At 36.9% G+C, this 72,089-nt stretch overlaps 4 protein-coding genes and 1 pseudogene across 4 annotated transcripts; 2 read left to right on the top strand and 3 right to left on the bottom strand.

Annotated features, from left to right (window-relative positions):
- Positions 1-4,576: 4,576 nt before the first annotated feature.
- LOC121415452 lies at positions 4,577-5,848 on the bottom strand. The gene is made up of 2 exons (XM_041608655.1): positions 5,812-5,848; positions 4,577-5,249 (listed from the first exon to the last, which is right to left on the bottom strand). Exons 1-2 carry the CDS (start codon positions 5,846-5,848, stop codon positions 4,717-4,719), a joined length of 570 nt encoding a protein of 189 aa, XP_041464589.1. The 3' UTR covers positions 4,577-4,716.
- Positions 5,849-16,947: 11,099 nt separating this feature from the next.
- LOC121416095 lies at positions 16,948-17,804 on the bottom strand (annotated as a pseudogene).
- Positions 17,805-25,284: 7,480 nt separating this feature from the next.
- LOC121416093 (alpha-(1,3)-fucosyltransferase C-like) lies at positions 25,285-28,612 on the top strand. Its single transcript, XM_041609550.1, has one exon. It carries the CDS (start codon positions 25,522-25,524, stop codon positions 27,001-27,003), a length of 1,482 nt encoding a protein of 493 aa, XP_041465484.1. The 5' UTR covers positions 25,285-25,521; the 3' UTR covers positions 27,004-28,612.
- A 15,855-nt stretch (positions 28,613-44,467) lies between these two features.
- On the top strand, positions 44,468-48,640 carry LOC121416092 (alpha-(1,3)-fucosyltransferase C-like). The gene has a single exon (XM_041609549.1). It carries the CDS (start codon positions 44,716-44,718, stop codon positions 46,195-46,197), a length of 1,482 nt encoding a protein of 493 aa, XP_041465483.1. The 5' UTR covers positions 44,468-44,715; the 3' UTR covers positions 46,198-48,640.
- A 17,746-nt stretch (positions 48,641-66,386) lies between these two features.
- On the bottom strand, positions 66,387-69,516 carry LOC121414934. The gene is made up of 3 exons (XM_041607980.1): positions 69,440-69,516; positions 68,756-68,828; positions 66,387-67,327 (listed from the first exon to the last, which is right to left on the bottom strand). The coding sequence occupies exons 1-3, from the start codon at positions 69,440-69,442 to the stop codon at positions 66,759-66,761; spliced, it is 645 nt and encodes a 214-aa protein (XP_041463914.1). The 5' UTR covers positions 69,443-69,516; the 3' UTR covers positions 66,387-66,758.
- Between the last annotated feature and the right edge of the window lie 2,573 nt (positions 69,517-72,089).

Genomic DNA, 72,089 nt, shown 5'->3' with positions numbered 1-72,089 from the left:
CATTCGATCTTTATGTATGTTTGATGTTATATCATTGTTATAAATTTGTAATTATGATTTATTTTTATTATAATAAATGCAGAAATACCTGCTTAAAAAACTCCAAAGCATAAACTTTCACGTACCAACTTCCCCTGCCCCCTCTCTGTCTTTCTGTTTCTCCCTCATCCCCTATAGTAGCTATTTCTATCTCTCTATTATGATGTAGGCATCTCTCTGCCTTTTCTTTCTTGTCCCCCTTTCTCTTCCCCTCACTCTTGATTAGTTGTTATAATTCTTGCTTTCTCTCTCTTATCTCTTTCTCTTTCTCCCAAAAAGCATCTCCATGGAGGTCTTCGAGTAATAAAATATCGCACCCCTTCACATGAAATTGGAGCCTCTTTCCTGCTTCCCCATTCGTTTACCATTCACATTACCATGAATACGAACTAAAGATGGCCGCAACGAGCGGCTCGGTCCACTTAAAACGTAAACGAGTCACTCTAATTTGTATGAATTTCGAATTGACGGATGGGTTTGTTGACAACCAAGTTCTGGGATTAAAAACACTTCTTGTTTTAGTAATCGGTTGTCTTGTCAGATCTACGATCGAGTTAAAACCGAGTCAGTGGATGGGATTACCTTTGCCACGGAGCTATTATGTCACAGCTGCACCAGCGATCCGCTTCCTGCATGGGGCCGTTGCAGAAAGAGTTGCAATCAATCGCAACTCTAAAAATCATGCGTAACTTTATTTTCAACCAATCAACAGCGCACATTTGGGACTTGCGATTGATTTTTGGTTTGCGTTTAAACGCAAGTCTTTCTGCAACGGGCCATGATAGAAACGTTATGAATACGTTATTCCCGATGGCCTACCATTGGTCGGTTTCATTGGTGTAACTTTTATATAAAACATCAAGTCCACCTTGAAAAATATAATTTCAATAGTAGGGTTAAGAATGAAATTGTTAAACTGGAGTTACTCAAATCATAATGAGCGGTCATGGCAGCCAAAACAAAAGGGTGCGTAGTAGATCTAGTCACTGTTGCTCCTTGATAAATGGTTGTCAAGTTGATATTCATTGAATATCAGATTTTGTCTTAACGTGTTTCGTTGTAACTTTGAATTGTTTTCAAATATTTGTGTGAAGACGACTTAGGTTGCCGCGAAAATTTGAACGAACACTCAAAGCTGCTGATGCCTAACAGTGAATTATGAAGGGGACAAAATGCAAAGGATGCGATTTATTTAATGTGAACGATGGAACACAAATTGGCAACTCCCGACCGAAGTCAGCTTAATTAAGTTTTCCTTCCTAAATAAGATGGTGCAATATTCTTTCCATTCATAAATAACTGAGAGTAACCCATGATGATTCTTAATTTAGTGTGTAAGTGAACACAAGTAAAAGTAGTTAATTAAAATAACTAATCAACACACTTTAAGAACGACTAGTGAACCTTTCTCACTCACTATAACCATCACAAATGATAAAAAAATGGTGTATAACATTTTAATACCACTAGGAAGGATCACCAGTCGTTCTTAAAGTCGTTCTTAACTTACGAACAGCTTTATGAAAGACCCACCCGGTTCTTTTTTCTATGAAGAAAAATTCATTGTGAAATACATCAGTATATGGGAGACGTCATCACTTCTTTATACCGCTTGCGTTGTTCATTGAGATATTTAAAAATACATCTCGTTCATTAATTAACAATCATATTATTGGTTCTCATATAGCATAGGATACAGATAATACACATCTTCGAGGGCAATAGTATAGATACACGCACGACGTACCTTATGAACAGTCTGTTCTAACACACCCAACGAATAGAAGAGGGTATTCGGCCTAAAAAAGAGACAATATCTGGGTAATTATTTCTATTGCTCAAGCAAAAAAATGATGCTTATAAGATAATGATGTGGATACTTGTGATCTGATAAACCAACCTCATCTCAAAACCACGACCAATCAATATAGCCAGTGATAGTACCAGCCATTATCAAATGTACATGTTACAATGTAAGAAGAAAAAAAGATTTTACAGAAGAGAAATAATGAAAAAAAAAACATTTTTTTCAGGAAGAACTAATAAATCATTTTGGGAAATTGTTTGTAACAGCAAATATTATTCAAAACAATTTTTCTACAATTTTAAAGATCAGGTCTGTTTTAACAATAAAATGGGGGGAAGCAGTTTTATTACAATAAATTTGTAAGGTTACATCCATCAAATACAAATTTTCTGTAATTTTACACAAATGCATGTAAGATTACGCAGTGCGGTATAAGATTACAGGTGTTCTCGAGACTCTGCTGCAGATTTTTTTTTATGTAGAAATTTTCAAACAGTATAGATAGCAATGAAGCAACACAGAACGAATTTAACTCTGGGAGAAAAGGCATTCACCTCATCAGCTCCATCTCTCTGGAATGCTCTTCCACTGAGGATCCGATCAGCAGAATCACTTGAAGCATTTAAAAAGTACCTAAAATCTTATCTGTTTTCTTCTTATTTTTGTTAAATATTGTTAGCTAATTTCATTTATTCATGCACCCATACATATGCAAATTATTTTATCTGTAATTCCCAATCCCTCTGCGCCTCGGAATAGTTCACTAGATAGATGGCGCGTAATAAATGCTGTGTTTATTATTATTATTATGCAATCGGGATCCATCAATATAATGTTTGCATTTTTGTTGACTAGTTTCTCCGTTATGTAAATTTACTATATTTCTTAACCTTGCTATTATATACTCTTACATTAATCAAAACTTAAAATAACCGAACTTTTTAAATTTTACATCCGGTTATGTTGCTGTTGACACCACAAGGCCCTAACTGATTTCACATTCGTAATTCAGTTGATTGTGTTGTATATGTTTATTACTATCATTATAAGGTTGAATTTTGATTAAATAGATAAATGCAAATTCTTTCCTTCTATCGCTGTCAATTTCTTGTATATCCGTCTAATTATAACCTATCTCCTACTTCAGTTATGAGCAAGCCGTTTGGTCCATTCCTTCAAAGATCGATGATTTCGAATTCATCTGTATCATTTCAACTAGTTTTATTTGTAGGTGTTGGCCTGTTATCATTTACTATGTATATATTCTGGACTAGAATAAACCTCACCACTTATCTTGTGTTGGTTTACCCCCCCCCCCCCCATGCTCACCCTCTCCTCATTTCTCCCTTCACCCCTCTTACATGACTCTAACCATCACAGGTCCTTTCGCTTCTCGAATTCCGACTCAACCCTCTTTCTCCTTTTCAACACTCTTTCCCGTCTCCTATCCCTTTATCCCCTTCTCTTTCTATTTTCATCTACAAAATATCATATCTAGCCTACTTTCTTCGTCCTGAACCTTTATCGTCAACCACACTACACCCCTCAGTGGTATTCGATTGTCATTATTGCCATATCTCCAGCAATTTGATTATTCGTTCATTGTTATCATTAATTGTCCTTAGATCCAAATTTCATGGAGACATATATCCATGGCAACCTGATACAACTTCCCTCTGGAATCAATAGCACTCAAAATAAAGGTACATGTAGTTGCAGTGGTTTCTATTTTTGAAACAAATGAAAATTTACTGTATGAGAAAATGCATCAGGAATACATTTACTTGATTTCCAAGTTTGGAACAACTCTGTCTATTGCATAAAACGATATATGAAGAAAAAGAAATATTAGCAATCGTTTGTGTTCTGTCAATTCATGATTAGTATCATTAGTATCTCAAAATTCTACGATATACCTTTACTGCAACCTGTTTATAACCTCTTAGAAGCCTGAATATTTTTAAGAGCTTCACAATGCCTGATTATGAAATAGATACAATGCACTTGCTCTGAAATAAATAGATAAAGACAGTATACTCCATTTTGAATATTAATATTAAGAATAATAATGATAGTAATAAAGACAATGATAACTATAGTAATAATAACAGTGATACTAATTATAATAATAATAATGATGATAATAATAATAATACTAATGATGATAATAATGATAACAATAATAATAATCTGCTTTTATACAGCGCGTCATACAAACGACGTCTCTAAGCGCTTTACAGAAATACATCATAACCCTGGTCATCGGATCCTGACATGCCATCACCCAATGTAAACCTTTCTCCACTCCCTGGGGAGCATTCCAACAAGCGTTTAAAAACTCGATTGCTATATCAATACAGTAGTCTACATAATCATTATTGGGAAAACCAGAACCGACAAACATAATATATATCGATATAATTGAAATAAGAAAATATAAAAAATTGTTATGATACTTCATGAGTACATCATGGGTACTACATAATGATCAACCTAATATGTTTCATCATTGAACATTTTAGGCATGTTAGATAAAAGCATTTTGCTGGTAACTCCTGGGGGTGTTTCACAAAGATTTAAGTATGACTTAAGTCACACTTAAATGCCGACGTGAACATAATTTGCAACTAGCAATCTTATTGATCAATACACAGTAGTGCGCGTCCTCTTGGCATTATCTGACCAATGTGGTCATGCCTTTTATACTTCGCGCAACTAGACATTTAAGTGCGACTCTAAGTCATACTTAAATCTTTGTGAAACACCCCCAGCTTTTATATCAGAAGTCTGTTAAAGAAATATTCAAGCCATTATTTGAAAATTCAGTATCTGTTCACGAAAAACTAAATTGTACTAAGTTCCGGAGTTTCTTATGTACGGACTAAAACTGGAATCTCGTGCCTGTATCTTCTGATTGTGAAGAAAGCGACAGCTACAACTAGAGCAATTAGTCCAATAACCCCAAAGGCAATACCAACACCCCTTCCTGATGATCCAGCGGTCCTGGACATGAGTTCATCATATTGCCCTGCTTCTACATCAGCGAAACCCTGTTGTCTTCCATTCCCGGGGAGAAGGCCACGCATGTCCCCGCTGATTCGATTCCTGTTCCTTCCAAATAAGACCGATGGGGCAGCATCGACTTCATTGGTATCCGTATCCATGTCAAAGTCAATCTCGGACACTTCTTCGGAGGAGGAGGAATCTGGCATTGTGAGGATGACAGAACTACTAGTGAAGCTCGGACCAACAGAAACAGGATCAACAAAGCTTGGACCTGTCCCTTGTTCTACCGGGAAATCGAACATGGTCTGTTTCTGAGGAGGCCCTACGGGATTCTGGCCCGTCTTACGCCTACCCTTGGTGAGCGGATTGCTATTTACCCCAGCGGCAATGCAAATCACTGTGAATTAAGTAGACAGAAAAATAAGAGATATTCAAAAGTAAGTGATGAAATTAAACTATAAGTGGAGAAAAGTTTAACACAACATTCATTGAAGAGTATCCCGTTACTAATTCACTTTGCTTTCTTTTCTTCTTTCCTAGAAAAAGAAGACCCATTAATCGGTTCACTGCTACCACTTTTGACGGAAACATCGACAATAACAACACAACCATTTGATCCCCAAGGAAAACCAACTCCACATACAATTGGTGCAGCTGATTATTGGTTATCCAACCATCTTTTTTTCTTAAGTTTGATCCTTTGATCTTTTCAACTTCCTTAACATATTTCAAGCATTGATTTTTTAATCAATGTTTAAAATTTATTTCATTATGTATGTATATGTTACTCTTTGTATTTTTACGTACATGTATATACATATTGTTTTTGTTTTTTTTTGACGGAAATAAAAACAAACAAACATCCTACTGGCTTGAAAAAAATGATTATTTACACAAATGAGCGTTTAATAAAGATAAATTATGAATTTATAAATATTTAAAGAAGTAGTAATTCTTACCGAATAGTAGACAGATTGCTTTCACTGTAGCTGCCATTGCAATATTCCGTTTATGCAGGATCGTACAAATAGAATGAATAAGCAATTAGTACTGCTTGTTTTCTGGATAACTACTTGGACTTTCTACTCCAGAGAATTCGAGTGTGAAAATCTAGTTGAATCCTCAGCTTTTATACTTTTCGTAGGAAGTTTTTACTTGAGAGTTTATAAAGAAATAGTTAACTTGAGAAAGAACGTTTATTCATCTGCATACTTTGAAACATTGACAGAACAGACGAAACATTTGGCATCGCCATCATCATTCAGACGATATTATCAAACTTGGACCAAGGTGTCTTGGAAGATAGTGGAGAAAGTGAGACATTAAAGTGACACCTTTCATGACATTCGTGCGAAGAATCTTTGCGGCACTTAGTTAAGGAGCTTAAGGAAATTGGATGATATAAATTCTTATCGTCATTCTGGCACAATGTGCACAAGAGAACATACGCAAATACAGACAGGTAATTCTGTAATTGGTATTCTAATTCATGTGTGAATATTACAATGTTGGTCTTATCTATTATTTTGGACATCGTACATATTATTATGGTTCATATTTTCCTTAAAAGTGCAAAAAGGAGGAGAATATGAAGAAGAAGAAGAAGAAAGAAGAAGAGAAAGAAGAAGAGAAAGAAGAAGATAAATAATATCATATAGAAACATATGATCTTTAAGCATGAAAATTGTAACATTCATTCACATTATATTCTTCAATCAAACCATAGAACAAAGATCGATGCAGACATGTCAATTGTACAATAAAAAGACAACTCGGACCTCTCTGTCTTTTATACTAGCCAAGGAGTTTCGTCAGATTGTGGATGTCAACCTGCCGCCTTTGATTACATCAGTTCCCTTTCCCGTGCCAAGAATACTAAGGGACAAAAGATTGAATAAAGTTCAAGAGCTCTAAAGTTTGTCAAGTTCATCTAATGATAATTTGCAAATGCAGAGATTGATAAATCTATGGGTTTGTCAGTTTGAATATGATGAGAGCTTTCCATATGTGTTAAACTACATATCTGCCTATCGGAACTTTGTCGTTATGCATGTTATGAGTTTTCATTCCCTTTCAATTTAAATTCGTTAGAATGGCATATCGAATCCACATGTTTGGAAAATGATTTAATATGTTCATTTTTGGAAGAGGGTGTCCATTCTGATAGTCAAAACATTTTAATAGACGTTTTAAAGGTGTGTCCCTAAAATAATTGCTTCTTCCAAGCCACCATATTCTAGAGAAGAAGAAGAAGAATAGGGAGAAGAATAAGAAGAGGAAGGCGAAAGAATATCAAACATTCAACCAATAACCATTTCCCAATGCACTTACTCATCATGCGTTTTCAATAAAGCAAAATCAAGAGAAAATCTTACGAAATTGTTCGTTAGTTCATTAAAAAACCATATACGATCGAAAACCTGCAGTGAGTATAGACAAAGCAAACCAATTAGTTAATCAATCAAGGGGCCCCCAAGGTAACATGACATGTATATATTTTCAAAACTCGTTCCCATGTCCCACGACTTATAACGCACCGTACAAAGGTACAGTAAAGCCAGCCTGACACTTGCACGATTTTGTGTCACGCATTGGCACGACTCAAGTCGTGCCAGTGCGCAAACTAGTCGTGAACCTACGCGAAGTGTGCGTAAACACGTCGTGACACGTCGTGACTGCGTGCCATGTCGGGACGAGAATTTTGAAATGTTCAAAATTTTGGTCACGACAAAATTTAGCGACCGGGTCGTGAACTATGCGCAAACTGTTCGTGAACTTGTCGTGAACTCGTCGGGCCGATGCGGGAGGATGCATGCCAGTGCGTGGCAGTGCGCGCCATGCCACGACTGTCACGAATAGTTCACGAACAGCTCACGTCGAGTTCACGAATAGTTCAGTACGACACTGACAGACACGCATTCGTGAACTATTCGTGAACTCGTCGTGAACTTGTCGTGAACTATGCGTGAACAAGTCGAAAACAGTGCGGGAGCCTCCCAGTTCGTGCCCCAAAATGGCACGACTTGCCACGACAAAATCGTGGCCAAAAGTCGTGCAAGTGTCAGCCTGGCTTTAAGCTGACACTTGCACGATTCCAAGTCATGCATTGGCACTACTCGAGTCGCGCCAGTGCGCAAACTAGTCGTAAACTGGCGTGACTGCGTAAACCCATCGTGACTACGTGCCATGTCGGGACGAGAAGTTTGAAATGTTAAAAATTTTGGTCACGACAAAATTTAGCGACCGGGCCGTGAACTATGCGCAAACTGTTCGCGAACTCGTCTAGACGGTGAGAGAGGATGCGCCATGCCACGACTGTCACGACTGGCTTTAAGCCAGGCTGACACTTGCACGACTTTTGGCCACGATTTTGTCGTGGCAAGTCGTGCCATTTTGGGGCACGAACTGGGAGGCTCCCGCACTGTTTTACGACTTGTTCACGCATAGTTCACGACAAGTTCACGACGAGTTCACGAATAGTTCACGAATGCGTGCCCGTCAGTGTCCACATTGACACGAACTGGCACGACGAGTTCACGCATAGTTTGCGCATAGTTTACGCACTTCCCGCATTGGCACGACGAGTTTGCGCGATTCGGACGGTGTCGTGCTGAACTATTCGTGAACACGACGTGAGCTGTTCGTGAACCATTCGTGACAGTCGTGGCATGGCGCGCACTGCCACGCACTGGCACGCATCCTCCCGCATCGTCCCGACGAGTTCACGACGAGTTCACGAACAGTTTGCGCATAGTTCACGACCCGGTGGCTAAATTTTGTCGTGACCAAAATTTTAAAATTCTCGTCCCGACATGGCACGCAGTCACGACATGTCACGACGTGTTTACGCACACTTCACGCCAGTTCACGACTAGTTTGCGCAAGTGTCAGGCTGGCTTAAGTTTTGGGAACGAATAGTAAAGCTAGGCTGACACTTGCACGATTCCAAGTCATGCATTGGCACTACTCGAGTCACGCCAGTGCGCAAACTAGTCGTAAACTGGCGTGACTGCGTAAACCCATCGTGACTGCGTGCCATGTCGGGACGAGAAGTTTGAAATGTTAAAAATTTTGGTCACGACAAAATTTAGCGACCGGGCCGTGAACTATGCGCAAACTGTTCGCGAACTCGTCTAGACGGTGAGAGAGGATGCGCCATGCCACGACTGTCACGAACTACCACGAATGGTTCACGAACAGCTCATGTCCAGATCAGGAGTAGGTCACATGTTCACGACCCCCCCCCCCCTCCAAAAAAAGAAAAAAAAAGAAAAAGGAAACAAAAACTAAAATGAAAAAGGAACGAAAAAATAAAAAGAAACGAAAAAGAGAAAGAGAAAAAAGGGGAGGGGAATGAAGAAACACATGAAAGTCCCATTTTCCATCCCCAAAAAACGAAATCCACCTATTTTTTCTTTTCTTTTCTGTTTCTCTTTCTCTTCATTTCTCTTTTCGTTTACTTAAATTTTTTCCATTTTGTTGTGTGTGAAGGGGATTTCTTTCTCTTATTATTTGTTTTCATTTCTCTTCCCCGTTTCATTTCCGTTTCTTTTTTCCGTTTCTTTTTTCATTTTTAATGTTCCTTTTCTCTTTTTTATTTCTTTGCTGGGGTTAACTTCTCAACCATCTCATGGAACAGGTCAGTAGGCAGTCATACTGTCCAAACTCATACACTGTTAAAAAACCCGTGATTTTACAGAAAATAAACAGAAGATTTTGCAGAAAGCAATAACAGAATCATTCTGTAAATTCTTAAAACAGGAATTTTTCTGCAATTTAACAGAACAGGTCTGTTAAAAAAAGGGGAAAAGGGTGTTTTATTCAAGGAAATTTGTAAGATTCCATACACCAAATACCAAATTCCTGTAAGATTACGCAATTCAATAAGATTACAGATGATCTCGAGACTCTGCTGCAGGAACTTCTTTTATTTTAAGGATAAATTTTTTAACAGTGTACCTCCTGATCATTCATTCCCTGACCCACACTTTCCTTTGTGGATTTCTTTCTTGCTCTTCTGCCTCTTATGGCCTTTCCTGCTGTTCTTCAACAATGGCCAAAGCAGCGGCCAGGTATAGGCATCTTCTCTTCCCTGCAATGATTGTGTCTCTGAATTCAGCATGTTGTCTCTTCGACAGAGTAAAATAATGACCAGGGGTTGGGGATGCATCATTTTGATATGGCGTGCCCAAGTCGGCACGACACCGTCTGAATTGCGCAAACTTGTCGTGTCAATGCGGGAAGTACGTAAACTATGCGCAAACTATCCGTGAAGTCATCGTGACAGTTAGTTTCATTGTGGACATTGATGGACACACATTCGTTAACTCATCGTGAACTATGCGTGAACTAGTCGTAAACAGTGCGGGAGCCTCCCAGTTCATGCCCCCAAATGGCACGACTTGCCACGACAAAATCGTGACCAAAAGTCGTGCAAGTGTCAGCCCTGACTTCGTAAGCAAGTTAAGTCGAGGGGACGAATAAGTACACTGAAGTATGTCGTTGGAAATGAGTTTTGAAAAAAAGACAATGATCTCATGTCGTCGAAGGGGCTTCGCAATTAATCTAACACATTTGCAAGAAAAAATAGGAGTACTTTGAACTGTATGAATAACAATGTGATTATATCACAAGGATTTTTTTTATCAGAAATATCATCCAAAACACAACATTATTTTCAAGCTATATTGACATCGCGTATTTATGCATATCAACTTAATAAAACTGCACAATTATGACGGCGATTAAATCATAGTTACCTTTTATTCAGAAAAGGGGTGAAGATTTCCCACCGTCTCTTTATTCAACTTGACTTGATTTTAGTCTAAACAATGAAATATTAGAATCAACATTTTAAAATGTTACAGTAACACTTCTTCGTGTGTAGAATCAATTATCCAGCCGAATTGAACAATTGTCCTGTGAAAAAAATCAACATGATCATGATAACTGGAGATTTCCTGAGATTTCGGTCAATCTTGGTGGGAATGAGACAACCCTAAGCTGCTCGTATAAACTCACTAAAAGCCGTATGATTCATCCATCAAGAGGCATGAAGTGAAATGGTCATGAAGGTGATGATAGTAAAATATTTCGAAACACATATTCACAAAAACATTAGAAAAATTATATCGGAGTTTTAAATTGCTGACATTGAAAAGGAATTATGTCGAAATTATTTTGACTATGTTAAAAACATTTAGGCACTTAAGGCATATTAAACTCACCAACGATGAGTGAGGGAAATGATGGCACTACAGGTGATATGAGGGCATTGACACTCACCTCTTTTAAGTTATGCTACGATAATGATCATGTAACTATCCCTGTAATGAGGAGATTGAGTACTGCAATTGAAACTATGTTATGAAACAATACCTTAATAATTACGTCGCATGAGCTGAAGATTATGTTTCGTATAGCATTCTTTTGAATTGTATTTTTTTCGTCGTTTCCACTTGAAAAATATTTAGACATTGTAAAACAAAGTATAAATTAGTGAAATGGGAAAAAGGGAAAGTCACCGAAAATCGCAGCTTGCGTTTTTATAATGATGATTTGCTATAAAGGCAGTTCAGTTTGGCAAATCTTTACCGAAATTTGTACACAGGCTTTCTGGTTGGCCGTTGTGATTCTGGCTGACGAACACGGCAACCTTGAACTCGAGAGGGCGACATATGTAATAGATTGCAATACCTGATGGAGGGAGCTATCAATAACAAAATCCATTTAATATTCACTAAGTGATGGACCAAAATTCACCAATTGGTAGCTTATCTTGGTCAAAAACTGGAGATTGGGCTGCGACCCAATGTTGTGCCGTTATCTCTAGATATGTACTCCGCGAAATCGATATCACCATTAGGCACACTTATTGTGAATTATGTGAAAATAGCTGTCATCTGAGTAGAATAAACAGCAAATTCAATGAACAATCGCGATGACGTCACATCAATTGTGCAATAAGCTACAATTTGAAACAAATTTGGCGTTTACTCCAAAATGATGGCTTTATTCTAAAAGTTAATTTGAGCCTCAACTAAAATACTATATTCATTCATATTCTCAAAACAAACAAACAAATGCGAATTGCTCCAAAATCACAAAGTACGCGGTGGCCTTACGTGTACGTTGCATCAAAGTATACGAAGTTTTTTTTCCACAAAAAATACACTTGGTTTGATAATATCAGAATAACTGGGCACCTTAAATACAATTGCACAAATTTTAATAGGATCTTTTCGATTTATATTTTTTAATGTGTATTCATGTATCAGTCCTGTTGTTTTTGCAATCACGGTAGGTTCATGTATTTTAGACAGGTATTTTTCGAATGTACAAATAGGATCTGAATAAATAAAATGATATGATCATCATCAATGATTTAAAAAAAAACAACTAAAGATGTACTGTGTGTTCTTACCATCATTTTTTATTACACATGTATACATTTGGAAAGATTAAGTCAACTGTTCTTAATGATGTATAAATTATGTTGCGATCATAGTATTTAAAAAGCATTTCTTATATTCATCTTCAGTACTGCGAGGTAAGTGCCACGAAACACTACTCCATAATCATGATACCAAACTAAAATCTATATAGTTACCACATTTGTAACATAGATCTGCTCAATAGTTCAAATCCCTCGATATTCTTGCATCCAATGTCATCTGGGCTCCGTAACAAAAAAAAAGGTCAGGGATTAATCGATTTGAAAGAACGATTCTCATTGGTTCATAGTCAGTCTACTGAGCAAAAATGCGCATGCAACGATGATTTTGATTGGCCATTTCATTTATCAATCAATCGCTAACCTTTGCGTTACATGGCCCTGGATTCAGTAGCACAAAACAAGCGATATATCGCTAAATGAACTGACCAATCAAAATCAATTTACACACGCGCATTTGGTTTAAAATACTGAACAGGAACCAATCAGAAGTGTTCATTCATATTTGCTATTTATCGTTAAGCTCTGATATGTGGCTCAGATCTGCTTTCAAACACATCAATTATCTTGAACCTCAATTACATGACTTCACACATTACAATTTAAACACAAAACACCTACAATAATATTGATGAACCTTCATCCCAACACTGTGAAATGTTTAAAAATGAAAACAAAAATATGATAAAATGCAGACCCATCACTGTATATTTCACGAGATACAATAGAGAGGAAATTCTTTATTCTACTGATATAAAACTATTCTTTAACTATTGAGAATTTCTCTTAAAGTAATAATATTGATTGCAGAAGTTAAATAAAAGAAAAGATAAAAACGGTCCAATACTGGAATAAGAAGCGCAAATTTCCTTACGATATACATTATAAGAAATTCAGCTAACTGGTAAGATAGGCTTACTAACATCCATTCGACCGGTACTTGGTCAACTGATTGTTCTGTTATTAAGCTGACTACATTTGCCTCCTAACATGTTGATAACTTACTCCTTTATAAATCTTCAATCGAAATTATGCAATGTCACATTAATGTTTATCAGAACACTTTTGAAAAACATGTGGCACTCTGCAAGAATATGAAATGATACGTTCCTTTAGGAATAATTGTTCTGCGACTATATGGTGTTTAGTACATAGACTGGCTAGTGAACACTGAAACCCAAGACATCCTTCTCTCTTGTCGGATCGAGACACTGTCCTTTCCACCACGAAGCAAAATCGGGCGTTCTTTTCTGCCATGACGACTCTGGATGGAAGAAAACATGGGTCAGTTTCTTCAGGAGGTAACATAACTGTGGAGACTGAATGCTAAACATGATTGACTGCATAAAATTCACGGTATTCTTTATTTTCCAATCAAAGTATTTCCTATAGCGAGCTCTATCTGCATCAAGAACATGAATGTAATCAACAAATGCACTCATATTGCTGAAATCCTCAAGGAAAATCAAAGAATTCTAGGGCAGTGCCTTCTCGTTCCGTAGACTATCGGAACGATCCCCCTCATCAGACACGTCTTCCACACTTTCTCTGTGATGTAGTCCCGACACTCACTATTTTCAAATGCAAGGTAAAATTTGAACTTTTGTAAAGCCTTGATAGTATCATCATCACGGGGAAGTATCCCCTTGTTTCCACATTTACCGTAGGCATCGACAGAGATGTGCCTTTGAAGCTCTTTGACCAACTCCGTTCTCTTCCAAGACAAAACCTGACAATTTGAAGCCATCCATGCTATTAGTTTAGTCTTCCTTGGTATTTTGGGATGGTGGACCTGCTTCCTCTTCTTTTGCAAAGCTGCGTATGGGAAATGAATATCATAGACTGTGGGATGGTCGCTAAAATTGTGACTTTCCGTGGGGCAGCAAATACAACCACGGTTCTTGAACATGATATGTAAAATATTATGAGTGAATACATGCAACATGTTGCCATCGGTAAATTCTGCTCCTGACCTCAAAATTAAAATAATAATATGCGAAATCGTACCATTGATTCGACTGGAAATTCCGCCATTCACCCCGTGTTTTAAGGACTTCCACGAACGTGCGCGAGCGTGTACAATGCATGTAACCTCGTTCGCGTTTATATTTTTTACTCGTTGTACATGATATACGTTATAATACAGAATGTACGATGGCGGATAAGATGTTGTCGTCTTCGTCGTGTTTTGACAGCGCAAATGACGATTTATCACTGGCAAAAATATGCTACATGCACGTCTTACCCAAGGAAAGAGGGCCAGTAAATTCCTTTCAAGTAAAGAGCTAGAACAAATTTAAGCCTTTGCTGCATTCGTTGATGTAGACTACCTGAGACTTCAAAATAAAAATAGCTATTCGTTCAGCAGAGAAGTTTGTGATTGACTTGCATGCAGCCCGGCCCCGGGAGACCAGCCCGACCAGCATTTCAGCAAGGGTACGACACAGGAAACAGGTCAAAATGGCAGCCAAACTATGAAATATTTACAAACGAACGGAGAGGGCGTCAACAATGTACGAATGTGATATCGATATTGCATTCCACCAGCACACCTACTTTTTTTTTTAAACAAACAAACATATTCACATCAAGTTATCAATAATGCTATAGCATTACCATTTATTTGAAAGAAAGATAAAAGAGCATTGTAGATTAAACGCCCTGCTCATGGGCATAGCTGCCGCGCCGGGGATCGAACCCCGGACTTTTCCATGTATAACCAGGCGCCTTAGACCATTCGGCCGCGGCACCTCCACCTACAAGGCATACAAGGCAATAATACGATACGATACACTCACGAAGACAAACGATAATAGTTAAAATCGCGATATATCGAGACATTAACGATAATGACGTCATTCAAGATGGCAACTTGCAAGATAAACCGTCAGGTCAGGAGAAAATGGCTTAGATGACAGATTTCTCAATCATCCAGTGGATTTTTTTCAATAACTCCGGTCCAAGGTATGCAATTACTTAAATTATTTGTATTTCCCTGAATGTATATCATCAAATTTCGCTCAAAAAACAGTTTTAAATCGCGATCTATAAAACGCTAGTTCACTATACGTTGTCTGTAGCCACGGACCCCCAACCTCTTCAGTCTATGTATGGTGAGTGGAGCCAACGTAGTTCAGCGGAACAACCAAAATACAGAGACTGAAGCTTTTGGTCTAGTCTACACCATGCACCAACGAATGCAGCAAAGGCTTAATTTGTTCTAGCTCTTTACTTGAAAGAAATTTACTGGCCCTCTTTCCTTGGGTAAGACGTGCATGTAGCATATATTTGCTAGTGGCAAATCGTCATTTTCGCTGTCAAAACACGACGAAGATGACGACATCTTATCCGCCATCGTATATTCTGTATATAACGTATATATCATGTACAGCGAATAAAAATATAAACGCGAACGAGGTTACATGCATTGTACGCGCTTGCGCGCGTTCGCGGAAGTCCTTAACACACGGGGTGAATGGCGGAATTTCCAGTTACTTGTTACTTGTCGCAATAATCCCAAAACGCAGCTCCTTGGAAGCTATACTGGGATGTCAATAATGTCATGTGCCAATGGAGGTGACAAGGTGCAGGATTTGGGTTGGCTCACATTAAACAATAAAAATGAGCATGCAGGGGTGCGAGTAAAAACATGCATTGGTCCATTTATAGCATGTGGGACCCAACAGGAGGCTGCATCATGCTGTGATAATAGGTAGTGCAGCCTCTCTGAACATAGTTGGGTTTCCATGGAGAATGACATGTCCTGGTAATCTGTTCCATATCCGTACTGTCCTAGGGAACATTTAATGTGTCTAATGTAGCTTAGGGTATGGCATATTTAGCTATATGGTCGTGCCTACCAAAGTAGGTTGCTGGAGAAATGACCTGTGGCAAAGGCACGCGAACCAGTTGATGGTGCATCCGGTGGAAAAGGGAGCATTGTGCTAAGAGCCGACGAGTGTCGAGGCTGTTCCATCCAAGGGTGGAGACCAAGGCTGAGGAGGATGTTGTTCTCCTGAAGTCACAGTGAACGAATCGGGCCGCAGATCTTTTTACTTGTTCCAGTGATTCAATAGCTGTAACAGTGTGCGGATTCCATGCCTCAGAAGCGTACTCCAGTTGAGGACGGACTAACGCAGTATATGCCCTGGCCTTAACCTTTTTGGAACACGGTGATAGAGTTCTGCGGATGAGGCCCAGTGTACGACTAGCCTTTCTCCTGATGTCCTGGCAGTGAAGATTGCAACGCAGATCTGTAGTCACTGTCACCCCCAGGTATTTGTCGAGTCAATGGTACGATTTTGCATATTATTATTTTATTTTAATTTTGAGGTCAGGAGCAGAATTTACCGATGGCAACATGTTGTATGTATTCACTCATAATATTTTACATATTATCATGTCCAAGAACCGTGGTTGTATTTGCCGCCCCACGGAAATGAAAAACTAGAGACATTTTCCTTGTCCATCCCACAGTCTATCAGAGTCTCTGGCGTAGGTCATAGTAGTCCAGATTGGACCTTGTTGTTTGGAAGTGCCCTTTCCCAAAAGCTAACATAGAGGGCACACGTCTCTCAATCTCTAATCAGCGACAATCCACTCATCTTAGATGAGTGGATTGTCGCTGATTAGAGATTGGGAGACGTGTGCCCTCTATGTTAGCTTTTGGGAAAGGGCATTTCCAAGCAACAAGGTCCAATCTGGACTAAGGTCATAGTAAGATTGAAAGGGTTTCCGGTTAAACCTTGAGGTGCATACTGGTGGTTATGATGAGGGCTCTCTCTGGAGTATAAGATCCAGAGTTGTCCTGGTGGACGCAAAGATATCAAGTGCATCAGATGAAGAGTTGAATGTGCAGGAGTGAAGAAAACAACATCGATTGTCTGCATGAGCTCATAAGTCAGATTACCAACTAAACGTGTTTCGACCTGACAAGACGCACTGACGTCACATCTAACCTCGTCCATTCTGTCGAATGCTTGCCCTGTACTAAATGATCACAACGGGAGGAGCAATACTTGGTAATCCTGATGACACAATCGAAGTCGGAGTATTTCTGCTTTTTCTGAATCTTGTGGACGAGGCGACTTTCTTCAAAAGGTACATCCGAGAGTGATTTCAGAATATCTTCTGGTTTAAAAGTTAATACATCATGTTCTACACTTATAACACCATTACTAAGTCGGTTGATTATCGCTGGCGTTGCACGTTTTAAAGGAACAACATGCACAATGTCGGATTTATTGAAATTATTACCTCTCTCATCATTGCTTTCTAAATCATTTTCTTCGTGTAAGAGTTCGTGGTATACGACTCTGACCAGACTATGCAAGTTGCTTGTACAGTAAAAGAATGCAGTAAGGGTTAAAAACGACACAGCAAGTGCGATGTTAAAGCTATTTTTGTATCCCATCCCCATCATGACGCCTGTTGGTGTCAAGTTGAATGTAACCTATTTTAGAACAAACAATTTAGGGTCTCGAGAGTCTTGCTTACCAAACAATCTAGTCGCATCATAATTTTCCGATGCTGTGTCAGGTTGATCCAGTGAAGTAGACAACCGGGGACTGGGATGCAAGGTACATTCAATAATGACGATATCAGGTTAGTCGAGTGAACTACATAGAATAAGAGAGTCAAACTGGATCCAAGGATTTAGCTCATTCGACAGTTTCCAAATGGTTGTAAAAGTGATAGCGAATGCACTTCCACCGCGACGTCTTCTTTTTCTTCTCAGTTTTGTCAGTCTACGCCAATGGAATCCTGATCACTCATCTGTTCATTTATGTACGGATCACCGACCCTGATTAAGCGATATAAAGTTTTACGCCATTATTCGTGCCCATGACCTTATTATCAATAAAATCACCACAGTCTGGTTCGAACAATAGATTGACGATCCATAATCTCTTAATCCTCATGGACTCTTCTTTTATCACCTTGAAATAACCAAAATAAGGCTCGTCATCCGCCATCGACAACAGGACATAATATATTATGTTACGCGTCGTTAGCTTCAATTCTCCATGTCAGGGGGGCATTTCATGAAAGTCCGACTAGATTGTCAGTGTTGACAATTTCACTGAAATCCTTGGTTTTGATGGGCTGAAAGGCACTAGCCTCTGACTGTTTCTTGAATAACTGTCGGAGAAAATCAATTTATCAGGGCTGAAAACTTTCGAGAAATGGCACCCACGCCATTTCAAATATCAGTTTATGAAACGCTAGATATTCATTTATCATTATGAATGGAAAATTCTTTTCACAGACAGGGAAGGTGGCAGAGATCTAAGTAATTTTCATATTAAAAAAAGTGAAAAGCTTTCAAAACTAGAAAATCGCAGTCCCAAATTCTGTATTATAATGTTCATAATTATGTAGGCCCTAATAACCAAGACTTTAATAGTATTGTTAGTAGGCCTATGCCAACAAATTTCTCTCTACGAACATGACGAAAAATAATTACCTTCAGCGATTTGTAGTTTATTGGCCGATTAAGTTATCATGACCTCATGTTTTGGCATTGTGGAAAATGCTAATTGTATTAAATTTTAAATTAAGGAACATAAAAAGGCGAAGTAATTGTTCTGATATCACATGGTGTCGTCCGTGATATATTTAACATGCAACTTCTGCGATGCGTTTATCTGTAAAAAAATGATCAAAATGAGCAAGATGAGTACTCTATTTCCTATGGCAAGACAGTGAATAAAGCCGATACAATGCATCAGGATTAAATAAATAAATACAATAATGGTCAACAACCAACTTGTATAAAAAAGAATAGCAAGCTATGAAAATTATCCTATTAAAAAGATGCTTCGATTTCTTCATATTTTGAGCCCTCTCATACTCAAAAGTATAAAAATTCGTTCTTAAAGGACAAGTCTACCCCCCCAAAAAAAAAATCAAACAAGCATATCACTGAAAATTTCATCAAAATCGGATGTAAAATAAGAAAGTTATTATATTTTAAAGTTTCTCGCGTAATTTCACATAACAGTTCTTCTTCTTCTTCCGTTGAGTACAGTCCTCTTAAGACGTACTTTATATGCACATCCCGTTCGGTATGTAAATGAGGGGATCGATGACATCACTCACTCACTATTTCTTTTGTATTTTATTATATGAAATATGAACCATTTTTATTTTCTCGTCATTGTCATGTGAAACGAAGTTTCATTCCTCCCTGAACGCGTGGAATTCCATTATTTTAACATTTTGTGGTTCAGGAAAGGAGGTCCTAGTCAAATTCTAAAACTAGAAATATTGTATAATTCAAACAATAAACACCTAAAGAAATAGTGAATGAGTGACATCATCAACTCTCTCATTTGCATATCACTGAGTTGAGCATAAAACTGTTTTTGTGAAAAATAAGCGAAACTTTAAAATGTCATAATTTTCTTATTTTACATCCGATTGATGAAGTTTTCAGCGTTATTCATGTTTGATTTTTCTCAATTTATTTAATTCAACTGTTCTCTAGGGTGGACTTGACCTTTAATGAATGAACTTCCGAGGTTTGGGACTTTGGATTTTTAAGAAATAATTCAAATACTTTAAAAGTTAAATAACTGAAATCAGCTATATATAGATGTTGTTTGAAGGTTTGCATGGTGGCATGTACAATTGCTGAAGTGGTTTACGGTACACCATGTGGAGTGTTATAGAAACAGTGGATAGAAGAAGAGAAGAAGTGGATAGGCGAGAAAGCGGAGATTTGAGAGTAGAGTATTCTTTCTTGAAAATAGTCCTGAAAAGGACTGTAAACCAGAAGGAATGTTGAGTGAAAACAGCTTGAGTAGTAGAGCTGATGAGGAGATGCTGGCTTGAGTCGGCGAGTAGAGATGGTGAGTAGTAGAGAGACTCGACGTTTCGGACAGGTTGACTGTCCGTCTTCTGCCCCGTTATTCCGAAGGTTCGTAATTTCGAAGGTTCGTTAATCAGAAAACGAAATAAGGTTCGCAATTCCGAAGGTTCGTTAGTCCGAAAACGAAATAAGGTCCGTTAGTCCGAAAACGAAATAAGGTTCGTTAATCCGAAAATGAAATAAGGTTTGTTTTAAGTACTTATTCTATTCATGTATTCCATGAACTTCTCAAAATATTCCTTTTCAGGTCTGATCGTCAAAACTTTTTAGCTGACGCTGCGTGCTCACATTTTCATTGGTAATTATGCATAGGCCTACTTCTGTATTTTATTCTGACAAACTTCTGAAAAAAATCCCTCTTTATGACAGGTTGACAAAAATTTCAGCTCTCACTTCGCGGTCGAAGTAATGAGTTAGCTCCATATACGCGTCTTGTTCATTATCACAAACATTTGTTATAGTCAGGGGCCTTAGCATTTTGGGGGGACAGGATTTACAAAAGCGCCATTTTTTGCATGTGGGTCCCTGGTATCAAAAGCATTAATTCTAGATAGGGTGCCCTGAAATCGGTGAAGGGCACCCTATTTTAAAATGCTAATTTATGCAAATTTTATGCAAAAAACTCATAATTCACCATATCTCACTAAAAATAATTTTCAAATGCCCAATTTTTGTGTATTTGGGTCTTATTTTGCTAAACATTTAACTGCAGGTTGATTTTTATAAAATTGGTGAGTATGAATTTAAGGTTAATTTATGCAAATTATATGCAAATCACATGCATGTAGAAACTCATGTATTACCATATATCGACATATAGAATTGTCAAAATCACAATTTTTGTCCACATGTGTCACTGGTACCAAAAACATTAATTCTTGATAGGATGCCTCGATATCAATGACTGGAATCCTTTTTCATAGGGCTAATTTATGCAAAATTATGCAACATCACACTATTCACTGTGAATTACTGTATATGTATAGTACAGACCTAAACGTTTCTATAGAAACATATTTCTTTTCTTTTTTTCTGGGGGATGGGGGTATTTGGGATTTATTTTGACGGGACATCAAATCTAGATTGATTTCTGTACAGCTCCTGAATAAGAATCAATTTTCAATGTTAATGCAAATTTATGCAAAATTTATGCAAATATGTGTAAAACTCATCAACTATCCTATTTTGAGGTTTTAAACCGAGGGACAAGCACAACACTATGCATATGAGACACTCTTACACAATTCATTCATTATGGTGACTTTCTATGCGACCAGAGGAGAGCATCATTTTTTAAATGCAAATTTATGCAAATTATAAATCCTGTGCATACCCCTTTCACAATTAAAAAAAACACCCGAAATCATATGGAAAAGATAAACAGTATTTCATCTTTCTTTTCAAAGCAATTCAAGAGGTCAGATTTCTTTCCCAAGTATAGAGTTTTCCCCTGTCAGAAAGAGGAGGGTATATGGATGGTTCTCATGGCAGAAAAAGCTGTCCATGTCTGCCCCTCTGACAACTATGTACATTTTTTTTTTTAGAACAGGGACACATAAAATTTGAGCAAAGAGACCTGATCCTTCTTCTTTTTCTGTTGTCCCTTGATTGAAGGTGACTTGAATAATTTCAGTGATTTTTCTTTATTGGTTTATGAATTGATTTCTTTCTCTAAAGCTAAGGTAACACTAAGACCAAATTCTCCCAATCAATTTTAGGCCAAATCAGAGTCGAATCTGTCTGGAATAGGTCCCGAATCAGAGCTATCGACTTCCCAAAATAATTGTCCAAATGCCTCCCCAAAATTAATTCAACCGAATTCCATCCAAATACATCCCAAATGTGGATCGAAAAATGTGTCTTGGCCACATTCTGGAGTATGTTGGAGGATATTCGGCTGGTTTTAAAATTTTCAAGACAAGCTCTCCACGAATGTTTCCGTTGAATAGTCCCGGATCCTTCCGAAGCGATTCCGGGAGCTCCCCGAATCCGAGATGAATAAATCCAGGCCATTTTGGGCAGAATTGATCCGACTTTGTTCGGGAGAATTTGGTTTTGGTGTAACCCTTTGCTTAAAGCTAGGGTTAGAACGGAACCGAATCATCTGCGAATCCATCCATATACACGTATTCTGGTGGTTTCAGGAATATTCTGTTTTGCCTTCGTATAAAATGCAAGAAAATTCGGGAACATTCGCTGAAAAATTCAGCTCATTTTGAAATGTTCAAAACCAGCCGAATACCCTCCAGACTATTCCCGAATGTGACCACAACAAATTCCATTCGGGCTACATTCGGGATGTATTCCGATGGAATTCGGTTGGATTTTTGGAGGCATTTTGGGGTATTTTGGGAAGACTCGATTCGTATCAGTCGTAGAGTAATTAAAGGTCCGACTCTTGCCCCCCCCCCTCCCCATATCGTACGAATCATTACTCGAATACAAAGAAGAATATAGACGAATGAGATGAATTGGCCAGAAATTAGAAATATGGCATCCAAAAAGCTGCCGAATCGGTAAATTATAACCCATTTCGAAAGAATCTGGCACATTTTCGGGAAATTCTGTGGCGTACTCTGCAAATTCGGGCATAATCGTTCGATTCGGGTCGTTATTCAGGTCGTCATTTGGCGAAAATCGGAGGATTCGGGCTAAATTCGGCTAGATTCTGGCCGCTCTGGCTCAATTTTTGCCACTGTTCTGGTTGGCATACGGCTTTATGTAATATTAGTCAATGGAATGCAGCTTCATGCATAAATTATTGTTAATTTACATGATATAACACACTTTTGCATGGAAACAGGATTTTCAAAAGCATACAGATTTGAACTGAGTGATAGAGGTACTTCAACAGTTTGGCCGCTTTCCCACTGTTAAATCCACTGGAATGGGACTAATTTACACATATAAAATAATTGCTAATTTACATAAATTAGCATATTTTGCATGAAGACGGGATTTTCAATAGCACGTTTGATAGGGAAAATTAAATCTATGGATCTGATAGAGATTTTCTTTAAGTTTGGTTTCGTTTTATTCCTTTTTACTAATTTTTACTATTCATGCATAAATAAACTGCTAATTTACATAAATTAACATATTTTTGCATAAAAACATGATTTCAATATCATGTTTGATAAGGAAATTTAAAGCTATTGACCTAAAAGAGACTTTCTTTGGTTTGGTATCTCTTTATTTACTTTTATTAATTAATTCCTATTGGCATATGGCTTCATGCATAAATTACTGCTAATTTACATAAATTAGCATATATTTGCAAAGTTGCAATTTTCAGCACCAGGTTCTGTGGGAAAAATTAAAGCTATTGACCTGATAGAGACTTTCCTAAAGTTTGGTATCTTATTTTAAAAAAAAATATTAATTGATTCCTAATGGCATATGACTTCATGCATAAAATACTGTTAATTTGCATAAATTAGCATATTTTTGCATGAAGATGCAATTTTCAACACCATGTTCTGTGGGAAAAAATGAAGCTATTGACCTAATAGTGACATAGGGAAAGTTTGGTGCTTTTGTAAACTCTGTCCCCAAAACTTCAAATTTAAGGCCTAAGGCCCCTGACTATTAGAATGTTCACTTCCCGCGTTCGCATTATACACTCTAAAAAATGAAGTGCTAATTCAGCTCTTAAAGATCGTGTATAGTGACTGCACTTCCGAGTGCTGATTTGTCTAGTTCGAATTTGAACGAGAAAAATCAGCACTCCGAAGTGCAGTCACTATACACGCTCTTTAAGAGCTGAATTAGCACTTCATTTTTAGAGTGTATTAAATCAGGGATTATGATATAAAATTATCTTGTTTGTAAGAATATAGCTAAGAAGTCACTTTTCGGACTACATCTTCAAAGAAAAATATCAGCTATGAGCAGCCGATCGGGGAAATGTGAATGAAATCCCCTCCCCTTATTGTGGAAAGCTCAATCCACATTTGTATATATGCATACACAATGTGAAATAAGTGTGTGCCCCTCCCCTCTCATTCCGAAAAGCTGGCTACGATGGCTGCGGATGGCTTTTTTGCCCCTCCCCAGTCAAAAAGGGGTCTTTATCCACCCCTATTCTGGTCCAAACGTTCACCCCCCCGCGCGAAGCTATTTTTTTTAAAGGTTCATAAGTGGCTAACACTTTTAGTAGACAACATTTCGGATTTTTTTTTTGACAAAGCAATTTCAAAATGCATCTACACGCCCCTATCGATATTTGATTTGATAACTTCTATAATAATTTTGCTCTTATACTGATTTTCTTTAATAGGTTATTAGTCGTTTCCTCATTGAATGCATTTACATTTATTTATTTGTTTGATGTTCAGAAGTCTTTTTTGTAAGTTGTAATTATTGTAAACATGTTCAGTTTGATCCTTGTTCCTTTGTATCATGTACATTTATTTATGTTTGAACCGGATAAATAAAATGAATAATGAAATAAAAATTTGCAGGTCTAGCAATGAGAGAAAAACATGAACTAGCCTCACAAGCCTATGATCATCGATTTTAGGGATAATTTCTTGTTTTTTTCCAAAATAAAGTGTACTACGTGCTCGATTATTTAGGTCAATGATTGCTTTATTTACTAACAAAACCACAAATAGAATATAGTGGTTCATAACTTACAATTTGAATGTTTTAGTTCACTTATGTCCGATTACACCAGAATTGTGTCCTATTTGCACCATTCCACCATCATTTCTTTTTTTTTCAAGTGGATATTTACACAAAAACTTCATGTCATGCTTTCTTGTTTTGAAGCCTAATATGGATATTAGTTAACCAAAGAAAATGAAGATATTGTTATGAAAAAAAAGAAATGCTTACTTAATAATTTCTATATCACGATTGACTTTCCTCTAATTCTCCCCTACGCCTCTACAAAATAAAGAAATCTGGATTACTTCGAAACCGTCTGCTATTATACCGATTGAGTCGTCGTCGTCATTGTCGTTGTTGTTGTTGTTATTGAGTTCCGTTTAGTTCTTTCGATTCGCTATTCGTTTTATTCATATACACAATGGACAGTTCGTGGTTCGGTGCTCACGGGGGTGAACGTCCATTGATTCATAAAAGGGAGAAGACCCATATTATCAGTTTACGAAGGAAAGTGCATTTTCAGCATAAGACATTGCTCATAGGGGACATGTTATCCGCTATTATAGCTTTTGAAAATAGAGCGGCCGAGTGTGCATGTACACGAACCTTTGGATCGTAATGCCGGGATAAGGTAATACCTACAGCGACAGAGAGGCTTTAGCTGCAAAGTATCTGGGGATGCAGAGGTCTTGACCAACTTAACAACTCAGACAACCACCGGAGACTGTGAAGATGGCAATCAATGAACAAAAATTCTGTCTGATAATACTTTTCGTAATAAGCCTTTCATCATTCGCCGCTATGTTCACAGTGCTATACCATTACAACGAGTTGGTGAAAACAATTTCTGTAAAGAAGGATTATTATTCATTTGGCACCCGACAATTCGTCATCTCCTCCAAGGATGAAACCGGAGATGAAATTGATAATGATTTTGAAAATATCAAAATTATTTCTTTAAAGGGTGCCTCTAAACCAGTGATACAAGGACTTGCCCTTAGTATTAGCAATGTTGAACGTGATGTCTTAACATTCAATATTGATGATTATCTAAAACCCCTATCGGATATACCAATTGAAGAGAGCAGTCTTCTCCACAAGATTCAACAAAAACAGAAAGACACCGACTTTAAATGTGTTATTAGGGTTGCCAAGTATTGTTCATCTCGTTGTCGTACCGTTGCACCTGGAAACCAGTCAAGAGAGTGGAATCCATTTAGATGTGAATTCAGCGAGTTCTGTAGGTTTGAGACAAGTTTTGTTGGTCAACCCTCTAAGGAACTCATGCAGAGTTTCGACGTTGTTTTCTTCATACCTGGGTTTCGAGATAGACATTTGAATGAAATGATTGCTTTGCGACCACCGGGACAACTATGGGTCATATCAACAAAAGAGAGTCCTATTCATGACATGGGCTATGTACCTCCAGGTTTAACAGGAAACCCTTTCAATCTCACCATGACCTATGCGAGAGACACTGATATCGTTTTCCCATACGGCAGTCTGCAGAAAATAAAGGCTCTCCCAGAACCTCCTCCAATACCCAAGAAGACTAAATTGATAGCAGCGATGAATGGTAATTGCAATCCTTACTATTGGCAAAGGACGGAGTTGATCAATGAGATTCAGAAACACCTCTCAGTCGATTACTATGGGAAATGTGGTAAGGCGGGACAGCTCCCCCAAAAGAACACAACCGAAACGCTTCAACAATATAAGTTTTACCTTTCGTTCGAGAATAGTGAATGTCGGGATTATATCACGGAGAAAGTGTGGAAGAATAGTCTCTCTAATGGAATCGTTCCTATAGTCTATGGATCAACGCGTGAAGGCTACGAGAAGACACTTCCGAAGGATTCTTTCATTTTCCTTGAGGATTTCAGCAACATGAGTGCATTTGTTGATTACATTCATGCTCTTGATGAAGACGAAGCGAGATACAAGAAATATTTTGATTGGAAAATTGATAGCAAAATCATCTTGCATTCTCCATCAGCGTTCCGAGGTCAAAAACCTGGGCTTAATTTATGTTATCTAGTGAAGAAATTGATCCATGTCTTCTTCTACCCAGAGACTTCGTGGAAGAAAAGGACTCCAGATTTTGCTTCTTGGTGGCTAGGACAGTGTGATGATTTTCATGCTGACAAGAAAGTGCTGGGATTCAATGTTCGAAGATCAAAGGAAAAGCAAGCTGAAATCGAACAGAGGTGGTAGAACTGGTAATACAGAATATAATGATTTATTGTTTGTTACTTTGGGTAAACACATATCCACTTGACTCGATTTCAACTTCGGTATGGGGTTAAACATTAAAGTCTGAGTTCTTCAATTACTGATGAGCAGCCTTTTTCTGCAGGAGGACTAAGTAAGCTCAGTCTCAAAGGAATACAAGTAAGAAAGTGGAATTGCGGATGATGAGGGCAATATCGTGTTTCGGTATGATCAGGTGGAGAACTCAACAAAGTATTGATAAAATTCATAAGGAGTTTATTCATGTCTTTGAGTGAATTAATAATTTAACGAGAATTACATATTTTTGATATTTAAGTTTAAGCCTTTGATGCACAAATGCTGCGACATGGTTAGTTTGTTCCCGCATTTTACATCTCAAGATTACACTTTGAGGTTTTTTTTTCTAAGCATTTGTGGATGAACATATAACTTAGGAGTATAGTTGTACGAGTAGCATGCAATATTGTGAATCATATATACACAACACGCCATAATTCAAGTTACCGATAAAAGGTAGAATTTGTTTATATCGGGTAATAATGGTCATCAGAATTTCCAAATACGATAAGACTACTTCTTGATTGTTGTCATACATATATTATTATTTTTGGGATAAAATTAAGAGGGTGCAATTTGACTCATCAGAACGAAGTATATGATTGCAACAATCGCTGATAGTATTATGATAAACAATATTTCTGGTATGTGTCATGAGGTCGCTACCAAAAAAGGTGGCGCTGTTGCATCTGTTGGTTAGGGAGCCATGCCAACAAATTTGGTATAATTTTAAAGCTAAATCCATTAGCCAATAATAATCTTGAAGTTTCATCGCTCAATGATAAATATAGAGTTACACATCTTCAAAGACGAAGCACCAAGGGAGGTGCCGGATTCTGAAGATTTGGTGTTATTTTAGGTGAAACGTTAATATTTTGGTGAAAACTTGAAAACTTTATCTCAACCACAAATTCGATATCAAATGAAGATAAGAATATTCATCTTTACTGTTAATTTATTGAAAAAAACATGTTTGGCATTGTCACTGATAAACAAGGCAAACCATTGAAAAAAAGAAATAGAAAATTTGTCGCTGTTTTTCTTTTTTCCTCAACAATTCTTCTACATCGACACATATCTTATCCACAGTTATTCTTGATTCCAATGTAGCTTTTGTGTAAAAGAACACAGAAAGATGATTTCTACTATTCTCTAGGATGAAAGGAATTCTTGGAATTAATTGCTGCAGATCTGAAAGGTCACATGACGCAGGTCTGAGACATTAAAATCAACAATATGTGAAGAGTCTTAAAAGCATTATTTGGTCTAATGTTACTATAGTTTCTTCGAAACTGTTTGTTGCATATACCATCAATCAGATGAACACATCATATATGCCAATCAAGTAATGGTGATGCAGGCAATAATAAGACACACACTATATATGTTTTTCCTAAAAAAAGATTGGCATAAGTTGGGGTTGATTTTGAAATATTTTTAAAACAATAAACCCAATAAAATATACATTGCAAGAAAGGTCTGACTCTGTTCAACGCAAAAATTTAAATCATTTTTAATCATGGGAGGGGGGGGGGTATACAAATTATTTTGATTGCAAATATGAAATGGATTTTTTTCCTTTCCAACACAATATAACACTTAGCCTTACAATTAATGTTATTTTTTCATGCATATTTGGATTCATTAAGGAATTTCCTTTTAGAAAATATACACTTTCCATATCATAGGTTGTATGATTAGTGAGATGAAGAATTTTTAATTAAAAAAAAACGACTAAAAAGCAAAAATCACCTTGTAACGCAGGAGGCGAACCTGATGACACATGACCTTTTTTATCAGTTGTTTAAGATATCAGTATGATTCACGTTCAAATTCATTGCTTACTATTTCTGAAATTCTGCCTTTTTATTCTCAAATCTAAGATTTTCCAATATGCTGTGCTAATTTTAGCTACCTCAATTTATTAAAGTTTATATATAACCAAATCTCCGGGGCGCGGGTGGGTGTCACGGGGCGGGGGAAGGGGCATCCGCCCCTTAAAGTTTTTTAGAAGTAAAAACCAAACGAGAACAATCAGGAGACCCCCCCCAAAAAAAGCTAGCGCCCTAAAGAACAGAAGGTCGTTAAAATAGGGTTTTTATTTGTTTAATCAATTAGTTTAATCATACAATGTCCGTATTAAAAAATGACGTCACCTTTGTCTTCTTCCCCTATCAAAATACGATGGTACTGCCACCTGCCAGTGGCTTTTGTTTTTCCAAGATGATTAATTGCACTTGCAAAAATTTTCATGACAGATTGGATCCTTCAAAATATGATTTTTTATAACATAATGCTATGCCAAGTATGTGTGAAAACCGCCAAATGTGTATTTGTTACTACATTATCATGTCAAAATGCTTCCTATGCATATTTTTGTGAAATCAATAAAACATCTATCCATTAATGTATTCTTGAATTTTGACCCAGCTTTCTTTCTTTCTTTCTTTTTTTTGCGATTGGATACTTGAAGTATCATACTAAAAAGAACAACGGGCATTTATCATGTTTATATAGCGCCTTCTGGAACCTTTTTATTCCGAGATGCATACAGCAATGGAAAGGATGAAGGGAATCTGGTCGCCGTTGCATAACAGCATGGACCTACTGGGTCCTACTAGGTCCATGATAACAGTTACTATTGTGGTACCTTGCATGGAATTCGTGATTTTGATTGACTATTGATCAGCTTTACCATGATAATTATCTTCGGACGGCAAAGTTACCACAAAATTAACTTTTATGCGACGGACCCCAATGGCCGTCTTTTGGTGCATATTTATTGTAATTAAAATGTCATCCAAAACTTAGTATATGCTTAGGAATGACCCATGTCTATCTCTTTCTTGGCCAATATGGTTGCTCATACATGAACCCATCTTGTGATTACTTTGTATCCAGAAATTCCACTAAAAAAAGCCCGACATGAATTTTAAGAAAACAGTAATCCTCATTGGGATACACGAACATATATTTTTCTTGATTAACTCGAATTGAAAAGTTATGGAGTTTGGTCGTTCTTAATTTACGCTCATCGTCTCTGTGGTCTAGTGGTTCAGGCACCGGCGTTCCCAGCTGGGGGCCCGGGTTTGATTCTCGGCAGAAATTTTTTTTCGGCATCACCAATTTTTCCAAATGACAGATAGTTCTAGGGAACCTTGATTTAAGCCACGTCTGCCATTATTCTCTTCTTCCATTTCTTTCACAAAACATTTAAACAAGAGTTTCCAAAGCTGTTGTATATGTATAATTTCTCATATATATATATATATATATATATATATATATATATATATATATATATATATATATATATATATATATAATATATATATAATATATATATAATATAATATAAGATATATGATTTCAACATTGTTTCAAGAAAAGTTTTTAGGCATCTGCTTTTCATCGTTATTGCATAAGCCGGGTGTATGCCGATATTTTTAAAGTAATCTTCTTTCGGGGGATTCGGGGGAGATGGACCTGATTTGTTGTTTATTTTTTAATAGGCGAATTCTTCAAATAAGCGAATTCGTCAAAGTTAAGAAGTTAAGTCGTAATTAATGAATTAAATATTGAATGATCTCGCTTGTTGGTTCAGGTTTGCGCGCGTCGACCTTTTGCAGATAACCACTGAGCAAATAGACAACTTTAATGCATTTGGGATAATGTAAATATTGTTAAGTATTTGACATAACCAAATGTTGACGGTACGAATAGCAATAATTGTAAATGTAAATTTAGCACGTGTTGAATAACCTGCAATTTCAACGTTACATAATATTAGACCGCGTGAATGGGAAGCGGGGTTATTAGGAGTGCTGAAGCACCCCTAATATTTTCCTGGGGGTGCTGCGGAAAGTAAATTTTTCTAGATGGTGGTTAGCGGCCATCTTGAATTTGATATGAAGATGATCCTATACTGCAATATTAATGACACAAATGGAATCAACATACCAAATAACTCACGATAAAAGGGTATTTTTCATGATTCCAGGGGCAAAGGGTTAACAAATTGTGGGCCGAAAATCTAAAAAGGAAACAAAAAGAGCGAATGAAGACGTAATTTCACTGCCTACTTTATTCAACGCAATAACCAAACTTGGATTGAGAGATTTTCGATGACTTCTGAAAGAAGGCCCACATCTCTGTGTTTGATGAATCATATCGCATGGAATTCAAGCCAGTCGTATGAAAAAAATTCTTATTTACGAATACAAAAATTATATACAATATGATTTAGTCATTTTCGCATTATACTTAATTAAAATGGCAGTACCATTGTTTTGTGGGACACGCTGTAGACAGTGTACAATGCTTAGTATGTTCGTCCTCTTTTAAACACCGGCGCTGTAGTTTTAACATTACTGTTTTTAAAAAGAGCACACAAACAAATAATTATTGTTGTGGCCGTATTGTATTGTATTTATTTAATCACGGTAAAACTTACATTCAGTCACAGCAGACTGCTTTTCAGCAAGTCTGTGAACATTAAAAAAACATGTAAAAGTGAGACAATACGAAAGTATTATAAAATATTACAGTAACACATAATATAAGACATACATAATTAAAATGAAAAACAATAAGTAAACCTGCATAAAACCGCAGTGCAAAGAGAAATCATAGAAATTCTCTAACCCCCCCCCCCGCCCCTGCAGATGAGTTAGAAGTAGATGGAATTAACTGATTTCATAAATAAAGAGAACTGATGCAATTGACGGTTATTACTTGGTAAGGAATTAAATAATTGAATACCAATATAGAGACCACCGTCCCTTATAAAATTTGTTTTTGGTTTTTCGAGATTAATCCTACCCTGGTAATTTCGAAGAGAATAATTACTTTTCTTATACTTATTTTGGAGCACAAGAAAGATGGAAGTAGTCCATGAAGTAATTTAAATATAAAGGAAACTGCCTGTTTTTTCCATCGCAATTCTATCTTGTCAATGTTCAGAGTAGAATACAACAGGTTAGTACTGTAACTATAATCAACTCTTAAGACCATACGCAGTGCTCGATTTTGAAGAACACTTAATTTTTTCAGTAAAACTTTCCCTGCATTGAACCATACTATAGAGCAGTAATCAAAGTGTGGTTGAAAAGGTGATTTGTAAAGCATTATAGCAGTATTCAGACTGATGTACGGCCTGAGCCGTTTCAAACAATACAGGGTTTTTGTTGCTTTCGTCTTAACGAATTTAACATGTGCATTCCAGTTAAGCGGCGCACTGAGCATAACGCCAATGTATTTACACTATTCCACTCTTGATTTTATCACCGTCAATTTGAACTTGTGCATTTGCAAATGCTAATGATTTACGTCTTGATCCAAATATGATAAATTCACATTTCTTAGGGTCCAGTAATAATTCATTACATTTCAACCAGTGTGAAATCCGTGCCAAATCTTCATTTAGACAAGAACATAAATCAGAAACATTATCTGAGGAATAGTATGTACAGGTATCAGCGTACATTGAAATACTGCTAAACTTTACAACAGTAGAAACATATCATCTATGAAAAATTATAAACATCAATGGACCATTTATACTCCCTTGCGGAATCCCACATGTAACTGTATTATAAGAAGAAAATGTATTATTGATAACTGTTACATGTTTTCTTAAAGTTAAATAGCTTTGGAACCATCGTAAGCTTGACTCATCGAACCCCAGAAGATCAAGTTTTCTTAACAGAATATCGTGGGAACCATATCAAATGCTTTCCGAAGGTCAAGCGATACGAAGCCAACAGCGTGCCCAATATCCAATTCTTTACGAATATTTTCTGTAATTGTAAAGAGGGCGGTATTTGTTGAATAATTGGGGCGAAATCCCAACTGATTATTAAAAAGTATATCATTATCAGAAACATATTTATATACTAGTTTAAAAACAACCTTTTCCATTATTTTCGACAGTACAGGCAATATGGAAATCTGCCTATAATTAGTAGGATCCTATAAGTTACCACCTTTAAATAATGGCGTGAGCCTAGCCATTTTCCATTCTAATGGAACTATTCCCTGCTTAAGAGAAAAATTTATTCTGTGTAACAATGGTGAAACTGAATCTTTTAAGATACAGGTTGGTATACCATTTAATCCTGAAGACTTATTTTTTGGAATCTCATTAAAACACTTTATTATATCGTTCTGTGTAACTTCATTAAAAGAAAACACAGTTGAGCGTTTGATTGTTGGTTCAAACGTTTTCTTAGCCAACTGGGCACCATCTTTAAGTTCTTTGGTTATATTTGCAAAATAATCATTCATATAGTTTGCGATGTCTTCAGAATCTGACAATATACTACCACCAATATCAAGTGATTTCAAACTTTTACGTTTGTTTGGAAGGATTTTACCCAGCACTTTCCATATTCCAGCACTATTGCCAGAGTTCTCAATACAAGTATATTCCCTTTTGGATTTACGGCGCTTTGCCGTGACTTGATTACGTTCAGTCTATATTCACGCCAGACATCTGGGTCACCAGATAAGATCAAGAAGCTTCATCATTGTTAAAATCTGTTCATTGATCCATGGAACACTTTTCTTACGACGTTTCACAGGTGCAAACCTATTAGAATATCATTATACATATTTAGAAAATTATCATTGGCTGTGTTTACATCATTTTCAGAAAGGATCTGAGACAATGAACATTCATGCAGTTCCTTACAGAATGAGGAAAAATTCATTTTTTCAAATCACGATAGGTGACATAACTGTGCTTAGAAAATGTCATTTTAGTTTTTCCTAAACGTGCAACAATCATGTAATGATCACTTAATGAAACTGTTGCAACATCACAGAATTGAATTATTGAATTATGTCATCATTAGAAGAAAATAGTAAATCTATAGTTGAGGAAGACGTGTTAGTTACCAAGGTAGCTTTTGAAATATATTGATTCATATTATAATCCCTGGCAAGCGATAATAATTTTTTAGTATGAAAATTTTGAGGTTTCTTTGATACATCACAATTCATATCACCAAGTATGATAAAATCAAGACACCGAGAATCAAGATATTTTAGTAACAAATTAAATCATCTAAAACATCTTTCTTTGAATCTGGTGGTCTGTACCATGTCACAAGGTGAAAAGGCTTTTGTTTCTCAATAACGATCTTAATACATATTAATTCCAAGCGACCAATATCATGTTCTTGCATTTCAAATACAATTTTATCTTTCAAATATATAACGACACCCCCACCATGTCTATTTCGGTCCAGTCTGATAATATCAGAGCCACATATGGAAACTTCAGAGTCAAATACATGTATATTGCTATCCAACTTTGTTTCACTGAGAGTTAAGATATCCAAATTGCTTTGTTCTAAAATATGATTAATTTAACAAAGTTTCATACGATTGCGGTAGATAGCGTCCCTTACATTGTATCTGCTGAATTTAGCGATGATAATTCTAGGCTTACTGCTGGACTGTCGATTCCGATCCTTCGTCAACACTTGACGCTGCTTGCCTAGATATAAATAGTCTATTTGAGCGGTCGATGTCGGTCGGTGCTAGATACCCATCTTATCCTTCGCTAGATTGATGATTGCCTGATCCGTTGTTTCATTGGGTTTTTCTTTCACTCCATGAAACCTCAAACAGCTCCTTCTACTATACTGTTCTCGCTCTTCAGCACTTGACTCTATCTTTGACACACTTTTTGTCACTTTATTCAGTTTTACTTCCAGCGACTGTAGTTCTCGCATTTTATTTTGAAGTTCTAGTTGGAGACCATCATGCAAATCACTAGCAATTTTTTCATAAATCTCGGAGTAAATTGCGTCAACAATGCTCATTATTGACAACACTCCAAATCTGAAGAAAATTGAGTGGTTGTAAACAAAGTCCTAGATCCTTGTAAAAACCAATTCAGTTAAATCCACTTTTTATAAATATTAACAGTACAATGCACCAAAAATTCAAAAGTAGACATGGTAGAGCAAGGCATAGAAGACATTCAACAAGTCGAGTCCAAGAAGCAATTCGGGAGTGTGACTGTGATAAGAGATTAGCTAATATGATTATGTCAAAATCTTAACATCGGTTACGATTTCAATGTTCATACCCCATATTGGTTATGTGACCTGGATCTCTCGCAAGATGACTAATGATACCTGATTACCCGTAAATGTATGTCCAAGTTTCATGAAATAGTTTCATATACTTTCGAAGTTATGACATATCATACAAAACAAAATTCAATGTTGATACCACAACGTGGTCAAAGTTCATTGACCTAAATGACCTTTGACACCCATCATGTGACTTGAAACTCATGCAGGATCAGTGGCGTACAGTGGGTCATGGCATTAGGGGGGGGGGGCACCAGCAAAAATTTCGGGTCACTTAGGGAGCGCGCGAAGCGCACTCAATTGTCAGGTATACTGACCTAATAGAGATATTATAAGGACATGCAGTGCCATTAAACGGATATGTATCTCACTGATTAAATAATGCGAGCGCAAAGCGCGAGCTGAATTTTTTTTATATTGATAGCTAAAAATGGACATTATAAGCAAATTGTTTTGTAATCATGATACTTAACTGTCTCGCTAAACAAACAATGCGAGCGCGAAGCGCGAGCTAAAATTTTTGTATATACTGACCCTAAACAAGGAAATTTTAAGAATTATATTTTAGAATCCATTAAGAGTATAAATATCTCACCATAGTCATCTAATGCTAGTGCCATCCTTTGCTGATTTTATTAGAATTACATCTAAACACAGTCATGAAGCACCTTTTGTAGTCATTGTAATCATGATTATCATACGCATCTTACTAATCGAATACTGCAAGCGCAAAAGCGCGAGCTGAAAATTTAGGAAATTTAGACATGAAGAGGGATATTCTAAGGCTTGTTTGTAGGAATTCACTAAGACCCCACGTATTTCACCAACCAAATGATGCGAGCGCGAAGCGCTAGCTAAAATTTTTTGATATTCTGATCAGAAAAATAGACATTTTAAGGACTGATTTTAGAAGTTCATGAAGAGCAGAAATCTCAACAATCCACTAATGCGAACGTTAGCACGGACAGGAATTTCTTTATATTAAGACCTTAAAATAGGGCAATAACTTTCAGTAGTCATGAAAAAGAAGAATATATCACTACTTAAAACAATAATAACTCTAATTGCGAGGAAATATATTATTTTGTTGTATATTGATTTGAAAACGGGAGGCTTTAGTACAGCAGGTTTATTTATCTCGTTAAACAGTCTATGCGAGCACCAGGAACAATGAAGACACACTTAAGCAAATGTTTCATAAAGTAATGAAAAAATGCTTCTTATGTTATATAATATGATATAACACTATAATGAACAACAATTTCTTTTTCTCCCACTACGTTTCTCTTCCTTTTTCCCTCTTTTTCTCCTTTTTTTTGGCCAGCCGATGGGGGGGGCACGTGCCCCCCCACCGTAGTTACGCCACTGTGCAGGATGATCAGCTTTACTTGGTTATACCTTGGTCACATTTGCTCTAAGGCAAACGTACGGCGAGTCGAAAACAGCCGTGTTAACATGTGATTGTACCAGCTGCATATGGTTTTAGTAAAATTGATAAAACGGCTGTTTTCGACTTGCCTAACTGTCAAATTCGCAAAAACATGAGGCTTGGTCTTACATTACTTGCTGGACTAATTTCACATGATTTGATATTCATAAGGAAAATAAATTGCAACACCAAAAGTGATAATTTTTTTTAAATGGGCATAAGCTGAATGCATCGCAGAGACGGTTATCAAAACCAGGCTAATAAATCGTAACTTGCGTCTAAATAATTGTTGTTAATCCTATATTGTGGCGTCTATTTTTTCTTCCACCTTTTTTTTTTACCGGGTAAAAACCCATTCACTCACTGGATCCGCGGCTGCCCCCAGTAACGGTTACTAAACCAAGTGGACAATGGACCATAAGGGTATTGGACTAAGCAGGTATTGGACGAGCTGTCAATCGGACCAAGTGGGCATTGGACGAACTGTCAATCGGACCAAGTGGGCATTGGACGAACTGTCAATTTGTTTAAGTGGGTAGTGGACGAACTGTCAATTGGGCCAAGTGGGCATTGGACGAACTGTCAATTTGTTTAAGTGGGTAGTGGACGAACTGTCAATTGGGCCAAGTGGGTATTGGACAAAAATGGCAGGCAATTGGACCTACTGGCGAGGATATATACGAACTGGCTATTGGAAGAAGTGTCACATGTGAACAGCTTTCCCTTTGATGGACTCTGAAATACTCCCAAAATGTCTCTTTTTTTCTTATCGTGATGCAAACTCTTTATCCATGATGTAATATTTAAAAATATGTATTACATGCCCTCCTATAGAAATAACAAATGATCTACTGATAGATTTGATAAAAGAGGCAGTTTAAGTGAATAACTACTAAAGTATTGGGGAGAGTTGTTCACAAGTGACATCACATCTTTGTCGCATTGCCAATATGATGATCTCCATAGCAATAGTGATCGCAATACACAAATGCTCATAACTTTCTTATTATTTGTCCGATTTTCTCAAACTTTCGTTGATCTGTTTCTTTGATTTTTCTGTTTTCACACAAGCTATCTTGTCCCAAAGGTTTCATTCTCCTTTAACTTTGTTATGATTTGAGAGTCAAATGAGCTGATACTTTGAACCTCTACTGTTCGAGATTTATGTCACAGTTGGCTATCCATAGTCTTAGACCAGAGTTTAAATTAAACCCGACTTAAGTAACTGGCCATTATGTTTAAGATCAACTGAAATAATATTATATCATGGAAGAATTGTTTGCCCCATTGTATGTTTTCATGTGTATATTCGGTGATCACATAGGCGACAGTTCTACATGTTCGACATCAAAGATCTTGATGGCATTGCCAATGCGAAGATCTCTACAGCGTTTAGTGTTCTCCACAGTCAAACGCTCATAACTTTCTTTTGGTTTGTCCAATTTCATTCAAACAGGTCATATTCTCCATTTTTTCTGCTTGAACTCGAACTTACATTTTTTACTCCTTTCACGTTGCAGAAAGTGGTATAACAATGACATTGAACAAAACAGCCGCCAGATTGAACAACTCATCCCATTCCATGTTCAGCTCTAGATGAACACGCCCTCAACACAAAGTAACGATCCTATCACAATTGATAATGAAAGAGATTTTATTTCAACAAAGTGACTAAGACGGATAACTTAATTTTGGATACAGATGATTCCTCTTGAAATTCAGAGTGGAAATGACACGGTGCTTTGGAATAAAGTAAATCAAAGACAACATAATGTAATATAAATCGCATTCCGATGAAAAATCAGATATCTATCATAATTTTTGTTATTCGTTGAAACAGTTCTTTGAATGCAATAGTGAATAAATTATCCTGTCCCCATTTTCGTTTTCGTAATTCATTAATTTTATTGTATATAACATCTCTTATAAATAGATTAGTTGCCGCAATGAAAATATGGCACATGGGATCGTCTGTTAATCACATTTTTACATTCTTTAACGAAGACAGTGTGAATAATTGTGACTTCATGCAATAATATGCAAAAGAATAGGGAAAGATGATATCATCGGCTTCCTTATTGCCCATTCATGATGACATACAGTGCGTTCCACAAAAAAGGAAACCGTGATTCTCAGTTATTTGTTCCAACTTACAATATGCATATGGTTTATGGTCTCACATCATCATGAAAATCTTTGCTTTTCTTTACTTCAATACATAATCATTGATAATGGGAGTAATCGTTCACGCATACACAAGTACTGGCAAAGCACGCAAGTTGCGCAAAGAAAGTTGTAGAGAATTTTTAAGGATTCGAAAAGGATGGCTAATTGGCAAATTTATTGGTATTCTTTGTTAATTTTCCTTCACCTATATCTTTAAAATGAGAGTGGATGCAGATTCATACGTGAGATCCTCTGCAAATCTTTTCCGACATAACTCAAGATTTGTTTTTTTTTCTATGCAGCAATATGCGTGAATAATTAATTTGGTCTCAAATCTAGGAAGATATTTCATTTTTACTATTAATCTTAAATTCACAATCGAAGTATATCTATTGATTTTGATAGCTATCTCTAAAAATTAGTTTCTTTTTCGTGAGGAGACGAAACATATTTCAACGAAATGTAGTTAAAAACAGTTTGAAATGACATATATCTTTGTTGTTTGTCATCGGACCTCGGTGATTTTCAACACTTTGCCTCAATTTTACTCATTTTGTGTTTGTAAGCCTGATTTATCCCTTGAACCAGTACTCCACATATTTTTATCCAATAATCACAAGACACCCAGCTTTAGCTCGAGCATTCAAGGAATCAATCCTGCTGGGTACCTATTTACATCACCTGGGTTGAGTGCAGCACATTTTGGGTAAATTTCTTGCTGAAGGAAAACACGTCATGACTAGAATTCGAGCCTATGTCGCACTGGTTGAAAGATGAGTCATAACCTTTAGACCAATAATAATGATATCAATATCGATGATGATAACAATAATAGTAATAATGATGATGATGGTAATGATAATAATAATAATATTTTTTTTAAATAAATTACCTTTTAATCATGAAAAAAGGGAATCAATTACAATAAAGGGCCCAGGTTATCAGTTCTAAACGAACGTAATACAGGGCAACATAAATTGAATACAGCATAGGTATACATAAACAAACATAAAACAAGAGATAATAATTATTTACATATCATTTAATGAATGAACTTCCGAGGTTTGGGACTTTGGGATTTCAAGAAATAAATCAAATACTTCAAAAGTTAAATAACTGAAATCAACTATATATAGTCCAAACAGATAGCTACAATATCTATATATTACATTTCTGAAAGTTCATTTGTTATTATCTTTATCTATTGTCTATCTTCTAGAATTCAAAATATATCTTTACTCAAAGAAACGATGTATGGATCGACCATAATTAAACCAGAATAAAAAGGATACACTGTATACCACGAGCGTAAATCCACGACGTCATACTATTCGAGTGGAAGGGGGGGGGAGGAAACAACAGTTCATCCTCCCCTGAACAATAGGTTATCCGTTTGGATTTAAGTCAGTGGTCATTACACATGAGCTTTCTTTGACCCTACCATTGACTCCATATATATTTAAATTGTATTAAAGATTTAGAAGCATTTTTTGGAAGTTTGAAACACAAAACAGTCATAGGAGTTGTGGCAGCAATGTGGTATTATGGTAATGGTATTTTCAATAGACTAAAGCTTATGATTAAAATAGTACTAGGAGTGATAAGGCGGCTTCAAATTGTGCCCCTGGTGCATATACGTCGATTTTGAAGCCGGTCCTGACGTCGGCTTTAGAGCCGCCTTCACTGCGGGAATTTGACCGAGACCGAAACCAATGACGGTAAGGAAGAGTGAACATGCTGCGAAAGCGCATACATTCGTAATTCTGATGCTTCGTTATTCCGAAGGTTCGTAAGTCAGAAAACGAAATAAGGTTCGCAATTCCGAAGGTTCGTTAGTCCGGAAACGAAATAAGGTTCTTTAATCCGAAAATGAAATAAGGTTCATTTTAAGTAATCTATTTATGTAGGGGCGTCGATCCATTTTCAGATTGGGAAGGGCAAAATCATTAACATTCAAAAGATTGATCGATCGTACAAAACACCCACCCTCCAATGATTAAAATTTGTATCTAAAAGAAGAATAGATGCGAGCGCGAAGCGCGTGCTGAAAATTTTGATATTTCGATCTGAAAAAATGACAGTTTAATTGACGTTTTTGATAAAGAACAAGATATATATCCGAGAAAAGATGATTGCAAATCGAAGCAGTTCTTTTGAGGCTTATCTGAAAACGGGACATTTACATTCACGTATTTAATCATGAAAAGTATGGGTTTTTGCTACAGAAATTATGCGAGTGCGAAGCGCGAGCTGAAATTTTTGCATTCCAATCTGAAAATCGGACATTATTTTGAGCACAATTTTAAATAAAGAACGACTTGGTATCTCAATCTTGATTGCTGATCATTACAATCTTGTTTTTTTAAAACATATCCAAAATTATTGTGTGTGGGGGGGGGGGAATTATATGTTTGCCGTCCAATATTTTCATTGATGGGGCGATCGCCCCCCTGCCCCCCCCCCCAGGATCGACGCCTCTTTATTTATGTATTCCATGAAGTTCTCAAAATATTTCTTTTCAGGTCTGATCGTTAAAACTTATCAGCTGACGCTGCGTGCTCACATTTTCATTGTAATTATACATAAGCCTACTTCTGTATGAATTCTGACAAACTTCTAAAAATCCCTCTTTATGACAGTTTATCAAAAATTTCAGCTCGCACTTCGCTGTCGAAGTAATGAGTTAACTCCATACGCGTCTTCTTCATAATCACAAACATTGCTTAGAACGTTCAATTTTTAGGACGAAATTCCTGAAAAATTTCTGTAAAATTTATTTCGCTTCCCGCGTTCGCATTATATTCAATCAGGGATTATTATATAATATTATCTTGTTTGTAAGAATAAAGCTAAGAATTCACTTTTCGGACTACCTCTTCAAAGAAAAAAAAATCAGCTTTGAGCAGCCGATTGGGGAAAATGTGAATGAAATCCCCCCCCCTATTGTAATAAGCTCAATCCACATAAATGTGTGCCCCTCCCCTCTCATTCCGAAAAGCTGGCTACGATGGCTGCGGATGGCTTTTTTGCCCCTCCCCAGTCAAAAAGGGGTCTTTATCATCCTTATTCTGGTCCAAACATTCATCCTCCCGCGCGAAGCGATTTTTTAAAGGTTTATAAGTGGTTAACACTTTTAGTAGACAACATTTCGGATTTTTTTTTGACAAAGCAATTTCAAAATGGATCTACACGCTCCTATCGATATTTGATTTGATAACTTCTATAATAATTTTGCTCTTATACTGGTATTATTTAATAGGTTAATAGTAGTTTTCTCATTGAATGCATTTACATTCATTTATTTGTTTGATGTCCAGTAGTCTTTTTTGTAAGTTGTAATTATTGTAAACATGTTCAGTTTGATCCTTGTACCTTTGTATCATGTACATTTATTTATGTTTGAACCGAATAAATAAAATGAATAATGAAATAAAAATTTGCAGGTCTAGCAATGAGAGAAAAACATGAACTAGCGTCACAAGCCTATGATCATCCATTTAAGGGAAATATTCTTGTTTTTTCCAAAATGAAGTGTACCTTTTTTGAAATTAAATACCCTTTTTAAAGTATATATTTTACATCATCCCAAAGAATATCTCAAATTTGTTTTGTTATTGTGATCAGTTTAGTAAGGTACTCATCGTTTCTGGCTATAAAAAGGCTTAGAATGTCCATTTTCCAGGCAGAAATATATTTTAAGCTCGCGCTTCGCCCTCGCATTATTTGATATACCCTATTAACTTAACGCAGTCATTACCAGGTTCATTTTCTGGTCAGTGTATTTCAGCTCGCATTTCGCGCTTGTGTTATTCCTCAGTTAGATTCACATCTGTTTAATGTTTGGAAAAATTGCTCAGAATGTTTTATTTTAGCTTCTTATTGAAATGTCAAAAAGTTTGAGCTTGCTATTCACGCTCGCAACACCTCCCAAGGATGCCCTTTTAACAGTAATTGACCCCTTGCCCCCCCCAAAAAAAAAAAAACGAGTTTTACAACATCAGCTTTGAAATGTTTCAAAACCACTTGCTCGTTGCACTCTCTCGCGAAAACTAAGGCCTAAATATATATCTTACCATAATCAGAATCACTTCAAGAGGCTTTGCTCTACTTTGCTCCTCCGCACTTTTTGCCTCCCCATCCTCATAACTATTGAACAGCAATAGTGCCCCCCCTACCACACTTACCCTTCCGGTTTTCCAGCTACGCCACCGATTATTTCATTTTTCGGATTAACGAACCTTCGGGAGAACGAACCTTATTTCGTTTTCGGATTAACGAACCTTCGGGACAACGAACCTTATTTCGTTTTCGGATTATCGAACCTTCGGAACAACGAACCTTTGGAATAACGCCACAAATATTCTGATTAACGAACCCTTTTTCGCTTTCGGATTAACGAACATCGATGTCTAGGCAATTTACGTGTTTCGGAATTACGAACCTTCGGAATAACGAATCTCAGGAATTGTAACCCTGTGAAAGTATAGCAGGAGAAAAATGTCGTGTCGCCTCTCACATCTAATGTTCACGTGGTCTTAAAATGTTTTTAGTTCTTTGCCTCTCCCTATCAGATGTCCAGTGAAGAGGTCCAGAAGTGCATGAGCAATATTTTGAGCATCCATTCTCTAAATTAAGGCCTATATTCATTTTCATATTCATCTCAGAATATTGGCACCCGATATTGGAGTAAATTCTTAAAAGTGTATGCACATAAAAATACCTTTCCAAATCGATGCTCTGATGAACCCCTCATGGTGTTATAAGGATAGAGAACATGACGATTATGATGGTAATATTGATTGCTGTACGTATATACGCACGATGATTTTCGTTTTCTCTCTCGATTTTTTAATGTCTTTTGTTATTGATCGACACGATTCCTTTCAGATATTGTAAGATAAAGATGGAAGGATGAGGAAAAGAAACTTGCATGATGTAATACTAACATGTTTATGTTTTTATTCTTATTTTTATAATAATCTACCCTCCCAGCAACAAAGTGCATGGGCATGATGGTTGTGACTCGTTTATTTTACCACCCTTGATTTTTTTTCAATATTCTGTAGACTCCGGTTCATGATATAAACAAAGTGGAGAACATACACAAGAAAAGTGAAATTTAAAAGAGTGTAGAAATGGAATATGCCATTAAAAAAAAGACAAGAATTCTCCAAACGGCTCATTTTCATATAATTTTTCTGAAAGTTTCAGCTCGCGCTACGTGCTCGACTATTTAGGTCAATGATGGAATATAGTGGTTCATAACTTACAATTTGAATGTTTTAGTTCCCTCACGTCTAATTTCACCAGATTTGTATCCCATTTGCACCATTCCACCATCATTTCTTTTTTCAAGTGGATATTTACACAAAAACTGAATGTGTTCATATCATGCTTTCTTGTTTTGAAGCCTAGTATTGATATCAGTTGACCAAAGAAAATGAAGACATTATTAAGAAAAAATCAAGAAATGCTTATAAATACGTAACAATTTCTATATCCCTATTGACTTTCCTCTCATTCTACACTACGCCTCTACAAAATAAAGAAAATCTGGATTACTGCGAAACCGTCTGCTTCTATATCGATTATATCGATTGTTGAGTTCCGTTTAGTTCTTACACAATGGACAGTTCGTGCTTCGGTGCTCACGTTGGTGAATGCCTATTGATTCATATAAGGGAGAAGACCCATATTATCAGTTCACGAAGGAAAGTGCATTTTCAGCATAAGACATTGCTCAGAGAGGACATGTCCGCTAGCTATTATCGCTTATGAACATAGAGCGGCCGGGTGTGCATGTACACGAACCTTTGGATCGTAATGCCGGGATAAGGTAATACCTACAGCGACAGACAGGCTTTAGCTGCAAAGTATCTGGGGATGCAGAGGTCTTGACCAACTTAACAACTCAGACAACCAACGGAGACTGTGAAGATGGCAATCAATGAACAAATATTCTGTCTGAAAATATTTATCGTGATAACCATTTCATCACTCGCCGCTATGTTCACATTGCTATATCATTACAACGAGTTGTTGAAAACAATTTCTGTAAAGAAGGATTATTATTCATTGGGCACCCGACAATTCGTCATCTCCTCCAAGGATGAAGCCGCAGATGAAATTGATACTGATTTTGAAAATATCAAATTTATTTCTTTAAAGGGTGCCTCTAAGCCAGTGATACAAGGACTTGCCCATAGTATTAGCAATGTTGAACGTGATGTCTTAACATTCAATATTGATGATTCTTTAAAACCACTATCGGATATACCAATTGAAGAGAGCAGTCTTCTCCACAAGATTCAACAAAAACAGAAAGACACCGACTTTAAATGCGTTATTAGGGTTGCCAAGTATTGTTCATCTCGTTGTCGTACCGTTGCACCTGGAAACCAGTCAAGAGAGTGGAATCCATTTAGATGTGAATTCAGCGAGTTCTGTAGGTTTGAGACAAGTTTTGTTGGTCAACCCTCTAAGGAACTCATGCAGAGTTTCGACGTTGTTTTCTTCATACCTGGGTTTCGAGATAGACATTTAAATGAAATGATTGCTTTGCGACCACCGGGACAACTATGGATCATATCAACAAAAGAGAGCCCTATTCATGACATGGGCTATGCACCTCCAGGTTTAACAGGAAACCCTTTCAATCTCACCATGACCTATGCGAGAGACACTGATATCGTTTTCCCATACGGCAGTGTGCAGAAAATAAAGGCTCTCCCAGAACCTCCTCCAATACCCAAGAAGACTAAATTGATAGCAGCGATGAATGGTAATTGCAATCCTTACTATTGGCAAAGGACGGAGTTGATCAATGAGATTCAGAAACACCTCTCAGTCGATTTCTACGGGAAATGTGGTAAGGCGGGAAAGCTCCCCCAAAAGAACACAACCGAAACGCTTCAACAATATAAGTTTTACCTTTCGTTCGAGAATAGTGAATGTCGGGATTATATCACGGAGAAAGTGTGGAAGAATAGTCTCTCTAATGGAATCGTTCCTATAGTCTATGGATCAACGCGTGAAGGCTACGAGAAGACACTTCCGAAGGATTCTTTCATTTTCCTTGAGGATTTCAGCAACATGAGTGCATTTGTTGATTACATTCATGCGCTTGATGAAGACGAAGCGCGATACAAGAAATATTTTGATTGGAAAATTGATAGCAAAATCATCCTGCATTCTCCATCAGCATTCCGAGGTCAAAAACCTGGGCTTAATTTATGTTATCTGGTGAAGAAATTGATCCATGTCTTCTTCTACCCAGAGACCTCGTGGAAGAAAAGGACTCCAGATTTTGCTTCTTGGTGGCTGGGACAGTGTGATGATTTCCATGCTGACAAGAAAGTGCTGGGATTCAATGTTCGAAGATCAAAGGAAAAGCAAGCTGAAATCGAACAGAGGTGGTAGAACTGGTAATACAGAATATAATAAATGATTTATTGTTTGTTGTTACTTTGGGTAAACACATATACCCACTTGACTCGATTTCAACTTCGGTATGGGGTTAAACATTAAAGTCTGAGTTCTTCAATTACTGATCAGCAGCCTTTTTCTGCAGGAGGACTAAGTAAGCTCAGTCTCGAAGGAATACAAATAAGAAAGTGGAATTGCGGATGATGAGGGCAATATCGTGTTTCGGTATGATCAGGCGGAGAACTCAACAAAGTATTGATAAAATTCATAAGGAGTTTATTCATGTCTTTGAGTGAATTAATAATTTAACGATAATTACATATTTTTGATATTTAAGTTTAAGCCTTTGATGCACAAATGCTGCGACATGGTTAGTTTGTTCCCGCATTTTACATCTCAAGATTACACTTTGAGGTTTTTTTTCTAAGCATTTGTGGATGAACATATAACTTAGGAGTATAGTTGTACGAGTAGCATGCAGTATTGTGAATCATATATACACAACACGCCATAATTCAAGTGACCGATAAAAGGTAGAATTTGTTTATATCGGGTAATAATGGTCATCAGAATTTCCAAATACGATAAGACTACTTCTTGATTGTTGTCATACATATATTATTATTTTTGGGATAAAATTAAGAGGGTGCAATTTGACTCATCAGAACGAAGTATATGATTGCAACAATCGCTGATAGTATTATGATAAACAATATTTTTGGCCATTTTGTGTCATGAGGTCGCTACCAAAAAGGGTTGTGCTGTTACATCTGTTGGTTAGGGAGCCATGCCAACAAATTTGGTATAATTTTAAAGCTAAATCCATTAGCCAACATCTTCAAAGACGAAGCACCAAGGGAGGTGCCGGATTCTGAAGATTTGGTTTTTATTTTAGGTGAAACGTTAATATTTTGGTGAAAACTTGAAAACTTTATCTCAACCACAAATTCGATATCAAATGAAGATAAGAATATTCATCTTTACTGTTAATTTATTGAAAAAAACATGTTTGGCATTGTCACTGATAAACAAGGCAAACCATTGAAAAAAAGAAATAGAAAATTTGTCGCTGTTTTTCTTTTTTCCTCAACAATTCTTCTACATCGACACATATCTTATTCACAGTTATTCTTGATTCCAATGTAGCTTTTGTGTAAAAGAACACAGAAAATATGATTTCTACTATTCTCTAGGATGAAAGGAATTCTTGGAATTAATTGCTGCAGATCTGAAAGGTCACATGACGCAGGTCTGAGACATTAAAATCAACAATATGTGAAGAGTCTTAAAAGCATTATTTGGTCTAATGTTACTATAGTTTCTTCGAAACTGTTTGTTGCATATACCATCAATCAAATGAACACATCATATATGCCAATCAAGTAATGGTGATGCAGGCAATAATAAGACACACACTATATATGTTTTTCCTAAAAAAAGATTGGCATAAGTTCGGGTTGATTTTGAAATATTTTTAAAACAATAAACCCAATAAAATATACATTGCAAGAAAGGTCTGACTCTGTTCAACGCAAAAATTTAAATCATTTTTAATCATGGGGGGGGGTATACAAATTAATTTGATTGCAAATATGAAATGGATTTTTTCCTTTCCAACACAATATAACACTTAGCCTTACAATTAATGTTATTTTTTCATGCATATTTGGATTCATTAAGGAATTTCCTTTTAGAAAATATACACTTTCCATATCATAGGTTGTATGATTAGTGAGATGAAGACTTTTTAATTAAAAAAAAACGACTAAAAAGCAAAAATCACCTTGTAACGCAGAAGTAGGCGAACCTGATGACACATGACCCTTTTTATCAGTTGTTTTAGATATCAGTATGATTCACGTTCAAATTCATTGCTTACTATTTCTGAAATTCTGCCTTTTTATTCTCAAATCTAAGATTTTCCAATATGCTGTGCTAATTTTAGCTACCTCAATTTATTAAAGTTTATATATAACCAAATCTCCGGTGCGCGGGTGGGTGCCACGGGGCGGGGGCGGGCGGTAGGAAGGGGCGTCCGCCCTTAAAAATTTTTAGAAGTAAAAACCAAACGAGAACAATAAGCAGACCCCCGCCCCGAAAAAAAGAGAACAGAAGGTCGTAAAAATAGGGTTTTTATTTGTTTAATCAATTTGTTTAATCATACAATGCCCGTATTAAAAAACCACGTCACCTTTGTCTTCTTCCTCTATCAAAATACGGTAATGCTGCCCCTGTCAGTGATTTTTGTCTTTCCAAGGTGATTAATTGCACTTGCAAAAATCGTAACAGATAGGATCCTTCAAAACATAATTTTTCATAACTTATGCTATGACAAGTATGTATGAAAACCGCCAAATGTGTATTTGTTTCTACATTATCATGTCAAAATGCTTCCTATGCATATTTTTGTGAAATCAATAAAACATCTATCCATTAACGTTTTCTTGAATTTCGACCCAGCTTCCTTTCATTTTTCCTTTTTTTGCGATTCGAGATTTGAATTATAATACTAAGAAGAACAACGGGCATTTATCATGTTTATATAGCGCCTTCTGGAAACATTCTATTCCGAGATGCATACAACACTGGAAAGGATAAGAGAATCTAGCGACCGAGTCCAAGCGAGCAAAGCGAGCGAGGGGGGAGGGTGTGAGAGGGGGTGTCCCCCCTGCCACAGTAGGGATAATTTTGAAAATCTGTGTGTGGAAATGGTTTTTTCTTGCATCAAAAACACCACTATTTTTGGTATAGAGGTCGTTGCCAAATTAACCCCCATGAAAATTTGTAAAAATAAGTTGCATTTTCCTGCAATGTAAGGCCAGTTAACAACACAGATACAAAGAATTGGGGACCTTGGAATAAGCACTGTTAGCCTAATACTTTTATTATGAATAATAATAATAATAAATGAAATAAATACATAGAAATAGAATGAAATAAAATTAAAAGTAAAAAAAAAAGATAAGATTAAAAAAAAATTGTCCCCGGATTTTTTTTTTTTTTTTGGGGGGGGAGGGGTTGCAACCCCAACCCCCCCCCCTCTAGATCCGCTTCTGGTCACTATGGTAACTTGCATGGACTTCGTGATTTTGATTGACTGTTGATCAGCTTTACCATGATAATTACCTTCGGACGGCAAAGTTACCACAAAAGTAACTTTTATGCAACGGGGCCCCGGAGAGCGAATGAAGACGTGATTAGAGTGCCTACTGTATTCAAAGCAATAACGAAACTTGGATTGATAGATTTTCGATGACTTCTGAAAGAAGGCCCACATCTCTGTGTTTAATGAATCATATCGCATGGAATTCAAGCCAGTTGTATGAAAAAATTCTAATTGACAATTACAAAAATTATATACAATAGGATTTAGTAATTTTCACATTATACTTAACTAAAATGCCAGTACCATTGTTTTGTGGGACACACTGTAGACGATATACAATGCTTAGTATGCTCGTCCTGGGCAATTCCATAGGTTGGTGGACACGAGCTTAAAAATTCAAATTCAATATTTTCTTGAATTTTTAATTACTTTAAGTCCTTCATACATGATAGTTTCAGGAACAAAAAATAAAAAGTTTATTTTCATATGTATACTTTGGAAAAAAATTGTCAAAAGTTGTGTCTTCCATTCTGTACCAAAATACAAGAAAAATAAACAAATTTTTATCAAAATGATGAAGAAAAACTGTAACGTAAGTAACTGTGTAACGTGAGTAATCATCATGTACATGTAACGTGAGTAACCAGTAAAAATTATGAAGTTAGGTAACATTTTGTGTGGGATGTCAAGTTTTAAGTCTCATGATAAGTTGTGAAGTTATTTTTGATTAATCAAAAGCAAAATTAGGGTAAACCTCCTTGATGTGACTCTTTTTTCATCAAAATATCAGTGGTCATACGATCACACATAGAATTGAATACTTGTAGAAGTATTCACAATGGGAGAGTGCATTAGTAAGACCCAAAGTTTTGATTAACCTAAAGAGTGTTCGAACAATACATTGAATGCCCTTACCCGTAACCCTATCTACGTGAAGGCCGGGGTATTTTGAGTGATCATATGGCCGGGGGGGGGGGGGGCTCCCAGGCCGCCCTTGAGATCTCGGCCATTGGCCGCGCGATCGTGTCGAAAATTGGCATATAGGTTGTCTTGGGCATAATCTACAAAACTATACATTAATTTATTTCATGCAAATTGGTATTAAGCAATTATGCTAATTTATGCATAATTAGTAAGCGAAATCATACTTTTCCCTCTTCCTCCCTAAATAAAGCTCTAATTCTTCAAAATTTTGGTATAAAAACTCTTTTTGGTGTTCCTAGCAAGTGTACTTGAAAATTTGCAATATCAGATCAATTTCTTTTTTATTCTATTGTTTTTTGCATTTCTTAGGTAGTTCCTTGTATTTTGGACCTTTTGTTTTTCATTGTTTTTTTCAATTAAATTTGTTGGGGACACTTCTGAGATCATAAACATCATAAAATAAATGCATTTGGACCAGCAAAACTAAGAATAAATTATACATTTATGATTTTTGGTTGAAAACAGAATTTGCATTGACTTTGAAGAAACTGCTCTTTTTCTAATCCTGATATGATGATGTGATTGGTTGATCAGTTTCTAGCTTTTTTCATCATTTACCAATGTTGATGTATTGGGATCTCATTTTTACTTTGACAGTCATTCTGCAAGGATCAATATTACTGATACTCTTCATGTCAAAGAAACTAGATCCACCGTCTATTGCTAATAATAGCGGACACTTTAAATTCACTGACACATTTTAATCAGCTGTGTAGTACAGTCAAAATGCAGGTTAAAATGACACAGGGAGTATCAAGAAATGGAAGCTCAATGTGTCTTTGTACTGCATAGCCCATCTGAACTGTACATTTTAATTGTGTTTGCCTTAATACTTATAGTTATAGATGGTTCTTTAATTGATGTTGAGGGTTTCATATTTTTTGATTTACACATCCCAAGCCAGATCTCGTACAGTTTAGTGAATACATTACCAATATACTGACCAATCAGTATAAGAGAGGAGGAAACTTATTCAGAAATATTAACTTTAAACATAAACTGGTTTCTGAAATCCTACTCATATTATTACAGAAACAGAAACATGAATTTTACACACATTATTGAATTTAAGGTGACATTTATGTTGTTGACCATACATGGACAAAATGTAACGTGAGTAACCACTTTGTCTACACCCCTAGTAAAAACCATGTGTTCTTTATTTTTTTAAATTACATTCAAAGTTTGTCTCCCTAATATACTTCTTTAAAATGGATATAATCAACTTTCATAAAAGCCTTCTACGAGGAGACTTTTCACTTAAGTAAACTTTTCATTTTATGCATGTCCAAATCATGTAAGATTTGGTAGGATGCGAAAGATATTGAATGTTTGATTTTGCCAGCGCCATAATGAGGCTGTGGTGAGTGCAAGGAATGCTCCCAAGGGAGTGGAAATTGTGAACTTTTCGTGCGGGATTGAAATGATTCAAATGACCGGGGTAATAATATGCTGTAACGCGCTTTGAGCCATTCTGGGAAAAGCGCTTTATAAAAATGGGCTATTATTATTATTATTTCAAAGATTTGCCAGGAGCATAATAAAATTTCCCAAGTTTTGTTTTTATACAAAGGATAGTCAGACTGTGTACTTTGTTGTAATAAGGAGATGTTTAGTTCCTATCAATAATAATGGAGTTACAGCTCCCAGTATGAGTCAAGGTGTCTCCAAATTTAACGCGAGTAACCGTGGAATAGCCCTCCTCTTTAAACACCGGCGGTGTAGTTTTAACATTACTGTTTTTAACAAGAGCGCACAAACAATTAATTATTGTTGTGGACGTATGCTCACCATTGACAACACTCCAAATCTGTAGAAAAGTGGTTGTAAACAAAGTCCTACATCATTGTAAAAATTAATTCAGTTAAATCCACTTTTTATTAATATCAACAGTACAATGCACCAAAATTTTAAAAGAAAGTAGAAATGGTAGAGCAAGGCACAGAAGACATTTAACAAGTCAAGTCCAAGAAGCAATTGGGAGTGTGACTGTGATAAGAGATTAGCTAATCTGATCATGTCAAAATCTTAACCTCGGCTACGATTTCAATGTTAATACCCCCATTATGGTAAAATTTTCCTACAATGCAAAGGGTAAAAGGAGGGGCCGGAATAAGATATACATAAATTTTGGTTGTTGTTCTTTAAAATGACAAGATTTAAGCCTCAGATATACAGATGTGACTCAAATTTGAATGTCAAATTCGCAAAAACATAAGACTTGGTTTCACATTGCTTGATGAACTAATTTCACTTGATTTAATATTCATAAGGAGAATAAATTCCGACACCAAAAGTGATTGAATAAAAAAATGGGCATGAGCTGAATGCGTCGCAGAGACGGTTATAAAAATCAGGCTAATAAATCGCTATTGACGTCTAAATAATTGTTAATCCAATGTTGTGGCGTGTTATTTTTTTCTTCGACCCTTTTTACCGGGGGGCGTGGGGCCCATTCACTCACTGGATCCGCGCCTGCCCCCAGTAACGGTTGTTAGACCAAGTGGGCATTGGACCAAACTGATATTGGATGAAGTGTGTATTGGACGAACTGTCAATTTGACTAAGTGGGTGTTGGACGAACTGTCAATTGGACCAAGTGGTAATTGGACAAACTGTTAATTGATCCAAGTGGGTATAGGACAAAAATGGCAATTGAAACAACTGGCGATGAGGATAGACGAACTGGCTAATGGACGAAAAGGCTATCTGAAGAAGTGCCTAAATCGAAGTGGTAGTCGGACCAAATGGCTCTCAGAGAAAGTGGACGATATAGCTCTTAGACGAAGTGGCTCTTTATAGACTAACTGGCTATCGGACGAAATGAATATCGAATACAGAGGTGGATAAAATCACCTCTATGCTATTGAACTAAATGATATTGGACCAAACTGCATTAGACGACATGGTCACTGTGTTATATATAAGAAGAATTGTAAAAGCAACTACATTCATCTATTAGTTATTTCCTCTTTAAGGATAGCCAAGAATGATAAAGAACATTCCAGAATGTCTTTGTAAAAGCTTTTTGTTATACAGGCCTTGCCTATTTAAAGGCTAAGGAGTTTTATTGCTATTTGTGAATAGAGACTGCCAAACAATAGAATTAGCTATGTGTTGATTTCACTGAGGTCATTCAAGAGTCTTCTTGAATTTGACTGCTCCTGGAAGAAGGAGAATGTTCTTTTAAAAGACAATACCAGAAGCTTCCATAATAGTGAATACTAGAAGCCTCTAGAATAGTGAATACTAGAAGGATCTAGAATAGTTGTAATTAGTATAAAGCTGGCAGATTCTGCAAGGACATCATCACATCATATGAGATCACTTGATCATACCAGATCAGATCAGAGCTAAGAGTTTCACTCCAGACTTTATTTCCACCTGGAATATTTATCTTCTGTGGAATTATTTGCACACCATCAATGAACTGTTTGCAGTTATTTTGAAAGAGGAATTTTCAGTTCTCATCGAGATCATCAACATCATCAACCTGTTCAATGAACACTCTCCAACCCATGGATTGCTGAAATTGACTGTTAATCATCGTCAACATTGTCTTCACGGACATTTCAACTCGTTACAGTGACTCTTGTTATTCATCGTGCTTCAACATGAGTTTCATCATCGCCATCATTGTGAATTTTCGCCAGCCAACTGGGATTTTATTATTTGGACCATAAATTTGGAATAATTAACACCAGAACTGATTTCAAGATACGTAAGACTATTTATTATTTATGCTTTATTAGTTTTTGAGTGTTATATTTCCTGTAATAAAAAAAGGAAATTCAAATTAAATCTTCCTTTGTATTTGTTGCAGTATCGTAACAAATAATTTTTGGGGCTTGTCCGGGAAACGAAAGCTAATTTGCACGAAAAGCCAATTTAAAATCGAACCCCAATTTGGAAACGGAAACCAATTTGAGACGAAAGTAATTTTGAAACAAAAGCCAATTCGAATCGAAAACATTTTGAAATTTTTTGGAAAGTTCTAGAATATACTGTACTGTGTTATTGCTTGTATTTCTGTATATTCACTATGGCTACATTTGATGTTGAAGAATAGAAATGGAGAAGATGAGATTGGAGTACCAGTTAAAGTTAAAAGAAATGGAGTTAGCTCATGCAAATACTCACTCAACTAAAGATAAATCTCCCCAAGGCTTTGATGTGGCGAAAAACATTCGCCTTGTGCCAAAATTTGATGAAGAGGGAGTTGATACATATTTTGTGTCATTTGAAAAAGTGGCCAAGAGACTGAATTGGCCCGAGGAATACTGGACTCTTCTCCTCCAAAGTGTTTTCGTTGGAAAGGCTGCAAAAGTCTATTCTTCACTCTCTGAAATGCAATCATGTGACTATGCTACAGTGAAAGAAACAATTCTCAATGCATATGAGTTGGTACCAGAAGCATACAGACATAAGACAATCATGCCAGACGTATGTTGAATTTGCTAGGGAACAAGAGATAATGTTCGATAAGTGGTATAGATCACTGAAAGTTGACAAAGATTTTGTTCACCTTAGGGAAGTTGTCCTCCTAGGAGAATTCAAAAAGAGTCTTCCTTTTGGCATTAAATCTCACTTAGACGACCACAGAGTTACTGAAGTCAGTAAGGCAGCCATAGTAGCAGATGAATTTGAGGTCACACATAAAGGTAATGGAGATAGGCCTCCTTTCAAGAATTATTGGAAAAAGAAAGGTAAAGGGTCATTTGAATCCCACAATAAACCTAGTGAGGGAAAATATGCAAGCAAGGACAAAGCCATTAACAAAAATCAGGCTTGTGGGGGCACAGAATCAACCAAAAGGTCTGAGAGTCGTAGTTCCAAAATTTGCATTCATTGTCATAAATCGGGACATTTGAAGGAATCATGTTGGAAATTGGTTGGAATGCCAACCAAAGTTAAGAAAGACATGGGTTTTGTCAAGCAAACAAGTGTTCCCTCGATGGAGTTTTTCCCATCAGAGCCCAATCGAGATGTTGAGAGTGTTTCTCTGGTATTTGCTGATAAAGTCAAGCAGGTTGATGAAACCTTTAGAAGCTTTTTGTATGATGGTGAAGTATCCCCTTGTTTGACTGGTGCTGCTGGTAGGTCAGTGGTGATCCTTAGGGATACAGGGGCTGCACAGTCCCTGATGGTGCCAGGGGATTTTGATCTTCCTCCGGAGAGTTCAGAGAATGCCAAAGTCTTAATTCAAGGTATTGGCCCAAATTTCATGTCGGTTCCTTTGCATAAGGTCGACTTAAGGTGTGACCTAGTTAGTGGTCCTGTGACTGTTGGTGTCGTTCCAGAATTACCCATGGAAGGTGTTGATTTCTTGTTAGGTAACGACTTGGCTGGAGATAGAGTTGTTGCATCTCCAGTGGTTTCGGAGAAACCTGTTGAGGTAGCTGAAACTGAATTGTTGCAGGAAGATTTTCCAGGGATTTTCCCGGATTGTGTTGTTACTAGGTCTCAGACTCGTAGAGCTGAAAAGGATGATGCAGAATCTGCTGATGTAGAGGAGAGTACTGATGTCTGTTTAGCTGAAACCTTTTTCAAGGATTTGAATGGGGATAGTATTGAAGGCTCTGTTGCTAACAAAGATAGTTTGTTTAGTAAATCCTCCCTTGTACAGGCACAACAGGCAGACCCAGAATTAAAAAGCTTGTCACAGAAAGCATGTTCTGAGGCTGAGGCTGATAAGGTTCCTGAGTGCTTTTATGTCAAAGATGACATTTTGATGAGGAAATGGAGACCTCCCCGGAGACCAGCTGATGAAAATTGGTGTATAATTCACCAGGTTGTAGTTCCTCCCTGTTACCGCACAGAGATTCTGAAAATGGCTCATGAGTTACCTATGGCAGGTCATGTCGGTATTCGGAAGACAGAAGATAGAATTATGAGGCATTTCTATTGGCCTAAGATGCACAAAGATGTTGTGCATTTCTGTAAGACATGTCATACATGTCAGATTATTGGTAAGGCACAGCCTTCTATCAAGCCTGCTCCATTGATACCCATTCCTGCATTTGATGAACATTTTACTAGGGTTCTTGTTGAATGTGTCGGACCCTTACCCAGAACGAGGTCGGGTCACAGATTTCTCCTGACGATTATGGACTTGTCTACACGGTTTCCAGAGGCGATACCTTTGAGGAGTATCACTGCAAAGACAGTGGTACAGGCGTTAGTGCAGTTTTTCACTCGGTATGGTCTGCCTAAGGAAATTCAGTCTGACCAAGGGTCAAATTTCATGTCAGGAATATTTCAGCAAGTTATGAAGGAGTTGGGAATAAAGCAGATCAAGTCCTCTGCTTATCACCCACAGTCCAAAGGAGCGTTAGAACGCTATCATCAGACTTTGAAGACTATGATTAGGGCTTATTGTGAAGACTATCCCGATGACTGGGATAAAGGGATCTCATTCCTACTGTTTGCAACTAGGGATTCCCCAAATGAGTCCACAGGTTTTAGTCCATTTGAATTGGTCTATGGTCATGAGGTTAGGGGTCCCCTAAAGCTTATCAAAGAGAGGTTTATGGTTCAGGATGATGTAAACCTTCTAGACTATGTGTCAAAGTTTAGAGAAAGGCTCTCAAAAGCTTGTGATGTGGCTAAGGAACACTTGAAAGAGTCGCAGGGAAAATGAAAGCTCAAGCTGACAAAAATGCAAAAGAGCGAAGTTTCAAGCCTGGAGACAAAGTGTTAGTGTTGTTGCCTTTGCAAGGTGAGCCCTTGAAAGCTAGGTTTAGTGGTCCCTACATAGTCAAAAAGAAATTGAATGATGTCAACTATGTGATCAGTACCCCTGATCGAAGAAAGTCTCAAAGAGTTTGTCATGTAAACATGTTGAAAGAATACTTTGAGCGAGAGGCTAGTCAGCCAATAGGTACAACACAGGTCAAAGAAGAAGAAAAGCATGTAGATGTACATGAAGAAGAATGCTATGGAAAGACAGATAATGAATTGTCTTATACAGATGTATCTAAGAACGAACCATATGGTGTAAAGTTGTCTAACTCAGAGATGTTAGGAAAAATGGATGAGGCATTAAAACACCTGCCTGAAAATCAGAGAAATGATATATCTGGCCTGCTAAGAGACTATGAAAATATATGTAAAGACAAACCAGGTCGTACACCTTTAACTGTACATGATGTAGACGTAGGTGATGTAAGACCTATCAAACAGAATCCTTATAGGCTCAATCCAAGCAAGTTGGAAATGGTGAATAAGGAAATAGAGTTTATGTTATATAACGACATAATCGAACCGAGTCAGAGTAGTTGGATTTCTCCTATTGTAATGGTTCCAAAGCCACACGGCTCTCAGAGATTTTGCATTGATTACCGAAAGGTAAATGCAGTAACTAAGACTTACTCGTATCCAATTCCTAGGTTAGAAGATTGTATTGATAGGGTTGGAAATTCTGCCTATATCACAAAGATAGACTTGCGTGAAGGATATTGGCAAGTGCCACTGACTGACCGAGCCAAAGAGATATCAGCCTTTGTCACACCTGAAGGCTTGTTTCAATGCAAAGTCATGCCTTTTGGAATGAAAAATGCACCAGCAACCTTCCAAAGGTTGACAAATCAAGTGATTGCCGGACTTGACAATTGTGTCGTATACATAGACGACATCCTAGTGTACAGTGATACTTGGAATGATCATCTGGATCATCTGAGAGCACTGTTTGACAGGCTGGACAAAGCCAATCTAGTAGTGAATCTGATGAAGAGTGAATTTGCCAAGGCAAAGGTCACATATCTTGGTCATGTGGTTGGTCAAGGGCAAGTGCTACCAAGAGAAGCCAAGATACAAGCTATCTTAGACTTCCCAATTCCCACAACTAAGAAAGAATTGCTCAGATTCTTAGGTATGAGTGGCTCCTACAGGAAATTTGTTCCAAATTTCAGTACAGTGGTTGGTCCTCTGACAAACCTGCTGAAGGCAAAAGTGAAGTATGTTTGGTCTGACGAATGTCAGAGATCATTTGAGAAATTAAAGGCCATCTTGGTGAATGAACCTGTTTTGGCAGCTCCAAACTTCACAAAGCCATGCAAAGTAGCAATTGATGCATGTGATATTGGAGTAGGAGCAGTATTGCTCCGAGAAGATGAAAAAGGCATCGAAAAACCAGTGTGCTACTTCTCTAAGAAACTCAATCGGTTTCAGAAGAAGTATTCAACTATTGAAAAAGAGGCCCTGAGTCTCGTACTTGCCATTCAGCAGTTTGAGGTGTATCTAACCAATGGAGAGATTACAGTCTATACAGACCACAATCCTCTTGTGTTTTTGGAGAAATTCAAAACAAAGAACCAAAGACTGTATAGATGGAGCCTAATGCTCCAACCATTCCCTTTGAAAATTGTACACATAAAGGGAAAGAATAATGTAATTGCTGATGCTCTTTCAAGAGTATAAAAAATGAAATTATTCATGATTTTGACCAAGTGTGTCATTTGAAGAAAATGTCTTGGATGTTCATTTATTTAAATATGTACCTTTGTACCTATACCTATACCTTTGTACACGATAACTGTAAACAATTTATCAAGATGACTTTGAACAGTTAAAAGAAAAAAAAGGAATCTTAAAGAAACCTTTACTACGGTAAAGCTTTCTTTTCCCCGGTGGGGGAGGTGTTTTATATATAAGAAGAATTGTAAAAGCAATTACATTCATCTATTAGTTATTTCCTCTTTAAGGATAGTCAAGAATGATAAAGAACATTCCAGAATGTCTTTGTAAAAGCTTTTTGATATACAGGCCTTGCCTATTTAAAGGCCAAGGAGTTTTATTGCTATTTGTGAATAGAGACTGCCAAACAATAGAATTAGCTATGTGTTGATTTCAATGAGGTCATTCAAGAGTCTTCTGGAATTTGACTGCTCCTGAAAGGAGAATGTTCTTTTAAAAGACAATACCAGAAGCTTCCATAATAGTGAATACTAGAAGCCTCTAGAATAGTGAATACTAGAAGGATCTAGAATAGTTGTAATTAGTATAAAGCTGGCAGATTCTGCAAGGACATCATCACATCATATGAGATCACTTGATCATACCAGATCACTTCACCAGATCAGATCAGAGCTAAGAGTTTCACTCCAGACTTTATTTCCACCTGGAATATTTATCTTCTGTGGAATTATTTGCACACCATCAATGAACTGTTTGCAGTTATTTTGAAAGAGGAATTTTCAGTTCTCATCGAGATCATCAACATCATCAACCTGTTCAATGAACACTCTTCAACCCATGAATTGCTGAAATTGACTGTTAATCATCGTCAACATTGTCTTCACGGACATTTCAACTCGTTACAGAGGGCGCTGTATAGCTGACGCCAGTTGTGTCTAGTCGTGTGGAAAATCTTCCTTAAAATTTTCACTATTTTCAACCAATACTACGTGAAACTGTTTTGGACTGTTTGTTACTGATACATTTGAGACATTATAGAGCAAGGTATGGATCTATTTAGAGTCATCATTTTTGTGCATTTCGTGAGTTTATTTTTGCTAACTTCGTCAATCAGCTACATCGTAGACATATACGTAACGACCCATACCAGGGGCGGATATCCTATTTGCCCCTTTCTTATGCAAAGTATCCCCGCGAAATTGACAATTGAAGGCACTCAAGCCGAATCCGGGTCAGCGATGCAGTACTCAGTCAACGAACTTTTACGATTACGTAATACTGTTTCGTCAAAACAAACGCCACCGGAGTGGCGTCGCGTTGCCAAGGAACTAGGTATTGAGAGGCGGAAACGGGGAAGAAGAGGTGGCCGGCATATTAGGCGCCCAATTAAACAAATTGTGGATTATTTTGATAAAGCATGCTTTATGACACCCTCTCGGAAAATGGATCAGACAAATTTGATTGAAATTAGAAGAACAAAACAGAATAGAGACCGATCAAAGGTATCATTCCCTTATTTTATTATGAGCAACGCAAGATCCTTGAACAATAAATTTGACGAACTAGAGGCCTATGTGTCATTTATGAATGCTGATGTTTGTGTAGTGAATGAAATGTGGTTCATGGATAATGTACCTAATGACATGGTCTCCTTATATGACTATGATTTGTTTGTGAAGTCGAGGTCTGGTCGCAGAGGAGGCGGAGTAGCAATATATGCACGACAAATGCTGAAACCTGAACCAATTTCAAGTGTGATCGTCCCTGAAGACGTTGAGGTGGTGTGGGTAAAGCTCCAGCCAAAACGACTTCCTCGCTGCGTTTCCATGCTGGTTGTTGCGGCAATATACCATCCTCCTAATGCAACAACTACGGCTACATTGATTGACCATTTGCTGCACTCGATGGATATTATTGCCTCCGCACATCCCGAAGCAGGTTTCATTCTGTTGGGGGACTGCAATGAGTTAGACATCTCGACGTTGACTGCAAACAGGGGGTTCCGACAACTCGTCAGCGTAACAACGAGAGGTAACCAGATTCTGGATAAGATAGTAACCAACATATCAAGCTACTACAAATCACCGATAACACTACCCCGTTAGGTTCAAGTGACCACCTCGTCGTTTCCTGGTCTCCTGCCAAATACTCACCAAAGCCTAACAGCAAACGGACCCAGATTGTAAGGCCAGTTAAAGACAGTGCAATTCGTGAATTTGGACTTATCCTTCAGAACTTTGGTCTTAAGTTTACCAAGCCGAGAACACAAACGATAAGTGTGACAAATTTTATTCCGCACTTCTGCCACTGATTGACGAGTATTTCCCATTAGTTGTTGTCAAAGGCCATGACAACGACAAGCCATGGATAACCACCAAGATCAAGGCTCTCATTGGTGCACGTCAGCAGGCTTTCGCTGCAGGATCGAACAGATGGAAAGAACTGAGGAATAAAATAAACAGACTTATCAAAAAGGCAAAATCTGAGTTCTATGTCGGACGAGTGCGCAGAATGAAGGAGAGCAACCCATCTCAGTGGAACCGGAATATCAAATCAATGGCAGGAACTAAGCCCAAACCTCCTGTCATTAAGGTCGAAGGGATCAATGAGTCGGACACCACTGGTATTGCCAATATGATCAACAGATTCTTCGTCAGCATAGCTGAAGACATCGGTAGACTTGATCTGACTGATCTCCCAGCCTATCTCCCCTCTCTACCCCTGCCTACCATTCAACCTTGGGATGTCTACCGGGAATTGCAACAACTCAGCAGGCGGAAGGCTCCCGGTCCAGATTGTGTCCCAGCTCGGATTATCTCCGAATTTGCACTGGAGCTGAGTCAACCCCTCACGGCAATTTTCAATGAATCTATCAGAGAGTCGGTGGTGCCACAGAGTTGGAAGCGAGCAATTGTGGTACCCATCCCTAAAACAACAAACCCCACCATAGAAGACTTGAGACCAGTTTCGCTAACAGACCATTTCGCAAAGATCCTGGAGAAATTCATTGCGAAGTGGTTGGTGGGTGACATCAGCAATGCGATTGATAAGTCACAGTACGGCAACAGGAAAGGCCATTCAACTGCACATTATTTGATAGACATACTAAACACAATTCATCAGAATGCCGATAAACCCAAAACGGTCTCTACTCTGGTGGCTACGGACTTCAGCAAAGCCTTCGACAGGATAGATCATGGGCTAGCTGTTAGGAAACTGCTTGATATGGGGGCATCTCCGTCTTTGGTTGCTTGGATCTCCAATTTCCTCTCCAACCGAAAGCAGAGTGTACGTTATCTGTCTCAACTCTCTGATTGGATGGAAATTTCGGCAGGTACTCCGCAGGGCACTCGACTTGGACCGATAATCTTCGTCTGCATGATCAACGACTTGTTCAAGGATAGCGACCACCAATATTGGAAATACGTCGATGACCTCTCCCTGATTGAATGTAGGAATTCAACGGACCCACCAAAAATCCAAGAAGAAGTAAATGAACTTGAGAAATGGACCAAAGACAACTGCATGAAACTGAACCCTAAGAAATGTGTCGTAATGAACGTTCAGTTTATGAGAAACCCAACATGTGTCCCAAAAGTAAGAATTGATGATCAAGAACTAGATAATGTCCATCTTGTTAAACTTTTAGGTGTGTTCGTACAAGATGACTTAAAATGGTCATACCATGTTACAGAAATGGTCAAGGCAGCAAGCATGAGGCTACACATGATGCGGATCCTGACAGGTTTTCGGCTACCAGTTGAGGATTTGAAAGTAGTATATTGTTCGTATGTGGGCCCGAAACTCGAATACTGCGCCCCGGTTTGGCATTCTGGCCTAACGCAGAAAGAAAATTGATAGAAATAACTCAGAAACGTGCGTGTCGCCTCATGCTTGGCCAACGGTACACCAGTTATGATGATGCCCTTACTATTCTTCACCTCCCAACATTGGAAGAGAGAAGGGAAACGTTAACATTGAAACTAGCAAGTAACCTTACTGAGACGTCCCCATTTCATCACTGGCTCCCTTCTACCAGAGCCATTAGCACGTCCCGTAACCTGCGGAATGCTGGGAAATACTCTGAAATTAAGTGCAAAAAAGAGCGCTATAGAAAAAGCGCACTCCCATTCATTGTGAGGCTACTCAACTCAAAATCTGAATAACTGGCTAAAAGAAAATAATAATTGTATGAATAATGTTTAGTTGGCAGTATATGAAATGATATGGTTAGCATCAAAGTGTCTTACACTACTTAAAGATGTTATATTTCAAATCATGATCAAACGAGAAATCTTAATGTTCTTGGACACAGATTTTCCCCCTTTTATGCATTTCAAGCGGGATATCTCGCTAGTCGTTATTATGTTTGCAAATGCAATTCATCGGTGTTTTGTCGATATTTTTATTTTCAATAAAAAATATGAATTATATTACCTTAAACTTTGTATCCCAAAATCCTATACTTGCACCGAAAAAAAGGCCGTATAATACACGCAGACCAGTTTGCTTCATATAATATAATTATTGCAACAGATGTGATTGGTTTGCATTAATGGGTACATGAATTATATCAAAGATGGCATATTTATTTGACATCCCAACGCAACCATTTCGAATTATATCATAAAATATTCATTAGTAAATTCATTGGTTAAATCATAGATTCATTGATTATAGATCAGTTTAATTATGTATGTCTTATTTCATTATCTTATATTTTTATCAACTATTGTTTGTGTTTTGTATCTTTGTAAATTGTACACAATTCAGCCGTAAGGCTGCTATGTGCAATGTTTTTTATACCGAAATAAATAAATAAATAAAAACTCTTGTTATTCATCGTGCTTCAACATCAGTTTCATCATCGCCATCATTGTGAATTTTCGCCAGCCAACTGGGATTTTATCATTTGGACCATAAATTTTGAATAACACCAGAACTGATTTCAAGAGACGTAAGACTATTTATTATTTATGCTTTATTAGTTTTTGAGTGTTATATTTCCTGTAATAAAAAAAGGAAATTCAAATTAAATTTTCCTTGTTATTTGTTGCAGTATCGTAACAACTGGACGAAATGACATTGGACGTAGAGGCAAAGTACCCCCCCCCCCACATACACACACACCCTCACACACAGAGAAAATACTACCCATGTCCTTGTCTCTAAACCCAATACCATAAAGGTTTATTTGTATCTCCCCTCTGTAAAGTGGCATCTAAACTGTGAGCGATAGCTCCGGGAATTGTGATCTCCTCTTGAAATTTTGAATTTTATAGCAACCAATGAAAATGGGTCGCCTTAATCAGTTTCAATGACCGTACCTCCGTATGTGGGTGTCGACACCACCACTACCACTACCACCATCACCACATCATCATCGTTATCATCATCATCATTATCAATGTCGCCGTCATCATTATCAATCTTTACTCCATTATAACCCTCAAATCTGTTTTACGGAAATGTTCATATTGTCCAAATTGTGCAGGCATATCATGTTTTAATTGCACATTTTGGTAACAGGCATAGGTACACTACCGGCACATTTTGGTTACAAATTTCTTCCACCAAAATGTGTTGTAACTATGTTATGATTTGAGAGTCAAATGACCTCTACTGTTCGAGAATTATGTCACAGTTGGCTATCCATAGTTAAACCACAATTTTAGACTAGAGTTTAAATTCAACCCGACTTGAGAATACGGGCCATTATGTTTAAGATTAACTGAAAAAATATTATGTCATGCATGAATCGTTTTCCCCATTATATGTTTTCATGTATATTTTCAGTGTTCATATAGGCGACAGTTCTACATGTACGACATCACAGATCTTGATGACATTGCCAGTGCGAGGATCTCATTAGTGTTTAGTGTTCTTCACAGTCAAACGCTCATAACTTTCTTATGGTTTGTCCAATTTCACTCAAACTGGTTATATTCTCCAATCTTTCTGCTTGCACTCGAGCTTACTTTTTATCCGGATTTCTTTCTCCTTTCATGTTGCAGAATTTGCTATAACAATGACATTGAACAAAAGAGCCGTCAGATTGAGCAACTCGTCCCATTCCATGTTCAGCGCGAGATGAACACGCCCTAAACATAGAATAACGATGTTATAATAATTGATATTGAAGGGGAATTTATTTCAACAAAGTGACTAAGACGGATGACTTAATGTTGGATACAGTTGATTCCTCTTAAAAATGCAATTCAGAGTGTAAATTACATAATGAGAGTAATCGTTCACGCATGCACAAGTACTGGCAAAGCACGCTAGTTGCGCAAAGAAAGTTGTAGAGATTTATTAAGGATTCGAAAAGGATGGCTAATTGGCATATTTATTGGTATTCTTTGTTAATTTTCCTCCACCTATATCTTTAAAATGAGAGTGGATGCAGATTCATACGTGAGATCCTCTGCAATTTTTTTTCTATGCAGCAATGCGTGAATAATTAATTTGGTCTCAAATCTAGGAAGATATTTCATTCTTACTATTAATCTCAAATTAACAATAGAAGTATATTTATTGATATTGATAGCTATCTCTAGAAATGAGTTTCTTTTTGTCAGGAGACGAAATATATTTCAACAAAATGTAGTTAAAAAACAGTTTGAATGACATAATCTTTGTTGTTTGTCATCGGACCTTGGTGATTTTACAACGCTTTGCCTAAATTTTACTCATTTTATGTTTGTAAGCCTGAATTATCCCTTTAGTACTCCACATATTTCATCCAGTAATCACAAGACACCACTGAGACATTTGGCTTTAGAACGTCGACGCGAACATTATTAGTGGGAGTAAACTTGCCCACATTTTTTTGTAAAGTTGGTATGACATGATTATAGCAATTAAGTCACATTGGCTATTGTTATATACATAGAAGTGTTTTAATAATGATTGAAGGGTAAACCAATTATAACATTGATGGTGATGATAATATTGATAATAATGATAAAAACAGATATTTATATATCGTTATCAATCTAGAAATAATCTATTCTGAGCTGCACTATTATTAACCCCAGCTTTAGCTCGAGCATTCAAGGAATCAATCCTGGTGGGTACCTATTTACATCAACTGGGTTGAGTGCAGCACATTTTGGGTAAATTTCTTGCTGATGGAAAACACGCCATGACTAGGATTCGAGCCTATGTCGCTCTGATTGAAAGATGAGTCATAACCTTTAGACCAATAGATCAATAATAATAGTAGCAATAGTGATGATGGTAATAATAATAATAATCATAACTATAATTATCAGCATAATATTGATAATAATAATGATAATAATAATAATGATAATAATGTATGATAATTATTAGTCTTTTATCATTATTATTACTACTATTCTCTTATCATCGTTATTTTACTCATCATCATCATTACTATTATAACTATTACACTCTAAAAAACGAAGAGCCAATTTGAACGAAAAAAATCAGCACTCTGAAGTGCAGTCAGTATACACGCTCTTGAAGAGCTAAAATAGCTCTTCGCAGCTCTTCGTTTTTCAGAGTGTATTATTATCATCATCATCATCAATCAAGTTTCAAGTTCCGGATCTATTTCGGGCATAACACAGGCAGTCGATACATAACCTCTCTCCCTTGTAAATATTAATTTTTTTTATATATTTTACATCAAAACAAGAATTACGTACATGTACGACGATGTAGACCTATTACGAAAACATGCAAGAAAAGAGAAATAGACTAAAAAGCATTGAGAACGAAGAGGTGATACTCGATAATCAAACTTTTCTCTGTTTAGAAAAATAATGTCTTCATGATTTCCTAACAATTATCTGATAAATATGAAATAAGTAATGAACGTTTAATATAACTCTACTCGATGTATCAACACAAAGACACATGAACGACAGGTAAGTGACATATAACACGCAATAATTTCAACCTATGGCTTCACGAGCCAGTAATGTCCGTATATATATTCTAATTTCCCAGTCTTGGTTAATTGTCAAATAGATAAAAGCAAACTCTGCTGAATGAATGGATTAGATAGTAAATGTCATAGAAATTAGGGCCAAACAAGAACAGGAATGCTGTGTCTGTATTTCCTGAGTGTAAACGCGGCGGCAGCCACTGCGACAGTGAGTAGACCTAGAACGGCGAAAGCTACGCCAACACTACGCCTTGATGAGCCCGTTGTCCTCTTCAACAACCGATCCGTCTTTCTTGCCTCAAAAGTCACACCCTTACCACTACCTCTGAGAATCGGAAGAACGTTTCCACTTATCTGATGGCGGTCACCTCCCACCATTATTGCTTGTCTGTTATCAGCATCGACATCGTTGACGAGGGCCGTGTCCATACCAGCGTACATATAGACGTCTTCTTCGGAAGACTCAGAATCACCCCCATCGTCTCCAGCGAAGACACCAACATCAAATCCACCACCACCGCCTCCACCTCCACCACCACCACCACCACCATCACCTGCTGAACCGCCTATGCTCGAATATGCTGGTGCTGACATCCCAGCGTACGTTTCAGTCATGTCAGTCTGATCGAAAGGGATATCAAACAGCGTTTGCCGGGCTTCTCTTGACTTCCCAAGCCTCCGCGCGTCAGTCAGCACAAAACACACTGTATAAAAGAACAATCACATGGAAACAGGTTGCATAATTGTATGATAGTATCAGTGGAAAGGTTATACATGTACATGGTTTTATGCAGATATCGCCATTTTTCAACTTTAAAAAATCTGTTCGGGAATCTCACCAACAAGGCTGCAGAAGAAGGGTAACCAACTGAGAGGGCGGTTGCTCCCCTCACTCTCCCTATTTCCAGGGCTAAAGGATCCCTTTAACACCTCTGCCTCTTCCCGACATTGGCCCACACAGCTCTTTGTCATTCTTTTCGCAGCGGACCTGGATAATTCATTATTATATCACCAAGAAAAAAAACACACCCATAATACATCACTATCTTTATTTCATAATGCTCCCTTTTTCCTATTCTCCATGTTCTTGAATTTAAGTGCCCATCTGCGCCCGTCAGAAAAATCTATAGTATAAACCAAAAGTAACCTCCGCGGGCTTAATAATACAAATTGAATGTACTAGCAGCAATTACCCGTGGCAGCACAGGGGGTAGGAGTCATTTTTCTTTATCAAAGTGTGTGTGGGGGGGGAGGGGGTGAGAATCTTGTATGTACAGCTAGACTGCCTATATTCACACTGAAAGCCAAGCAGTTTATTGATGAAATATTTAGACAACTGATTCATAGCAGACTTCTCTTTCAATATAGATAGGAGGTTCAATTAAGTTAAGCATCTTGGGTTGAACTGGAGGAAGAACTTCAATAATCATTACACAGAGTGAAATCCAAATCTAACTATAAAATGGAAAAATGTATTAGAACACGGTGTATTCAGTAAGCAGTCAAGAGGCAATTATTGTGATATAGAAATGTTATGATTATATGTATTGGGTCAGAAATAAATATGTAAGTACATTGCACATGTACCTTACAATGTACATTAGACTGCGGTTGTTTGTACTTTTTAAATTAAAGGTTGCTCAATCATATATAAGTATGGCAGGATGTCGAAAAGAAGTGAGAGTGAGAGAAAGGGGGGGGGGGTTGATAAAATGAGTGAGACAGTCTGTAAAATCATTTTACCAATGCTTGTTTATTACGATCACACTACATTAGTATTTTGTTAATCACACAGAAATAAAGTTTAACATATGAATTGGCGAACATAATACTAAATATAGTTCATTTATATTTGTAAATGAATTTTAGAGACATTAATTTCGTTGAATGTGTGTAGCAAAGAAAGAAAATGCCAGTGTTACCAATGTTCCGAAGAAAATCTGATCAAATTTGCCCTTAAATAAAAGGGTTAATAGCAAATCTATTAAGAAATTTTTAATTTTGGGTTTTGGAACTTAGCACTGAGTTGATTATCAGACTCAACCAAACAACTTCATCAGATGTTGGAATTTAGATTTACTGCGGCATTAATCATTCAATATAAATATTATGTCTTACGTCAAAATACTAACCATGCACTGAACTGTGTGCAACAGAGCACTGGCACAGCTTGGCCTTGGAGCATTGAGTGGCAGGTAGCTGAATCTGTTAAAATACAGGATTAAATATAAAGGATGTTTTAATGAAACTGGGCAGAAACATTAGATCTAGACCCTTACCCCCAGCATATAGGCGCCGGAAGGGGGAGGGGGGGGGGAGCTGGGCAGTCGCCCCAAAAACAAAAAAGTGGGGGGCAAAACATATTTTCGCCCGCCCCCCCCAAAAAAAGTGGTAGTAATAGTATCATTGTTATTATTATTAAAAGTAGTAGTTGAAGGTTTTTATGTTTAATAGAAAGAATTGTATTTTGTTAATCACACAAAAATAAAGTTTTACATATGAATTGGCAAACATAATGTTTAAATATAGTTAATTTATTTGTAAATGAATTTTAGAGACATTAATTTTATTGAATGTGTGTAGCAAAAAAAAATGCCAGTGTTGCCAATTTTCAGAAGAAAATCTGATCAAATTTGCCTTTAAATAAAAGGGTTAATAGGAAATCTATTTAAGACAATTTTAATTTTGGGTTTTGGAACTTAGCACTGAGTTGATTATCTGACTCAACCAAACAACTTCAGCATATGTTGGAATTTAGATTTACTGCGGCATCAATCATTCAATATAAATATTACATTTTACGTCAAAATACTAACCATGCACTGAACTGTGTACAACAGAGCACTGGCACAGTTTGATTTTGGAGCGTTGAGTAGCAGGTAGCTGAATCTGTTAAAATACAGGATTATATAGGTTAATAGAACCTAATATATAGAACCGGACTATTTCACACAATTCAAATATGCTGAATCTGATAAGATCGGTTCCCAAGCTAATTTCTCATGTTTTGACCACCTAATTTGCATAAAACAAAATGGCTGCCAAATTGATAATTCAGAATATTATTTCGACAATGTTCTTTAATTATATTCGCTTTCACAGACATGAATACTGCAAAATCCTGCATACATACGTGTACCTTTCGGGAAAAATTGTTATTTTTGTTTCCGGCTAATGAATTATGCAAATTTATGCATATTTTGGATCATTATGCTTTAATTTGATAATTTAAGCTCAAATGTTTATATTTTTGGTACTAATAGTATTTGCATCATTATAAATAATTGTACGGCCCTTAGAATATAATATCACAGTGAATATTAATGTATTTTATTGTTTTTTAATTTCTTATGTATTTCTTTGTATTTTGTACCTTTTGTTTCGTGCATGTTTTGTTATGGGATCTGTCAAAGTATTGATTATCTGAATCAATGGCAGAAAATAACAAGTTTCAATGATTTTTACATGTTTTTATTCGTATATATCCATGGGCATTCACAGATGCACCTACTCCCACACTCACATCTGCATACAAAGGTAAATTCCCGCAGGGAGGGCCTTCGCACTGGTGGTGATCCTACGAATTTCATGAACCTATCTGTATTCAAGCGAATGTCACTATTCATTGCTTAAATTTTGAATGTAAAATGTTTTTTTAATTATTATATCAATCAATTCATATTTACAGTTTTAGATGATGGATTATTAAATTTGAATCATGACAGTACTGTAAATCTCAACTCCTATAGTCAATCAGTAACATTTAATATCCTTTGGAGTAGTCATGTTCCCCGACCAACAGAATCTCATCACACATACATGTGTGTGTATATATATACATGTAGGGGAAGGCGGGGTAAGTTGTGACAGTTTTTGCTTTTTGCATGTTAGAATTGATATGATTAATAATCTTGTCGAAATAAGTACCTTGCCTTGAAATTTAATTCTTCTGAAATATTTTCCACCTTTATATAATTTTCTATCCCCACACTGAAAGTCATCGTGACCTTTGAAAAAAACGATGTCAAATGGCTCAACTTGCCCCATATATGGGGTAAGTTTGAGCCACCTTCTGGGTAAGTTGAGCCACAAAAACTATGTACAAAATGTATGGGGAGAACCAGCATGTCAATTTTTTGCTTAAAGTCTTTTCACTTGCTAATTCTCTATAAATACTAACATCCTGTAAAAGGAAAAGAGCAGTCATGTAAGTTTGCTCCTTTCAGCCTGCATTTCAATTGATTTTTATGGTTTGTTTGTTTTTTAAGATACATTACCATAGGAATTACCATGGCTCAACTTGCCCATGCTGTTTGGCTCAACTTACCCCAGTCCGAACTTAGTGCGATAATTTTGTATCCACACATTTATTATGCATCCATCATATAAAAGACTATGACAAGAATGAAGATCCATACCTGGACTAATAATGTTGTTATCATGTCTTTATTATATTTAAAGACATGTGTGTTTATAAAGCACTTATCTATTTCACACTCTTTTTTACTTTTTGGCTGAAATTCATATTTTTCCCTCTAAAAAACTAGTTTTTGTTTCAAAGTTGGAAACAATGTGGTGGGGTTAGGGGTTATGCTATGGGTCATCAATACATGACACCACCACAATGTCTGACTCATTCATTATTGGCCTGGGGCTGGTGGCTCAACTTGCCCCTATGCTCAACTTACCCCGCCTTCCCCTATATAATGTACATATCAGGAATGCGAAACAAATTCACGAGTAATGCAGTTTTTGCAATGCCAACAATTAAGTTCTTTTATTCACTCTCCAAATTTTCGGTAGACCTCTACCTTCTTTAGAGAAGATTCGTGAATTGTGACAAGTTTGAATGACAGTTGTTTCTATTAAAGCGTGCGCGATCTCAGCGGGACTAGGGTAACTGCTGCTAGGTGCGCAAAATGCTGTTAAAACCAAGATGCTTATACATGTATATATATATATATATATATATATATATATATATATATAATATATATATATATAATATATATATATATATATATATATATACATATATATATATATATATATATATACACTTGGACACTTCGCTCGATGGGGATGCGCATTGTCATCCATGAGAACAAACTGTTCGAATCAGCTAGGAAAATTGATTAATCAAAGAATTCAACCAGGGGACACTCTTAGAGATGTCCGGCGTTATCTCCGGGAAGAATGGGACAACAACACCCCAGAGCAAATTCGCCGACTTGTGACAAGCATATGAGATCGATGTGCTGTGCTGCACTCATTCAGAGCCAGGATGGACAAACGAGATATTGAATTTTCTTTTTCCTTATGCCAAGATACTGGAATTTGACATTTTTTCATCGACTAACTTTGACTTAAAATTCCAGTGTAATTAAGATGCATCAAAGGTGGATAACTTTCTCTTCACTTTTAGAGTGGTATTTGACTTTAACTTTGCTTTCATCGTTAAACAAC

Source organism: Lytechinus variegatus, chromosome 5 (genome assembly GCF_018143015.1).
Source record: "Lytechinus variegatus isolate NC3 chromosome 5, Lvar_3.0, whole genome shotgun sequence".
In the NCBI taxonomy this organism is placed as follows: Eukaryota; Metazoa; Echinodermata; class Echinoidea; order Temnopleuroida; family Toxopneustidae; genus Lytechinus; species Lytechinus variegatus.
Note: the sequence above shows the minus strand (reverse complement) of the source record. Positions and strands in the feature narration are given on the sequence as shown.

Coding starts and splice junctions, on each gene's coding strand:
- LOC121415452 (XM_041608655.1), bottom strand. CDS start 5,848: ATGGCAGCTACAGTGAAAGCAATCTGTCTACTATTCG. Junction 5,250..5,811: donor AGCAATCTGTCTACTATTCG/GTAAGAATTACT, acceptor CTTAATTCACAG/TGATTTGCATTGCCGCTGGG.
- LOC121416092 (XM_041609549.1), top strand. CDS start 44,716: ATGGCAATCAATGAACAAATATTCTGTCTGAAAATATTTATCGTGATA.
- LOC121414934 (XM_041607980.1), bottom strand. Junction 67,328..68,755: donor TGCACACAGTTCAGTGCATG/GTTAGTATTTTG, acceptor TCTTTTATACAG/TGTGTTTTGTGCTGACTGAC.
- LOC121416093 (XM_041609550.1), top strand. CDS start 25,522: ATGGCAATCAATGAACAAAAATTCTGTCTGATAATACTTTTCGTAATA.